Raw genomic sequence first — 72,089 nt, 5'->3', positions numbered from 1 at the left:
AAGCATACACAACACTTGTCCAGGAAGGCAACTCTCTAAATTTTTTTCTGAGAAACTTCTCCACACACTTATAGAACTCTTATTCAAATAATCATGGTTAAAAGTGTGGCCAGAATGTTTCCCCAGAAGTTATGTCTGCTTTGCAAATACAAAGCAATCACCTATTGTCTGTGGCTGTGAAGGAGAGAAAGGAGAATGCAGTCTAATAAACATTGGTCAGCAAATTACATTTGTTTATTCACTATCAGACACAGTAATCTGGTATGCTTTTATTCTTTATTCCCTCACTAGTTTGTTAGACTGTCCATTGGTGTCACATCCTCACTGAAGGAGAATAATATCTGTCTCACGTTCACTTCGGCAAGATGCCCCTGTTCTGGTTCTTTGTTTAAAGTTGCTTCAGTGCTTAGAGACTTCTTTTGCATTTATTAGCAGGGCTTTATATTTTTTAGAATTTATTTTGCCATATGATTAGTGGGGTCACTGTTAGTTTGCAACAATTATTTCAGTGCAGTAGAAGTTTCCACTTGTAATGCTGCAAGCACAAACTTGTAAAAATGAAAATTTGGGTGCCTAACCATTATTAACAAAAGTGTTTCCTTAGCTAGAGTCAAAAGATAAAAATCATATTTTTAAATTAAATCTGTTGGTAAATGTGACAGACATTTTATTGAAGGAAGCTTTTCATTTTTTCCTCCGTTGAATCAAACTGTACTGTGCAATGTTGTAATTAGAGCAGAGTATCAGTCAGCTATGCTTTAGATTTGAAAGAGTAACAGGAGTAGCTTATAAAATATTAATCTTAAGAACTCCACTCAAGCATTTCAGATTTTTAAATAATTGGTGTCAAAGTCAGATAATTTTGAAAGATTGTTGTGTAAATGGTAAACAACCTGAAATAAGACAATGAGATGAATGTTGCAGTCTCCAATACTGGGAAATGCAGCTGACTGTATTTTCTTATTTTTTTTTTTTTTTTTTGCATGGGGAAAATTGTTTTTAGTAGCTTTAAAATACAGCTCTGAAAAATGTAGGTATATTTAACAGGAATAGTGGGGCCTGTTTTTTTTAATTGACTATACATAGGAAAATCTTATTTTAAAAATATCTGGGGCTTCCCTGGTGGCGCAGTGGTTGAGAGTCCGCCTGCCGATGCAGGGGACACGGGTTCGTGCCCTGGTCCGGGAGGATCCCACAGGCCGTGGAGCGGCTGGGCCCGTGAGCCATGGCCGCTGAGCCTGCGCGTCCGGAGCCTGTGCTCCACAACGGGAGAGGCCACGACAGTGAGAGGCCCGCGTACCACAAAAAAACAAAACAAAACAAGACAAAATATCTGAAGGACTCCCCACTGAAGGGTTGCAATACATTAATATATCGTATGTAATTAATCAGTACTAATTACATTATGAAAGTTTGAGGAATGGCTACTTTGTTTTCTTTACAAAGCAGAGTATATTCAAGATTAGTCCTTCTTATTCTCATTCACTTGAATTCTGAAGGATTCTCTTGAGTAGAGAAACAAGGAATGGAGATAGAGCATTCGAGGGATTGCGCTTGGGAGTGTTTCTGTAGCATGAGCATCATCACTCATAAGGGTTCCTGCAGAAAAAGTGCAGAGAACTGCTCTTCTAGGACACACGACCATAGTGAAAGTTGCTTTTTAACTTGAAATGTCCTATTGTGCAGAAAACAATGAGAAGTGGCATAAGTTTTATATGGAAAAAAAATGCTTAGCTTTCCCTTTTGATTTACTTTAGTTACCAAAAATAGGCTTGAATCATCCCCATTTGGCTTCAGATGAATAAAGAATGAACCTTGAATACAAGAAAAGCCTTAGGTTTATATGTACTTCTTAGGTGAAAATCAGCAAAATTCCAGAGAGATGAAGATGATTTTTTTTTTTTTTTTTTGCTGTACGCGGTCCTCTCACTGTTGTGGCCTCTCGCGCCGCCGGAGCACAGGCTCCGGACGTGCAGGCTCAGCGGCCATGGCTCACGGGCCCAGCCGCTCTGCGGCATGTGGGATCTTCCCAGACCGGGGCACGAACCCGTGTACCCTGGATCAGCAGGCGGACTCTCAACCACTGCACCACCAGGGAAGCCCGAAGGTGATTTTTAAGTGTGCCAAAGCATGATGCTAAAAAATAATAGGAAATACTACTCTGAATTCCCTCCTTTCAAATATATTTTAGAATCTGAAAATTTGGGGAGAATTATATTTCAGAAATTGAAAAAAAAATTACCTGGGGCAAAGGACAAATAAATAGCGTTTTTTACTGAGTGCTTGTGAGGGTATGTGTCCAGGCACCCACAAGTACAGCATCTGAATTAGATTTCTGGAAAATGTAACGTGTGGGGAGGGCCTTATAAGCGTACAGTGACATTACCTGTTGATTTCTTTTGTGAGAAATGAAATGTCATTCATTTCAGGCCGATTTAGGGAATTGAGAGCATGATTTTGAGCTGTTTTACACATGGAGTCTTTATTAGCTTCTCCTTTTCCCATTGTTTCTCAACTACTCAGATTCAGTGAGTGCTGGACTGCATAGGGAATTGCCCCAGCAGATATATATCAAATCTGGAAAACACAAACCAACCCCAACAACAGATAGTAGGGTTTTTAGAAAAGCAGCACACATTATTTAATTACAGAAGATGATTTATTCATAAGCATTAGGAATATGAAATAAATTCAATTTGTGAAGATTGGTTTCTTACTCTATGCAATAAGATATAAGGTTAAGTGGCTTATCCTCAGTGACTTGACCTTTCTCTTTATTTTCATTACCTTAATGATTTGATTTCATTAAAGAAACATTAAACAAGGCAATTTGACGGTGAATAACTCAGGCCTGGCACTTCAGAATTCATCTCTTGGGCTCTTAGTCGCAAACAGATTAAAGTGTATATACATCAGTAATTTTTACAGAATTTAAAATTTTCATTCAGAAATTTTTGTTCTTAAAGCTTTGCTTCACATCAAAGCCACTGTGCTTTAAAAATTTTGGAATTTTATCAATAATATTTTTGTAGTGGCAAAAGGTAAAAGTGTTCAGGAAAATCTGATTTATTATTTATATATTGCATCAATCACTAAAAGCAAGAAGATACATAACAGGTGATCTTTGTCCTTTAATGCTATAGGACAAATGATATATTAGGAGAGCAGGTGGTACTACAGTCTGTTTTTATTTTAAAGTGATTTCCTACCCAATAACTTATTTGAGTATAGCTCCTAAACAAATTTATTTAACCCTGGGTAAACCCTGTTCTAAAGTTTATAATACCTACTTTGATTCATTTTTTTCTCCAAACATTTCCATTAAAAAATTTAAATAGTAAAAGAATCAATCTGGTTGGAATATAGGAATAAAATATATAGCCCTTAACATTTTGAGTTACTTGTGTTCTGTTATTTCCCAGGTATGCACTGATATAGAAATAGATTCAGGGACCAGGACATCTGCAGTTTGGCAGATGATAACAGTAAGATGAAAATGCTGATTTAGGGTTTATAAAATAATGATGTTAATTTTTTTAAAAAACTGAAATTTTATTAAACCTATATCTTTAATTTGAATTAGTGTCCTTAGTACCATCAAGTTTATGTATTGCATTTTCAAGTTGTGTTAATTTTAAGTCACTGCTATTTAAATTAACTTTTAAAATTAAAAAATGATTTCACTCTACAATTTTTTGTTTGTATTTTGGCACTTGGCCATACCTTCACTAAGAGTTTGCAAATGAGCTCTTTTTTTTTTAAAAAAAATACCATTTTCTCTATGTGGAATAGAAAAATCATTATAAAGGATTCATTTATCTATTCTATTTTTCATCATTATAGCTAAGTTGTGAGTTGGGATTCTGTTATATTTAAGTTGAGGTAGACCTCTTTTAACACAGATTTAGGTATAAATAATTGTCTTTTTCTAAAATTTCTAATTCATTAGACTATGACTTATAATTATGATAGGGTTCATATATTTAGGTATTAATAATTTATGTCAGCTCTACAGAAAAGTAGTTAGAAATAAGTGATGTGGCATTGTCATGGGCTGAATTGTTTTCCCCAAAATTAATATGTTGAAATATTAATTCCCAGTACCTCAGAATGTTACTTTATTTGAAGATAAGGTCTTTATAAAGGTAATTAAGTTAAAATGAGGTCATTAGGGTGGGCCCTAATGTTATTTGACTGATATCCTTATAAGAGAGAGGCAATTAGGACACACACATGCACAGAGGGAAGACCATGTGAAGACACAGAGAAAAGACAGCCATCTACAAGCCAAGGAGAGAGGTCTCAGAAGAAACCAACTCTTGATCTCAGAATTCTAGCCTCCAGAATTGTGAGAAAATAAATTTCTGTTGTTTAAGCCACAGGTACTTTTTTATGGCAGACCTAACAAACTAATAGAGACTTGTTTAAGACCAGAAAACAAATAAGAGTCACAATTAGAATTGGAACTTCCAAGGTTAAATAACATAATTTCCTTGTTTGTTGCTTTTACCTACATAACCATCCAATGAGAGTAAAAGAAGAATTTGAAACTCAGATTTATGTAAGAAGCATTGAGAAGGAATGCAAACTTACTGAAAATTTATTGAGTAACCCAGTCAAAATACAGAAATAAATTGAAAGCTGAGGCTGATGTAATAATATAAAATAATCACTAACATATATAGTCTTTATGTGTCAGGCACTGTTCTGAATATTTCACATTTATCAAGTCTTTTAATCATCACAAGTCTATGAGATCTAGGTATTATAATAATCTTCATTTTACAGATAAGGAAACTGAAGCCAAAAAGGTTAAATTACTTGCCAAGGTCATACAAATAGTAAGGGGCAGACAGGATTTTGACCCAAATAATCTAGTTCTAGGGACTATGCTCTTAACTGGTATGAAATATTGGAATAATCTGGAATAAACTTTCAGTGCCTTAAGTTTCTGTTGGCCTCTCTTGTAGTATTCTCTGGGAGCTACAGTAAGTGCTGTGACAGACATAAGGGAATGGCAAAGGAGGTCACCTAAACTGTGCGTATGTGCCCTTCAATCACAGAAGACTCAGCAGACCTGTGTCTCCAAGGGGGGGGTGGGTTGGGGGAAGGTGCAAGTAACAGTATCCTGTGGCACTGGGAACTTGGGGAAGATTTTATTTAGGGGTAACAGTCACATGTACTTCTCAGTGTGGACGGTGGGTTCCAGGAGGTCACATTAGAGGCAGGAAGATGAATTAGAAAGTTATTAAAGTGACCTGAACTAGTGATTGAGTCACGAAAATTAGAAGCAACGGTAGTAGTGAGAGTTGCTGAAGATTGCTTTCAAGCTGGCCAGAGAATACCACCGAATTAATCCTTCCTAGTCCCACCATAGGATGTACAAAACCAAGAGTGAACCCTAATGCATACTGTGGACTTTGGGTGATGATGATAGGACAGTGTTTGTTCACTGATTGTAACAAGTGTACCACTTCGGTGCCAGATGTTGATAGTGGGGAAGACTGTGCATATGTTGGGGCAGGAGGTGTATGGGAACTCTCTGTATCATCTGCTCAATTGCGCTGTGAACCTGTAACTGCTCTAAAGATGCAAAGAATGTATATTCACTGACACTGTTTCTTCATTGATAGATTCATTCAGTAGTTCCACAGACGTTTACGGACTGCCTACTATTTGCCAGGGACTGTTTTAATGCTTGGGGATACAGCAGTGAGTAAAACTTGTCCAATCCCTGACTGCATGGAGATATGTGGAGCACAGACGATAGCAGATACATATATAACATAAGGTAGTGAGAAGTGTTAGGAAGAAAAATTAAGTATCTTAAATATGATATGGGTGGTGAGGGGTCTTTTTGGAAAGGTTTTCGAGGAAGGCCTCTCTGAGGAGGTGAACTTTGACAGACCCTGGAGAGAAGTACAAGGGGTTGAGCCCTGCAGAGATCTAGGGTTAGAGAAATTCACCCAGAAGGAGCAGCCAGAGAAAAGACCCTGAGGCTAGGACAGGTTTGGGACCTGTGAGGAACAGTAAGAAGCTTGTGAGGCTGGGGCTCAGTGAGTCATGGGAGAGCATGAGAGAGGAAATCAGAGAGTTAGTCCGATCCCAGATCACACAGAGCCTAGTCAGCAGGGATGAAGACATCAGTTTTATTTTGATTGTGATAGAAAGCTATTAGAGGCTTATAAGCTAGGGAAAGAAATGAGTGACCTAATTTAGACAATGGGGTAAGAGTAAAAGCAGGATGGCTTTTAGATCCTGATGGCTTGGAATAAACCGAAATTGATGGGAAGTGAGTTGAGCCCAAGATATACTTATAAGGCATAGCCAAAGGGATTGGCTGAATTGGACACGGGTTGAGATTTAGAATCAAGGATGATACTGAGGGTTGGTTCAGATAGTTAGGTGAGTGGTGAGAAGGGGAGCATTGGAGGAGAATCAAGTATGGGTGCAAAAATTAAGAGTTTGGTTTTAGTTTAGATTAAGATGCTTATTAGACATTCAAATGGAGATTTTGAGGAGGCAGTTGAATATGTGTAATTCAGTGAGGTCAGGCCTAGAGACAGAGAGTTGATAGTCATATTTGCATACAGCAGCTAAGCAGTGTGTGTGTGTGTGTGTGTGTGTGTGTGTGTGTGTGTGTGTGTTTGTGTGTGTGTGGAGAGCTGAGGTCTGAACCCTGGATTTCTCCAACATTTAGAGGGGGAGGGTCCAACAAAAGAGTGAGGTAGGAGGTAATCCACGGTTATATATCCATATATATATATCCACGTATATGTAAGTGACACACACTACAAGTTGCCTCCGGAAAACAAGTTAAGTTGCAAATGTAATAGCAAAACCATTAAAATTACTAAAACAAGAGAACAGGATGTTCTAGATTTTTGTGTATTTATGAATTAATTCATATCTGAGAAGATGCCCTCAAAATCTCCTTTTCTCCCCTGTTCTATTACTACGAGGGGCTTATTGTTCTTTCCTTTTCTCTACCCGAAAGCTTTTGTTAATGGTTGTCCATCAGAATGACCTAGGGAGCTTTAGGAAAATACCAATAACTGGGCTCTACCCCAGACCAGTTAAATCAGAAATTCTGAGGCATCAACCTTTTCTACATTTTTAACACTTCTCAGGAGGTTCTAATCTGCAACCAGGGTTGAGAATTGCTTGTCTCCATGTATATATCATTTTACATAGCTGTAATTATTATAATAAGTGCAATGATTTTTTATTCCTTTCACTTAATATTATCTCATAAGTATTTCTTTTTTGCATAATAGTTATACTTTAAAATTTGCATAATATATTGACATACTATTATGTATTTATCCATTGTCCTATAGTTAAGATTTAGGTTTCACTTAATATTTTGAGATCATATAAAACTCTACAATAACAGTTATTCACCTGTCATATTGTATTCTTAAACAAAATTTGTTAAAATACTCATTATATTCATATTGCTTTACAAACCTTTAAAATGATTTACAATCCCCTGGTGTATTGGGGGAATAAGATTTATCACAATCTCACCCATGTTGAGTATAAGTATTTTTTTCTTTAAATTGCTAGAGTAATGGACTGTATTAATGAAGATGTTTTTCCTTGCACGCTAGAAGTTAGTTAGAAACTAACTCAAGGTTCCTTAAAACAAAAAACAAATTATTTTCTTATAAGACTAAAAAGTTCAGAGGTTATTTGAATTTGGGCAGTGATGGATCCAGGGTCTCAAATAATGATACAGGATTCAATTTCTGTTTCTCTAGTAGTCAGCACTGCATGCATCTTGATGGGCTTTATTCTTGGGCAGGGTAGTATATCCTACTACTTTAGATTCTTTCATAACTCCAGCCTGTGATTGGGATTCATTCTGACTGGCTCAGTCTGAATTACTCATTGTGGCTATTGCTACTTGGATCTAGAATTTTCACATGCTTCCTCTGGATTCAGGTGTAAGGTTACCAAACCAGAAGGACATATATTCAGAATTGGAAGGGAGTGGTGCTCTATAGAGATGCCAGGCAAGGAAAAAACATATCTGCAGCATAGATTTAATGTGATGTTTAACTTTTCTTTTAACGTGTTCATGTTAGTGTTCTAACATTGTTTTAGTAAAATGTCTAGGATGTTGACGTAGCAATACATACCACATTATTTCAAAAAATGCATTTATGTAAAGAGAGTCTATAGAATATTTATGAAAAGAAAAATAAGTGGTTTTAAGAATAAGAATTGTGGTTTTTAAGAATTTCTCTCTCTATATTCCTTTTCTTGACATCTGTAGGTCAGGGTTTGGCTCAAATGTTTATTTATGAAATTAGAAATGAAGAATGTCCTATTGCACATACAGTATTCTGTGTGAACATATTGTGCTCCCACAAATCAGGCCTCTGTTGAATTTTAGGAGGGGGTCTATGCAGCAGCTCCCAGAAATGTTTATTTTTAATCTGTTTGTGGTTTATTACAAAGCTAAACCATAACTTTAACTAGTTCACCACCATAATGTTAAAGTTTGCAGGCCAAACCACAGTCATACATCATTGAAATTGTTTTAATAATGTTGAAAAAATTATTAAACATCTATTCAAGGTGATGGAACATAACACTCAGGCCTAAAATATTCCTATCTGAAGAGAGGATGAGAAAGCAATCTAACAATTTCTCCCCAGAACCAGCTTATCATTTATATGGTACAAGGTATGGGAGCAGATGCTCATATAGGACCTTATGCTCATTTCTGAAAGCAGCACCGATATATGAGAATCTAAAATGTGATAAAGTCAAGATTATATCAAATTTTATCTACAATAATGCTGAAACATTTGATTACATGGCAAAAATATTGTATACCAAGTTATATATTTGCTTCTTTCTTTTTGTTTTCATCTATTAAAATTAATGTGATCTCTAATAGCTGCATGTCACATTCCTATGATATATATTGTGCATTTTAATGTGCTATATTAACAAGAATACTGCCTAGGAAAAGGATTTTTTTTAATTAATTAATTTATTTGTTGGCTGAGTTGGGTCTTTGTTGCTGCACATGGGCTTTCTCTAGTTGCAGCAGGGGCTACTCTTTGTTGCTGTGCGCGGGCTTCTCATTGCAGTGGCTTCTCTTGTTGCGGAGAACGGGCTCTAGGTGTGCGGGCTTCAGCAGTTGTGGCTTGCGGGTTCTAGAGCACAGGCTCAGTAGTTGTGGTGCACGGGCTTAATTGCTCCGCAACATGTGGGATCTTCCCAGACCAGGGGTTGAACCCGTGTCCCCTGCATTGGCAGGCAGATTCTTAACCACTGTGCCAACAGGGAAGCCCAGAATTTTTTTTTTTTTATGTTTTTCTTTAGTGTTGACAAATTGAGGTCATGTGGCAAAAGAAGCAGTGGAAATATAGCAAGGTAGAAAACAGTTACAATTGTAACAATGTATAATATTTTGAGATGAATGTGTATTATTTTTATATAGGCTGAAAATAACTGATAAGATGTAACTGCTACAGATAAATATACAAAAAATAAAATATACAGATTGATATTTATTAAAAAATTGAGGTTCATAGTAATTTGGCTTTTAACTTTAACTCATTCAGTTTACTTGTAATTCATTATATATAAAAGTAATCCAAAGACTAAAAGGTATAAAAATAATATTGGTATTAATCTACCTAAGAATGAAGATATTCTTCACACTTAGAATTTTTTTTTATGTTTTTGCAACTGTTGATTAGATACAAACTTCTCATTATATGTTAATGTCTAGATCTTCAGGTCTGTCAAATCACTCAGCCCTATCACACACTCAGTCCTTGTAAATGTCCCGATAATGGACCTTGTATTTATAGATAATCTCTACATTTCTATGATTCTAATCTGGGTTCATTCTTGCAAGTTGACTTTTCCTTAATTTATTCTTAAAATAAAAGCTAACACTTATTGAGTATTTCTACATGCAACTGTTATTCTAAAAACGTTTCCTGGATGTTGGTACTAGTTTTTTTTAATGATATATAATTCCCAATTTTATTAATTAATTAATTTATTTTTGCTGTGTTGGGTCTTCGTTTCTGTGCGAGGGCTTTCTCTAGTTGTGGCAAGCGGGGGCCACTCTTCATCACAGTGTGCGGGCCTCTCACTATCGTGGCCTCTCTTGTTGCAGAGCACAGGCTCCAGACGCGCAGGCTCAGTAGTTGTGGCTCACAGGCCTAGTTGCCCCGCGGCATGTGGGATCCTCCCAGACCAGGGCTCGAACCCATGTCCCCTGCATTAGCAGGCAGATTCTCAACCACTGCGCCACCAGGGAAGCCCCTTGGTACTATTTTTACAAATGAGGAAACTAAGTCAAGGAAGTTGTGTTATGCCTATGAATACATAGCTTGTAGATGAAAGCATCCTGGCTTGGGTGTGCAACACTGTATGACCTCTCATGAAGCCTTACTGCCTGGAGGGTAGAATGTCTCTCCTCTGAAAGAGCAAAAGTGTCCACAGGGTAGTTAAAGAGCTCTAAAAGATAGCTGAGGCTTTTCTGTAGGACACCCATCAATGAACTTTGGAGAAGATGCCAGGAACCAGTTAAGGTTTAGCTAAATTTTCCCATAAAACATGACTTGCCTTAGGAATTCATCAAGGACTGTATCTTTCAAGAAGCTAATATTTAAACTAATTGGCTCAATGGAACTTAGTAGAATCTTACAAAAGACTTCAAAAATTTCTCCTAGCATGGTTCTCACTGTGTTGAAGAATCACACAGATGTTATCATATTAAAGACTGAGTCTCTCTCTCTCTCTCTTCCTTTTTTTGGGGGGGAGGGGAATTTAAATGACTATGACAGTCAAAGGTCCGTTGGAATTCTTTTTTATTATAACAAAGTTGATTTTCAAAATTAAAACTAAAAAGTCCATGGACTAGAATGTTAGTGCTCCAAAACAGTAATATTTTGGAAAGAATGGAATTGGATAACAATCACAGCATTAACCACCTACCATGACAGCTCTAAAATATTCAGTCCTAAAACACATTTTTGCTCTTACTAATTATTGAGATTCACAAAAAAGCTTTTGTTTTTGTTGGTTATCTATTAATACTCATCATACTAGAAACCTAGAAAATTTTAAGAAATATTCAATTTATTAAAAAATAGCAAGTCATTTCATACTAACATCTATGTTTTAATGAAAAAAATAACTATTTTCTAAAACAAAATAATTAGTGAGAAGAATGACACCATTTCATATTTTTGCACATCTCCTTAATATCTGGATTAATGAAAGATATTTGGATTCTCGTATTTGTTGCTAGATTCAATATGTTTTGATTATGTTGTTTTGATTGAAATTTAAGAAGAAAATTTGGCCTTACCTAGATATGTAGATATGTATTTGGAAATAGCTTTTTCTTTTTCTTTTCTTTTTATATACTTGTAGATATTCTTATTTGATATTACACTCAAACTTTTCAAGTGGTAGTTTCTTAAAATTTGGTTGCAATGTGGATCCAAAACTGTATCAATGAACTTCTTGTTTCTATTATATTACAATCGATTGGCAATCTTGCATTTTGAATGAATTCTATAACATGCATTGGTTATTTGGAAAATACTGATTCATTAATATTGCAAAATGTTAATTTTGCAAACGTTAATACATTTCATTATACAATATCAAAAAATTACATTAGTATTTTTAAAAATATTTATTTATTTGGTTGCATTGGGTCTTTTTTTTTTAACTTTTTTTTTTTTTTTTTTGCGGTTCGCGGGCCTCTCACTGTTGTGGCCTCTCCCGTTGCGGAGCACAGGCTCCAGACGTGCAGGCTCAGCGGCCATGGCTCATGGGGCCAGCTGCTCCGCAGCATGTGAGATCTTCCCAGACCGGGGCACGAACCCGTGTCCCCCGCATCGGCAGGTGGAGTCTCAACCACTGCACCACCAGGGAAGCCCTGCACTGGGTCTTAGTTGTGGCAGGCGGGCTCCTTAGTTGCGGCTCGCCAGCTCCTTAGTTGCAGCACATGGGCTCCTTAGTTGTGGCATGTGAACTCTTAGTTGCGGCATGCATGTGCGATCTAGTTTCCTGACCAGGGGTCGAACCCGGGCCCCGTGCATTGGGAGTGCGTAGCATTTCCAATCTCATCCAAAATGTCTTTAACTATCAGGAAACTGATAAGCTCAGAGTGGAGGATACAAGTTTTCCTAAATTCTAGCTTTTGCTTGAAACTTTGAATTTATCATCATTGGTGACACATACTGCTAGTTGTTTTCATGAAGTGACAATAAAGTGACCAACTTGCTCCGCTTTGCCAGGACTTTTGCCATTTTAGCAATGAAAATACCTGTGTCCCCAGAACCCTTTAATCCCAGGCAAACAAGGATGGTTGGTCACCCTAAGTTACAGGCTTATGTTTTTTAGAAAATATTTCTAAATGCCTAAGTCTGAATAACCATAGTATGTCAATCATTCTTTCAAGTAAAATGGTGCTATATTAACAAGGCTAGCTTAATTCATCACCCAAACAATCACACAAGAGCTTTTCCTGGAGAAAACCATTTGTATTTCTGTATGCAGAAGTGCTTTATGCTTATTTCAATTTTTGTCACACAGAATACTTTTTAAGTTATTCCTAAGTGTGATATTCTATTTTTAATTTTTTTTAAGTGTAAGTGCCTAGTGGTGTGTAATACAATGACTACTAGTAAGTACAGTTTGGTATCATTGCTTTGATTTATGCTAAGGCACTAGCACAAATTTTTTCCTGACATTTCTTTTGCATTGTAGGTTTAAATGTTGGCATAGTGAAAAGGCAAATAATTTTTTAGTATTATTGTAAAAATAGTTTTGGCTTCATGGAGGCCCTGAAAAGGTCTCAGAGATCTCCGGGGGTTTGCAGCTCTCACTTTGAGAACCACTCATCTCACAGAATATTGTTTATAGTGTACACATCACATATTTTATATTGTTAAAGTAAACATTACAGCAGTGGCTACTACTCTGCCTTTCACTCATTGTCATAGAGGTTAATATCTACAGTCAAAACCATATGTACCTCTGGAAAAAGTACTTCAAATAACAGTGTCTGCTTATGTATCAGAAGTGTTTTCTCGATATGTAGAAGGGAAAATTTTAAAAATTACTCATTAACTGTATGATCTTGAGTATCACTCTCTGGCTAGTTTCCTAGATAGTAAATGATACAGGTGGCTTAAATTATTATTATTATTATTTATTTATTTATTTATTTGCAGTACGCAGGCCTCTCACTGTTGTGGCCTCTCCCATTGCGGAGCACAGGCTCTGGACACGCAGGCTCAGCGGCCATGGCTCACGGGCCCAACCGCTCCGTGGGATGTGGGATCTTCCCGGACCGGGGCACGAACCTGTGTCCCCTGCATCAGCAGGCAGACTCCCAACCACTGCGCCACCAGGGAAGCCCGGCTTAAATTATTGATTGACGATCAGGGAAATACTCCCTCCCTAGAGGTTGTAGATATATGTAACATGGGGTTTTGTTTTATTGAATTTGTTGTTGCAGTTAGGAAGGGGGTTCACTGGCATTCAGTACCCCAGGGTCAGGGTTGCTAAATTACTTCGCAGCCAATAAGTCCTACCCCAAATGCCAATAACAATAGCACCACTTTCAAGAAATACTGTAGCTTTCTATAGTCAGAGAGCAAATGCTTTGTTCCTCCAATAGGAGTATATTTCAAGGAACAGGAAGTTCTGTGTCAAAGGAGAAGGAAAAATGTTGCTGGAGGGATGTGTGCTAAAGTGAGAGAACGGAGTTAATCTGTTCATGTTGGTAAAATAGTTAAGGATGGAGGGAGAAGAGACTGATGGGTATATGAGAGCTCCAGGTCTTCCTTATCACCTACCTTCTCTATTTCTTACCTCCAACTCTGGTTAGTTCTGGTTAGTATCATTACAACAAAGTAAATTAAAAGTGTGTTATTGGGCTTCCCTGGTGGCGCAGTGGTTGGGAGTCCGCCTGCCAATGCAGGGAACACGGGTTCGTGCCCTGGTCCGGGAGGATCCCACGTGCTGCGGAGCGGCTGGGCCCGTGAGCCATGGCCGCTGGGCCTGCGTGTCCGGAGCCTGTGCTCCGCAGCGGGAGAGGACACAACAGTGAGAGGCCCGCGTACCGCAATAACAAACAAACAAAAAAAGTGTTTTACTTATAACATATACTGCATATTCCAAAAGATATTTTACTGTATTTCTTTGTCATGCAATAGGATGCATTGTGAACAAAAGTTCTGAAACAAAAATAAAATTCTTGCTTTTTCATACTACCTACATAAAAAAGTGGAATAAAACTGATAGCTTCAGTGTTTTCAGATTCATCGAATTTTTAGCTACCTAATCCCTGTTGTTTTAAAATAGGAAACTTACACTCCAAAGAAGGAATGGATTTAGTCAGAATCACATACTTAGTGGCCAAGTGAAACTGCTTCCCAGTATTAGAGATAACTTAACAGATTATGGCTGGACCAGATATTTGGAATTTTTTTATTTTAAAATTTGACTCAATACTTTTTAAATATAAAGAGCAAGTTGTTTTTTTTTTTAAGTTTCGGTGTCTTACAAAAGCTTAGCTTCTTAAGCTACAGTGAATATCAGAAGGAATTGTTAATAAAACAAGAGGTGTTGATAATATTTTATGCAGTTTTACAGAGAACATTCTCAATTTTTCATGTGCTTTTTTTTTTATGAATTAGCTGGGAATTTTGACTTCTGTGTCTTTACTGCTCCAATATTTTGTCTAAGACTCCTAAGACATTGTCTACCCGTAGGCAGAGAAAGGCCAATATTAATTATCCATTTGTTTTGTATTTCTTTTGTTGCCTTGGTAAAATAAGTGATTGAGGAAGAAAGAGTTTTAAACAAAAATCTTTTACTTAATAAATTATCTGTTGTAGTTATATAGTATTTGGTACTTCACCTCAAGCCCCTCCTACTTCCCTTTTTAGTAGCTGTAAGAAATTGAAAGATTCAGTTTGTCTTTGAAATCAGAACAAGTAGATTATAATTCTAGCTCTGCTTCCATCAGCTGGGTGACGTGGGCAAGTTTCTTTAGGTCTCTGGGACTCAGTTTCTCCATTTGAAAAATAAGGAATGACATGTACAGTTATTGTGAAGATTAAATTATATGCCGCTTGTAAATTATAATGCTTAATACCTGACAGAAAGTTGGTACTTAATAAAAAGGGTTCTCCTTTCTTTAGTTCTTTCTTAAAAAATAAAACTAGTAAACAAGTGTTTTATACCTAGTTTAGATTAATTATGGATATATACTTAGTTTAGATTAATTTCACTTTGCTTTACCCTAGTTTTGATTCAGGATTCAGTTCCTTTTGAAGTCTTGTTTTAATTTTTTTTTTTTTTTTTTTTTTTTGCGGTTCATGGGCCTCTCACTGTTGTGGCCTCTCCCGTTGCGGAGCACAGGCTCCGGACGCACAGGTTCAGCGGCCATGGCTCATGGGCCCAGCCACTCCGCGGCATGTGGGATCCTCCTGGACCGGGGCACGAACCCGTGTCCCCTGCATCGGCAGGCGGACGCTCAACCACTGCACCACCAGGGAAGCCCTTGTTTTAAATTTTGATATTGCTTTCGTGGATTTGAAATTTGGGTCCAGGTTACAATTCATGTTGTTTCTCTTCTGTTGTGGAAAAGCTGTGGATAAAGATTATTTTATAAAGAAGAGATGGGCCCGAGGGATTAAGGAGGCTCCATAACTATCCAGGACTTAACACAGCATCTGATGTATAGAAGGCTCTTAATAAATACTAGTTGAATAATGAAGGTATTCCATCTCTTCTGTTCAGTGCATGGGCATATCTGGGTGTGCTGGTGGGCAAGTGAAAGCCTCTTTTTAGGGTTTGGTTCAGCATTGGATATTTTTTAATTGATGTATTTTTATCTGATTGTAAAAATTAAAAACACTGTATAACCATTGGAAAACACAAGTGAAAGCAAACAAGAAATGTTTTAAAAACACAGTCATAGTTCTCAGTGTTATAACTATAACTACTTTAACACAGATGTATTCTTTAAACAAAAATAGGACCTGAAATTTAATGTCACATTTCTACCTGACTACTTTTAGGACAAATATTTGTGAGCTGGCTACATTAAATCCATACTTTGAAAATCAGTCTCTGGCATTAATGAGGCAAAATGAAGTTTAATAGAAAATTCAGAATGAAATTTTGGGCAATTTTAAGGCATGTATAATTCCTAAGAATTCAAAGTTTTTAAAGGCTTTATGTTAAATAGTAACATTTAACAGCATTTTATTTATAATTCCTTCAAATCTATACTAGTACTATTTACTGAACTATTTTATTAATGAATTATTAAGTTCCCTAATGCTTCAATCCTATTCATATTGAGAACTGGATTCAATTTTCAATCATTTCTACGCTTATGTTGAAGTCTCGATTTTCTCCTCCACAGGAAGGAAACAGAATGTAATAGAAAGGAGCTGCATGCCTTCATTTGTTTGACTCCTAGCTTTTAACACAAAATTGCTGTCTACACAAGTGGTGTCAACCCCTCCTTTCACTGGCGTGTAAAAGTGAAGAGAGGCAGGGCCACAATCAGCCAATGTGGTTATTAACTCCAGGCATCTCACGTCAAAGGTGACTGAGATTCACCAACTGTCCCAGGGACGTGTGAAAACTTTGCTCTGAGGAACTCTGTGGCCAATAATAGGTTGGACTTGAGAACTTTGCTTTGAAAGTTTATGAAGATTTCCCAGGGCCGTAAGAATATGAGCTGTGAATCTAGTCCCCTCAGCTAGCATTTGTAAGCATAATTTTAAATGCTACTGGCAAATTTTAAATATCACGTATAGTTTCTCTAATAATAGTAGATTATAGGAAAGGAAATCTTGCCTTTGACTTTTAAAAAATTAAATAGTTACCTCCAAAACTCTAGGTTTGTTTCTACCTTGGTAACAGGTTTGCTGGGCTGGATCAGCTAAAAGCTTGTACATCTTCACATACTGAACTCCAGAATAGCTTAAATGCTTTTTGGTATTAAGTGCCTATTGATACACAAGATTCAGAGAAGACATAAAAGTCAAATTATCCCTTATTGCACCAGTTTTGTAATTTAAAGTTTGCTTGGAAGGTCTCTAAAATTTTTCATGCAATTGGTAGTTCAGCCTATTTTAAGAAACGCCAGGTACGTAACTCTGTGTACTAGGCTTAACATTAAAATTTCATTGTTTTCCAATGCCAATACTTATCATTATCTTTATAATTAAATCCAGTTTTCATTTATCATCCAGATCAAGCAATCAAACCAGGCAACTTTATCCTTCTCTTCACTTCCCTTTAAAAGAGTATTTGGTAGCCAAGACATGGAAACAACCTAAATGTCCATTGACAGATGAATGGATAAAGAAGAGGTGGTACATATATACAATGGAATACTACTCAGCCATAGAAAAGAATGAAATAATGTCATCTGCAGCAACATGGATGGACTTAGAGATTATCATACTAAGTAAAGCAAGTCAGACAAACACAAATACCGTATGATATCACTTATATGTAGAATCTAAAATATGACACATATAGAGAATATTGACCCTTGTAATGGTATGTTTTTTGAATTTAATTTTATTTATTTGCTTATTTATACAGCAGGTTGTAATAGTATTTTTAAATGATCATTCTTTAGTTTTCTTTTACAATTAAAGATTCAAACCCAGAATGAGAATTCTGCCCTTGTTTTTCAGCTCATCTACTCTGCACTTATACTGCTGGTAATAACAACCTTCCCAAAGGAACCCCAGGCCATTATTGCTCTCCCCTGTTCCTGTCAGTATCTGATTCAGGAAGCTTCCTTGAAAAATGTGGAAGAATGGGGTTTTCTACTTTATTATCACCACTGCCGAATATGTTACACGTGGATTGACGAAAATCTGAATGCAGTTAAAATAGCAGTCCATCTATAAAGAATACAGTTTAGGCCTTCAGGATGTAGAATTTGCAGTTGTGCAGACCTCCGTTACAAACATCAATGATAATTATGCTGTCGCTATAAAAAATATAGGAAGTGGGCTGAAACAGCCTTCCTCCTATAATATTCTACAAGTTGTTTGATAAAAGGAGCCCTTTCTATAACTTGCTTACTTGTCTCTTTCTTATAGAGGGGAAGGGAAGAAGGGGGTGGAGAGAGTGAGATAATGAGAGGATGGTCCATGGGTGTGTGGGGGACATAGTTCTTTATTGTATAAATGTATTACAGTATATAAGAAATAGTAATGTTAGCCAGCCTCCACAAGGATCTACCATAAATGTAATCAGAGGCAGGGACAGAGAGAGGGAACTGAGACAAGTTACACGGTCTCAGTGATGGGACAATGCCAGCCCATTCTTTTCTTTCTTAGGGAGCTCAAGTCAAACATTAAGTGGAAGGCCCCCAAGCTTAGTCACCACGTGATGACTTGACTGTCAGTGTGATCTCTCTCCTCACTTCCTTCCACCCCATGGGGAGTCCTCACATCCCTTGGAACTCTATGCCTGCTGGGTTATGGAAAGATAGACACATTTCAGGGCTCCAGCGCAGGGTCTCCTGTCCTCCTGAGTCATTCCTGCTTCCCCTCAGGCCGGCTGATTTGCCTCCCTAGGAATGTGGCAGGCGGTGAGCCAGTGGCAAAGCTTCCCTTCTCCGCATCACCAGGCAGAGAGGAGAGAGCCAACTCCACAGCTTCCGGTCCCACTTTCCTCTGGGATAATTCCTCCTCACTCTGTTTCAAATGTAATTAGAGTTTATCCGCTCTGTTCCCAATGTTAACACTTTTCTGAGCAGGTAAATCAGGTAATTCTTCTCACCAGCTGCTGCTTCCTGCTGAGTCAAGTCCTCCTGGAAGGCTGCATTTCCTGTTGAAGGCCTGATGAGAGGTGCTGTTTACAATGAGTCCAGTTCATAAATAGCTCCTCCAGCTGAGACCATTTGTCTGAGGGATATTTCCATCAGTTACCATTGGAACCTGAAGTATTTTCACTGCAGTATGCTGTAATCTCCTGCAGCATTAGGGGAAAAAAAGCAAAAAAAAGAAAATATATATATATACATTTTTTTAGAAATCTCTGTAGTTTCACCAATAGGAGGTAGCCTCCCTCTAAATGAGCGAGACTCAGCAGGCCTGGCACAGCTAACCTTGATTCTTCCTAGCTGGTTTCCCATTGCTGCTTCTTGCCCAGCCTCCTTTCTGTTTTTGACCTGGCCTCCTCTTTTATGTTCACTTATTTCATTACTTGAAAGGAAACAGCAGAACCTGGAAACTGTAGTCCAGTCATGCTCCTGGACTCCTGTCTCGCCCTGTGGTCTCTTTTGATCTAAATTTCTTTCTCGCTGTTACAAATGTGGCAGCTGAGAAGCCTGGGGAATCTGAAATAAACCAAGGGATTGTATGAGGATGTGTTTGTAAGGGTATGAAACCAGGTGTGTCCCCCACATCACTGTCTGATCTCAGGTTGGCGGCAATTGTAGACGGCGCAGCCTCCCTCCCCAGAGGTTTTTATGGCCACACAGAAGTGTGAGTTCCTACATTTAATTACAACATACGGTGAGTTGCAACATGCTCTGGTGCTGATTTTAACACTTGTGAGGCAATTGGAGGATTGTCCATTCTTATTTAATTGCCTCACGGCTGGAGAAGAAGTATTGCCACAAGCTGGTTTCATAATGAAAGGCTACTGCCGGGATACTCTGGTTTAGGCTGGCCTGCTTTTCTTGGGCAAAGACAACATGCACTCCAGCCTGCCTTTGTAATACTATGTTTGATATACTGGTCTTCTGTATTTTTTGCTTTCTCAGCTAGCTCTTTAAAAAAAAAGTCAAATTTTAGAAGAAATGGAGTTTAAATTGGAAAATGGCCATACACTATTCAGGTAGAGAGGGCATGTGTAGCATCCTATTACATACACCTATACAATTTTATACATTTCATATACATATTTTTATTTGAATTCTTATGAGTGGCTACCTTTTTCTTAAATCTCAATTCATTCATAAAGATGTTAGCACTTTTTTATGCCAAACATTAAGGGTTTTAAATTTCATATTTCGTAATTGGTTTTTTCATATTGTGTATTTCATATTGTGTGCTTAAAAACATATTTTGAGTTTGTGTTTATACACTATTTTCAAGCTGAGCCATTTTGAAGACCTCCAAGATACAACTTATATTTTCATTTGGAATTATAATGATTTTCAACTCACTTAAAATACTAGATTTTTTTTTTTTTTTTTTCCCCCGGTACACGGGCCTCGCCCTGTTGTGGCCTCTCCCGTTGCGGAGCACAGGCTCTGGACGCGCAGGCTCAGCAGCCATGGCTCACGGGCCCAGCCGCTCCGCGGCATGTGGGATCTTCCCGGACCGGGGCACGAACCCATGTCCCTTGCATCAGCAGGCAGACTCTCAACCACTGCGCCACCAGGGAAGCCCGATACTAGATTTTTAATTGAATTGATTTGTTTTGCAGACTAATTTCATGTGGTAATTAAAATGTTTCCTTTATACACACTTCAGCACATTTTGTTGCTATGTATTCATTTCTCACATCTACCTAATCCTGGAAAAAAGAAAAAAAAAATCAAGCACATAGTATTTCCATTCTGGATGAGACCTAATGTCTTTTCAGTGCTGATTCTGTTTCCTACTAAACCAGGAGATGTGTTTTAGAAGGACATGATTGACCTCCATGATGTCAACTTCAAAACGCAATCTAGAGCTTCCCTGGTGGCGCAGTGGTTGAGAGTCCGCCAGCCAATGCAGGGGACACGGGTTCGTGCCCTGGTCCGGGAAGATCCCACATGCCGCGGAGTGGCTGGGCCTGTGAGCCATGGCCGCTGAGCCTGTGCTCCGCAGCCGGAGAGGCCACGACAGTGAGAGGCCCGCGTACCGCAAAAAAAAACTCCCCAAAAAACACGCAATCTACCATTCCCCACTAAAAGGAATGAGGACTCCTTGAAAACGGCCGATTCCTGGGCAGCGGCAGTGAGAGTACACCATGAGCCTGAGATTTTTTTTTAATGCCAGAAATAGGGAAGTGCTCAAAAAATGATGAGAACATGTCAGAAGTTCATGGAAGCCAGCTTGAATGAGTTCCCACAGGCCAAATATAGGACAATTTGGGCATGAGAGAGAGAGAAAAATAAAAAAGAGAGAGTTACATTAATGGAAAATAGTTGAATAAAGCAAGAATTCATGGGTCCAAACTGTTAATAAATAAATAAGGAATAAAATAAAGCTGTTCCTTACTGCCAGGTAGATAGAGTAGGCTAATAGATAAATAAAATGTAAATTAATCACCATTTTGCAACCATCCCAGTGAAATTGATTCAAGCTAGAATGATCAATAGGCTAAACCTAGGGGAGGAAATTTGATTAGGAACAATATATTTACATAGTTTCAAACTGTCTCTTCACAAATTACTTAATAATTATAAAAGGGAAAATAGTGTACAGTGAAATGGCATAACATCTTAAACAAGTAGATCTACGTTAACCTAACCAATAAGAGGGAAAGTTACATCCAGTTCCTCCAAATTTGAAACCATGAGAAAGACACATCCATCATGTAGCAACCCAACTAAAAATGGGTACTCTGAATTTAATCACCAGGAAACAACAGAGAAACCAGAATCTTAATCAGTATGAAATACCTGGCCTGTATTCATCAGAAATGCCAATGGTATGAAAGACAGAGGAGGGCTGAGGAACAGTTCCAAATTAAATAAGACTAAAAAGACATGATAAAATGCAGTATGACATCCTAGACAATATCATGAATTAGGGAAAAAAACTAAAAAGGATATTATTTGTACAATTGATAAAGTTGAAATATAGACTTTAAAGTGTTATATCAATGTTAAGTGTCCTGAATTTGTTAATTGTCCTGTTACTATGTAAAAGAAAAATCCTGTTCCTAGGAAACAAACTCAAGTGTGGAGGGATAAAGGGGCATGATGTGTGCAATGTACTCTCACATGGATAAGAAAAACTATGTATATTTTTAAAAGTGTAACATATAATAGATCTATGATAGATAAATAGATGTAGATAGATGGATACGTAGATGAGAGAGAAATGTTAAAATCTGCTAAATCTTGGTAGACAGTAATCAGGTGTTTGTACTGTTTTTACAACTTTTCTGTAAGTTTGAAATGGCTTCAAATACAAATTTAAAAGAAAAAAATACAGAAGAGAAACAATAAGCCAACTCATTTTTATAGAAAGCTTGCTGTAGCCCAATTCATCTGTAAAAGCAGAGAGGAGCTAAGAGACATGGAACTTCCCATTAGAATTTGTAAATATACTTGAGAAGACTACATTAGCATATAAAACAATTAAATCAATGGATCTTACATAATAAAATAGTTACAACTATTTATTGAATAAACCTTTATAAGTTAAGAATGCACATCTATTTACACCATGGACATTCCCTGATCATATGAAACTACAGGGTTCTAACTTTTTTCCTGAAATCGCATAGATTCAATTTATTATCTGGACCTGTTTATCATACAGTTGACTTTTTTAATATAAATTTATTTATTCATTTATTTTTGTCTGCGTTGGGTCTTTGTTGCTGCACGCGGGCTTTCTCTAGTCGCAGAGAGCGGGGGCTGCTCTTTGTTGCGGTACACGGGCTTCTCATTGCGGTGGCTTCTCTTGCTGCGGAGCACGGGCTCTAGGTGCGTGGGCCTCAGTAGTTGTGGCATGCGGGCTCAGTAGTCATGGCTTTCAGTCTCTAGAGTGCAGGGTGGGTCAGTAGTTGTGGCGCACAGGCTTAGTTGCTCCATGGCATGTGGGATCTTCCCAGACCAGGGCTCGAACCCTTGTCCCCTGCATTGGCAGGCGGATTCTTAACCGCTGCGCCACCAGGGAAGCCCCATACAGTTGACTTTTGAGTAACAGGGCTGGGGAGAGGGGTGGTTGGGGGTGCTGACCTGGACACAGTTGAAAATCCAAGTGTAGCTACAGTCAGCACTCCGTATACCTGGTTCTGCATCCACAGGTTCAGCCGACCATGGATTATGTAGTACTGTAGTACATATTTATTGAAAAAATTCCACATATAAGTGGACCTAGCAGTTGAAACACATGTTTTTCAAGGGTCAACTGTATTATTATTATTATTTGGCCATTTCTTTATTTATGTAGCAGAAAAACATTACCCTAGGACTCAGGACACTTAGTTTTAGGACTAATTTGTCATTTCATTGCCATTGACTTTATCAAGTCAGTTAATTTTGTATGGCCTCAGTTTCCTCACCTATGAAAAGGGGAAGGTGAGCTCAAGTCTTTTCAACTTTAAAGGCCTATGATTCTACATGGGATGGAAACTATGAGAACTGCACAGAGCAGAAAGCTGATGAAAGTAACTGGACATATTAAGTATGTTTTGATGATTTGCAGTTAGGATGCATAAGCAAATGGCCAAACTTCTGTAGAAGCTACACACTTTGATGATAAAAACACTTTTATTTCCCCCAGTACTCCCATACCTTTGTTTTGATATTCGTGGCAAAGCTGCTGTGAGATAGAGAGTGTACATCATCAATCCAATTTTTCAGGAAACAAAACAGATCCTGAGAGGTGACCTTTATATCTGTAAATAATATTAATATTTCTTTCTTGGTCTGTCAACTTCAGAAATTTGTATTCATAATCACATAAAATGAGGAGATTAAATGCCCCCTATGCTTTCTTCCATCTCTACTCTATTTACATGTCCCAACTTTTTACACTGTCAATGTTTCTATCACTTGGGTTGTTCTAAATGGTTGATTACTCTACACTTTGCCAATAGGCTGAGTGAAAAATAATTTTTTAATAAAAAGCTTTTTTACTATTATATAATGCGAGTATTATTACTTAAGGTACAAAGTAGTATGATTAGACCCATAAAGGAGGAAATATAGCCTTGTGTTAATTAACCTATGCTAGTTGAAGAAGAATATTCCAAGTGTCAAGGTCAAATTGATTCTTCTCTTTCAATGTATTAAATATCACACAGCATTATAGTTTTTTTTAATATTTAGGCCATGATTTCTTTATATATCATGTTTGTTGTTTGGAAATTCTAATTAAATACTTTTCTTGTGGACAGAATTGTAGTATGCTTTCATCTTGTCAAAGATCATTCAGTTTATTAATAATATTTCCTACAGGAATCTTCCAACGTGAGGACTTACTCCTCAGAGCTTTCTGATTTCCTGTTGCTCTTTGGACTGTTGATTTTCTAAGCCTGCTGAACCACTTTTATCTAATTATTTTTCATAGATTTCTTTTTTCATGGCTGTCATGTTCACCTTTTTCTTGGCTTCCATGACCTTATTTTTGCTGGATTATTTTTTCTTTTTGCTCTAATACATCCCCCAATATTTTTTTTTCCAGAAAGTATGCATGGGAGATAAAATTTTCTCAGCTCTTGAACGTCTAAAAATGTCTTTTGGACTTGAAAAATAATTTAGATAGGTATATAATTCTAGTTTCAAAGGAATTCCCTCTCAGAACTTTTAAAGCATTTTCTGTTATCTTCTAGTGACCAGTTTTGTTGGGGAGGAGATTAACACCAGTCTGATTCTCATTTCTTTATAGATAACTTGTTTCTTCTCAGAAATGTTTAGGCTCTTATCTTTGACATAGTGAAGTTTCAGAAAAGTTGCCGAGGTGTGGATTTTTTTTTTCCATGTATCATTTTGTGATCCCTTTAAAGTTAAATCATTCATTTAGTTATTAAAAATAGAGAGGCTACTCCTTATGTACCAGGCGCCTAGAACAGGAGCCTTAGCCCTTCACAGACAAGTTATTCAATTTCTTTAGAGAATACTTCTTTGGTTTTAGTTTAATTAGGGGACACATCACCCCTACATGTAGATGTGGGAGTAGAGAGCAGGGGGAAGATGGACTCTTGTAGTTTTTCTGTACACATTAAACTAATACCCTTGATTTTTCATTCATGTTCCCCTGGAATTCTTGCCAGTTCCAAGCTTTGAGCTTCCAGCTTTCTTCTGTGTAATTTCTTAGTTGTAAATTCTTTGGCTTCTGTTTATAACAGTGAAATCTAACTTTTATTGAGCTGTGTTCCAGGAAGTATCCTAGTGCTTCATGTAACTTGGTCAACCTACACAACAACCCAGTGCCATAGGTCCTATGATTTTTCACATTTTAAATAAGCAAACAGTTGCTCAAAGTCATACAGCTTATGACTCACGGAGCTGACATTTGAATCCAGACAGTCTATGATCCCATCCTCTGCATATCGTGGACAAATATATAGAAATCTTTCATTCCCTGATATGGGGATTTATTATGAATTTATTTCCTTTATATATATTTTTAAACAGGTATTTCAGTGGAATGTGAGGTGGGAAGGCAGAGAAGGAAATTCATGTGTCTGTCTCCAACATTTAACTGAAATCTGTCCATACCTCCTGAATGCCAAATGCACAAATGCTGCTGATCAAATCTGGGTCTGGGTAGTTGCTTCTGCTGTGAGTTTCTGAGAGCCAAAATGGCAGACAGTGAGTAGCCAGAGCCCTTACTTTTAGAGGTAAGACTAACTGTGGTCACTCTTTCCCATTGCTTTAATTACCTTCCGGTGACACAGCTGGAATGACATCTTGCTGATAGAACCTAAAGATACAGGTGAATTTCTCCACTTCCTGCCATGCTCATTTCTCTGATTGGGCTGGTCAAGGGCTGGTAGGTGGAAGGAGGCAGACCACCAAGGGAAGGTGGCACTGGGACTGGAGGAAGGAGGAAGTGAAGAATGGAATTTGTGTGGGAAGCTAGGCTTGGCTTCTGCTCCCTGCTAATTACTAAATGTGTCTAATGTGTCACGTGTTGGTCTAGGTATTCCATGTATATCATTCTGTTTAATTTTTATAATGACCTTGTAGCAAAGGTATTATTATGCCCATTTTATAGATTAGGGCACTAGGTTTAGAGAGGTTAAGAATTTTGTTCCAGGTTACACAGGCAATATGTTCAGCTGGCTTTCAAGCCCATGTCAGTTCTACTCTGCCGTGCTGTCTCTTAACTCCCTAGGGGAGTATTTGGAATGGAGCTGGTATTTTTGCATGCTCACCCTTCCTCCTTCTCTCTTGATACAACACTCTTAGGCTCACACATACACATACACTCATGCACACATGAATTAACTAATTCAGTATTTATTGAGCAGTTATGTACCAGGTGTTTGGTAGAGTCAAGTGATTGATGTACGCCCTTCCATATGTCAAATCATGCTTGTCAAGCACACTGTGATGTAACTCTCTAAGGGGTGGAAGGAGCGGGTGTGGAATCTGTGTTCAGATAGGTGGCTGCCTGTAGATCAGGACTGGAAGGGCTGCAGAAGAGGCCTTTGCAGAAGAAAAGCTCTTTCTCATCTACCACTGTGCCTGCAATTCTGACTCTAGACATTGGTTCCCTGGAGGTGAGATATTTTGCCAAGTTATGAAGCAAACCACCTTGTTAGGGGTCCTTAATCACCTTCGTGTGAATTAAATTTATGGGATTTCTCCAAAATGATAGTGTGATGGTTCACACAAGTTACTTATATCCCTGTATCCCTTTGCAGTGGAATTTTTGCCATGACTCCCATCAAAAAATTGAGTTTATTTCTCTATCCTTTGAACCTGGGCTTGGACAGCTAACTTTCTTTGGCTGATGGGACATTAGAAAATGTGGTGCAAGGGCTTGAAAAGTGCTTCCAGTAGGGTTTTCCTTCTCCTGCTGCTAGGGACCTTTCTGTCACCATGTGGACAGACATCCTTGAGGATGAGAGACCACATGAAGAAAGGCCTTAAGCATCCCAGGTGTCCTGGCTGTAACCCCAGACATGAGAGGGAGGCCGTTTTAGAGCATTCAGCCCCAAATGAGCTGGCCTAATCCAGAAGAGCTAGCCAGATCACGCACAGGATTGTGATACATTATAGATGGTTGTTTTAAGTCAGATTTTGTGTTGTTTTGTTATGGGACAAAAACCTAACTGATGATAGATAGCTAGATGGATAGGTAGTAGAGGTAGGTTGGGGAAGGGGGAGTGAAACAGAAAGGGAAAGGGAGCGAGAGAAAAAGGCCTATATTTGTGCAACTGGAGGGCTGTGAAATCTTGGGTAGAGACAGGGGAGCCCCTGGGGAGAGTGAACTACAGAAAAGGAGGAAGAGAATACTTCCTCATAGTTGATCGTTTTATAATTCCCAAGAAGAAACATTTAAAGCATGAACACTTCACCTAAATGTCAGGGTTTTGCTGTAATTTGAACAATCCAAAAGTAATCTGACACTCTTGTTTACTTTTTATTTAATAGTCCAGCAGAGATAAATCATTTCTCAACAGAGTCATTGAGTTGCATGTTGACCCAGAACTCAGTCTAAATACAGCCCTTATCTAAAACTGTGAAACATCAGAAGGGGAAGCCGACTCAACTTGTTCTCTGGCAAACTCCTGCCACCTTGTTTTAACATCCCACTGTGTTAAAGAACGGCAGACCCTGATGTTTTGATTCAGTATCACACTCTCAGTTGGATAATCCTCTTTCTCCCTCCTCTGCCCTCACATATAATGCTTTCTTTCTCTTCCACAATGTAAATAACCTACTCTGCAGTCTGGTTACTTGAATGGATGTTTGTTTCAGAGACTTTAAGCTTTCTGAGGGCAGGGACCTTATTTTATTCATTCATTCTTCTATTAATTTATTTATGTAGGGAATGTTTATTGTGGAATGATGATTCATTCCTGCTTTCAAGGATCTGATTATCTAGTAGAAGAGGAAAAATCATATATCAGTTTGTAAAGAACGTGTAACCTTAACATTGAGTCCTGGCAAAACGTTGTGAGCACAGAGAAGAAAGCATCGCCTTGGCCCCTCCTGCACCTGTATCCTAATTTGTCTTCCTGCTTCTATACCTGACCCCCTAAAACCCAATGTGCACTCAACAGCCAGAGAGGTTTATTAAACTATATTAGATTCTATCAGTCCTCTGCTTTAAATTTTCAATTTAAACTTCTTACAGGCCTTACAAAGCCAGTGGGGTCTGGTGGCTGCCTTGCCCTCTGGCAGCACCTCAGTCACGCTGGCTTCTTTCAGTTCTTGGGAACCAGGCTTGCTCTCTAGCTTAGCGCCTTTGAATGAATGGTTCCTGGCTCTGCACAACTGGCTCCTTCTTGTCATTCAGAGTTCAGCTTAAGTGACTGGATTCCTGACATCCAGTGTCACTGAATGTCATATGGCCTGCCTAACCCTAACCATAATGAGTTAGCAACTCCCCTCCTGCCTTCTTCTTTCCTTCCTCCCACTGCCCTTCCCTTGCTCCCTTACTTCTTTCCTTCCTTCCCTCCCTCATCCATGCTTTCTTTTTTTTCTTTCATAACTTTGTCTCTCTTTCTGCAGTAAAATGAAAGTTTCATCAGAACAGTGACCTTCTTCCCTCTCCCATCTCCCCGTTTCTGCCTCATAATAAGTGTTCAGTAAATACTCTTTGAGTGTATGAACAGATGAATAGAATTCTGAATGCTACAAGCACTCCCTGGGTGGAACAGAGGGGGAGAAAAGAGAAAAGAGCACCTTATTCAAAGACACATAACAAGGGACTTCCCTGGTGGTGCAGTGTTTAAGAATCCTCCTGCCAATGCAGGGGACACAGGTTCGAGCCCTGATCCGGGAAGATCCCACATGTCATGAAGCAACTGAGCCTGTGCGCCACAGCTACTGAGCCTGTGCTCTACAGCCCATGAGCCACAACTACTGAAGCCCGCGCGCCTAGAGGCTGTGCTCTGCAACAAGAGAAGCCACTGCAATGGGAAGCCTGCGCACTGCAACGAAGAGTAGCCCCTGCTCGCCGCAACTAGAGAAAGCCCATGTGCAGCAACGAAGACCCAACACAGCCAAAAATAAATACATTTATTAAAAAAAAAAAAGACACATAACAAGGACCAAGCGCGCCAAAAGTATTCAGGCACGGTCAGAACACAGGGTATGAGCTGAGCTTGGAGAGAGCAGGAAAATAAAAGGAGGTGAGAACTGAAAGGTTATATATAATAACACACAGGAATGCCGACTTCTGCCACTTTCTGACAGCAGGAAGAGAGGGAAGTGGCCTTGACGAAAGATACTGACAAATTTGGTCTGCTGTAATGACTTATTTCAGAGTTTTAACTTGAATTGGAAATGTACTACTGAACTTGGCCAGTTGTGAGAAACATCTGTATAATCATTTTGTGTCACTTATTCATTTGACTCTTCAAATCACTGTAAGCAGCAGCTTCATTTATGATTTTTTTTGTTTTTGCTTGAGCTTTGTTTATTATTTGTGAGGTTTCAAAACACTTTGGGGAGACAGTGAAAAGGCTTTCATTCATTTTGATAACTTCCTCATTTGTAAAATGGGAACAATAATAATGCTTATCTCAAAGAGTATTTGTAAGACTTAAGTGACTTAAAATATATAAAGTGCTTAGGGCAGTTCTTAATGTAATAATTGTTAGCCTTTATCATCATGATAATCATTTGCTGCTCTCATGAAGAGAAACATAATGTAACTTTATTGAAGCAATTTTACACTAGGTTCAAAACACTGCTGTAGATGTGTTTACATTTTGCTGGAGAGACACTGCCGTTTTGCATTGTGAAGGCGTTGCTTGATAATGATGATTGATATCATTTCTTGCGTGTTTTTTAAACAGAGTATAAATGAGGACCACTCAATTAACTGTGTCAAGCCCACTGTTTAAGAACAGTGCGAGGGCCAGAATATACCAGGCAGATACTGCATAAAAGTGAAAAGAGAAATCTCAACAGAAACAGTGCTCTCTAGGATGAATAGAGCATGTTTTCCTGGCAGCCGGGTCCTGACGTTTTAATCCATTTGGCGAGCCCACCGTAGTGGCCCAGACTCTGTCTGTGGCTCTAGCCCTGCTCCCCAAGATTCTAGGCTCCTTGTGGCCTGTGGTTCTGCAACTCAGCTGGTCGGGAGGGCAGGAAGGAAGGGTGGACCCGCTTGACATTTCCTGTCTTGCTGTGAGTCACTGATACCAAGTACTTTTCTTGCACTTCTCTGCCTACTATCCGGAGAGCAGGAATGCAGCCACAAAAGTCAAACCGGAACCATCCTCTGCATCATGATAACGGCTCTCACACGGTAAACTAGTGTGGTCTGCACCGACATCAGGGGGCACACCCTCCCTGTGCAGGCAAGGAACTGAAGGATGGGCTCGCCATTACATTATCCTTTGTGAGAAGAGGATGGTGACACTTAGGAGAAAGAAAATCCTCCTGTATCACTTTGGTGCAGTGGAAAGGAGTCTCATTTTGGAGAAGGAAGACAAAATTTCCAGTTCTGACTCGGCTGGGAAAGATTGTAAGCCCGTCTCACACCTGCTTCCCTTCTACTCCCTGCCTGCCTGCCTGCATTGCCAACAAACTGAAGTTGAATATGGGGTTTTAAGATTCCTGTAAGTAAATGCCTTAAAAATAAAAATTTTAAAGTAATTCTTGCTTGTGGAGTATAACGTGAACGGGATTAATCTTTGTAGGAAAAGTCTGTCGGGGGGCATGATGACAGTTGTACTACTTAACTGCTAAGCTTGCTGGGAGGATCAGTAATAATAATAATAATAGCTACTGAGCACTTGTCTTACATTGGATATTATACTTTATATACATTATTGCTATTCCTCACAACACCCCACAACAAGCACCCCATTCTACCAGCTGCCTTGAAATGGGATGATGTATACGATAATGCTTTGAAAATAGTAGTCATTAAATAAAAGTATTTTTATATAAAGGTATAATTAACATTAGTAAAAATTCCAGGGGCAATATTTTACTTAGGTTACAAAGAGCATGAGCTATGGAGTTACACACAACTAGGTTCAAACACCATTTTACCCCATAGCTATTGCTAAGTCTCTCTGGGCCTCAATTTCCTCCTCTGCAAAATGGGTACAATAACAGCTACCTCTTATGATTATAGCAATCACAAGGACTATTTGTAAGAATTCCACATCTTTGTATTTGACGCAATAGGTTCACCCCAAATATGGACTCCCCTTTCTTTTCCATTTTTCCTCAAGGTAATAGAAATAAGACAAAGATCTTTAGAATCATTAATTAGGTATTTGAAAATTTTTCAGAGTGCCTACAGCAATACTGAGGAAGAGGAAGGACAAGTATAAGAAAGAGGAATAACAGAATAGTATAAATGAAGGAGTTTGCTGACCATGAGGAAAATAGTCTGATTGTTCTCATAAAGTGTATTTGGAAGTAACTTTGTATCAGAGACTTGAAAAAAAGTTGTGATGGAAGAGGAATTATTAAAAATGCATTTTATTTTCTTTAACACTGTCTGATCATAACAATATAACTTGATTCTAGGGTTCTGGTAGGGAAGTTGTTATGAATTCAGTTGTAGGAATGAATTTAAATTGCTAGTCATTGAGTAGCTGCCTCAGAAACCAGAAACCTGGCCTGTCATACTGAGTATTCACTGGAGGAGAGAGATTAAGCTGTATAGTGGTCACTGCTGTGCAGTAGAGAATTAGATATTTTCAATATTTTACTTTGTTCACACAATTAAACTTTTTATCCATGAGAGCTGGATCAGTTCTCAAGATGGTAACTATTTTATTAAACAAACAGCTCCTTTTCTCAATCTCTTGCTAACTTTACACTTCAGAGTAGAAAATAACAAGTCAGTATCTTTTCTATATCAGTGCAGGTTAGATTCAGTACACTTCATGATATTCTCTACTTTTCATGGACACTTTTATGAATGTGGAGTTTGTTAGTACACTTGAAAGACTGCTTGTGTTGAAAGAAAAACAGTCTTGAGAACTATCTCAGCAAACACACCGGCACCACCCTGTTATATGCCTGAAGCATCATAGTTTTCTGTTCAGGCAAGCTTTGTAGAGATTTGAGCACCATATCATTGTGTTAGCCCTAAATACTTAAGTACATAAGTAGCATTCTTTTCCACAATTTTGGAAACATAAAACACTGGGTTCTAATTATATCTGCACATCTAAAAATAAAGTATACTTTGCAAAGGAAAGACACAAAGACCAGAAGAAACATTCTTAAATAGTAACAAACTTTTTACTACAAGGTCTTCATTTTATTTCACAGTTATCTCCTAACAAAATTCTTACTCTCTTTGTACCTACAATCTCTGCTATGGAAATGGCTTCAGTTATGGGTGGTAAATACAGAACTATCTGACAAATTGAGTGTATGACCCTGATAATTATCTTGTATATTATGGTGTCAGGTACTGAGTTGCATTTTCCTACAGTAGTTGATAGTTACTGAGTACATATTTGATAAAGAGTTTAAAAGGTATTATCCAGAAAAATGAGTCCACGTCTTTAAAAAGGATAGAGGGGGATAAAAGGAAATGAGTGAAACGTAGTGTAGCTTTTAGAAGCAGTTTATAAGATCTTTGTGTGAGCCACATTTAACTAATGGCAGCAGTGTTGGTTGTAGCTTTCATTATTCATGGATATGCTGAGGACATAACATAAAAGTATTTTTTTAAGTATTTTAATGCTACTAATATTGCTAAGCTTAACATGAGTTTCTCAATCATGAAGGGGGATTTTCTACTTGTTTAGTTCCTTATTCTTACACTAAATATAAGCTGTGATTTTTTTTTCATATTTTGGTTATTTGATATCCCTATCCACACAATACAGGATCCACATCTAAGGAACAGAAGTTTGCTAGTGAGTCACATGGAAAAGAAACTTGAGTGTTTTTCAAGGCGAAGGAATTTTACAGTAATAATGTAAAATAGGCAAACTCAACCTTGCCTCATCTCTGAGGTTTTTTTTCCTCCCTTCCCCTTAATCTTCCATATGTTACATAAACTAAATTTAGAGAGGTTTTTCATTTTCAAAATAATTATGTTTAACACAGGAAGCAAAATAGGTCAATTTTGAAAAGTCACTTTTTCTTCTTCTACTGGTTTTCATTATAAAATTAGAAATACACCCTTACAGTTCCCAAATCCACACAGTTGAAACTTTTACTGAAGGAGTTAAGGTGGAAGTAAGGCTTAGGCCGTAAAAGACCCCGTATTTCTTAGAGAATTGGAGTTCTTACTTAGATCCTGAATTTGGAATTTCCCTTCTACTGTTAACCTTCTACTTCTTTTACTATTTAACCCAAAAGTCCATCTCCCCTGTCAGAGTGAGGCCTCATTCCTCCCACGAATGTTCCAGCTTGGTGCTTGGGTTTCTGACTGCATAGGTACAGTCTTTGTCCAAATCAGCCTCTCCAGCCTTCTGTGACAGAGCCACATGGCGGTGCAGTGGTTCTCAAACTTTAATGTGCATCAGAACCACCTGGAGAACTTGTTACAACACAGCTTACTGGGCATCACCCCTGGAGTTTCCGATTCATTGGTCTGGGGCGGTGACTAAGAGGTAGCATTTCTAACAAGTTCTCACATGATGCTGATGCTGCCAGTTGGAAACCACCAGTGTGATGCAAAGTGCCCCAGACCGAAAGCTGAGAAATCTTGCCTTCATCTAGTTTCATAATTTCCCTCCACAAATACACTAATGTGTGACCTCTGGGCCTTATATTTTTTTGTTGTTTTTAAAACAAAAAAAGTTTGAGCCGGTAAACTCTTGCTCAGAATTTCCCAGTAACAGTATTTTGTTATCTTGATTATTTAGTCTTCTAATGTTTGTCACCCTCTTTTTATATAGCAAATTCCCACTCTTTAGCAAGACTTTCTGCTTGCTGAAGCATCGTTTAATTTATTGCTTATGAAATAGTTTAAACTGACCCATGGGCTCTAAGTGAGCTGTTTTCCATCTCCAGTTGCCTCCTTCACCCAGAAAAACTATGCAAAAGCTCTATAGCATCTTCTTCTGGAACCAGATGGCTCTCACACAACCATGAATAAAGTTAACACGTAAAAACCTATCATTTTTGTGGTAGTACCAAACTGATTTTTACCTCCAGTTAGTCAATCACTTTTAGCAGAGGGAAAGCAGATGACAACATTGGGATCCTTGTGAAAAACAGACAACGTCCAGAAGATACTTAAGGCTGTCCTAGCTCCAAGCTGGGGAAAGATCATTTCCCTGGGGCTTAATTCCATTTTATACTTCTCCTTCTAACTTCATTTCTCAGTTTACTACTCATTACTGATAATTCTGTGTTTGACTCTGGTTGGTCAAGATTTTGAAACGGCAAACCATGTATTATTTTCATTTAAATTTGCTTCAGGGTTAAAGGAGTCTGAAGATCACTGTTTTTTGACAGGAGAATCATCTAGATGTACATTCCAACAGATATGGAATTCCTTTCCTTTATTATCCACATCCGCTTTATGTAATCCAACCTTCTCCTAGCACTGAGAGACAACCATCTACCCATAATTTGCAAATTTCTATTCTGCTGAATACCGTCCTGCCTGGTTTTCGTAAGAATATTCCTACTGTTATTCTCTTGAGCATGAAAAGCAAGTATAAGCCAAGAGACATACTATGCATATATTAATTAAAAAAAAAAAACCAAGTCTGATAACACAAGACAGCTCCTTGCTAAGGGGCACTGCCACCATCAACACCCTCATTCCCAAAGCTTCACCTGTTATCTCATAGTCCTCCATCTGGTTCTTATCTACCTACCTTCCAATAGGATTTCCAGCTCCTGGGGGCAGGAATCCTGTAATACATCTTTTGCATCCTTCCTAGTGTCTAATGGAGTACTGAGCATCACATGGATATCCAATAAGCAGTTGCTGAGTCATGCTGAATTGAATTAAAAATTCCCATATTCCTGGTGCTAATGAAGGAAGCAACTGAACCTACCCCTGCTCTCCACAGTCTGAGAATTATCATCAAAAGTAAGGATTATCAGATAAATGAAGATTACCAGGAAGGAAAAGCCAAAGACCAATGAAAAATAGTGCAAAGAAGGGTTACAAGAAAGATAACTCCCCTTTAAGCTAGTCGTCTCTCTGCTGCAAAAAGGAAATGTTTGGTGAAAGTTATAGCCCACATGGTCTATTGTGATTGTCACATGTACCAGCAGCATAGAGCAAAACAACTTTTTTTTAGGCCTGAATTTCTAATAAAAAAGTTTAGTGTTTATTTCTTTGATTCTATGATTAGTAAGCTTGTGTATAAATAATGAAAAGTGCTTCTCCAAGTCCATGACTAATTCCTAAGTATTAATTCAGTGCTCAGACACTAGTTTTTACTGCACATTTTCCTCCCTGATGTAAACCTTGTGAGTGTCATGTGCAGGAAGTAGGACAGAGAACAGAGGTCTTCTGTTAACTTTAGTGCTATTACATGGACTTCCTTGAGGACTGTGTGTTGGGTTCCATGTTCTATAACCGTGAATAGTCATCTTTACCATGCCTTGGCTAGCTGCTGGTTTTTAAAATCTACTTTTGAATTTCTTGCTTTTTAGAGTTGTATTATAAAATCTGTCACTTTATACATTTTTTTTCCCCAGTGTCTAGTGGAGTCATGAGCATCTTGTGGGTTTCCAATTAACAATTTAATCATGTTGAACTGAATTTAAAAAATTTAAAAGGAATTTAAAAATACTATTCTTTGTTTCCAGGATGAAAGTTTTGCATGGCATCTATGGTATAATCGAACAATTATTACAAACTAAATTATTACAAGCTAAATATCATAAAATATTGAAAAAATATTGTAACCAAAAATTGTCATTGCATACAAACACAAGACACACCTTTGCCATTTCCTATAACATATTTGTCTTATAGTTTTTATATAAAGATTTTATGTAAAAGCATTAACCACATTTTTTGAGAAGTATTTGGAATTCTTTGTTGTGTACAAATACTAAGGTAGGACCACATGGGACCCACTGTTTTGGCTTTTGAAAAAGTAAACTCAATTTTTCCAGTAAGTCTATGGACATTACATGGTATGTACATATGTTGGCTCGATAGATAACTTTACTTGTAGGGTTGGTCCAGTAACAAATCATAGTCTTAAAAAAAAAAATTAATGTCTTGGCACCACCCCACCTCAACTTTAAGGAATTCTCTGTAATAATGAATTTTCACCCTTTATAATAAAGATTTTCTTCTCATGCAGATGGTGGTATTTTGAATGAACACAAGTGTATATAAAAGATCAATAGGAAATAAAGTTATACCCATATGAAAGGTGCTTTTCTCTAAATAACAAAAATTGGACTATAAAATAAAGATGATGGTTTTAGTTTTCTAAGTTCTCCGTCTTGTAATTTCATTGGCCCTTGTTTGGCAAAATGAAGATTGAAAATTAGCCTTCGTTGTTTTATTATACATACATATATCTTGCAATCCACTTGATAGGCCACCATTGTCACTGGCAAAGCTAGAACATTTCATCAGACTGTTGTTGTGACTAGAAGTTTGGGATTGTTTAGCAAAACCAGAAGTTTGGGATTGTTTAGCAAAACTGAGCTGGGATCAGGCCTGTTTTGCTGTGCTTACAGACCTGATTAACTGCCACTTTTCATATACAGTAGAACCTGAAGCAGTGGTTTCCAAAGCATGGCCTGAGAATCATCTAAGAAGCTTGTAATTATGCATATACCCAGGCCCCACATGGACCAACAGAATCAGAACCTCTGGGTGCAGGGCCTGGAGATTTACATTTACACAAGTGTCCCACGTGATCATTACGCTCACCAAATTTGAAAGCCAGTAACTGCAGGCTCACACTTAATAATTAAAAAATATACAACTCATCTTTTGGTTAAAAAAAAAAAAAAGATTAGTTTGGTAAAATTTATCTTTCGGTTTTATATCTGCTTTGCCTCTCCATTCAGTGTGCTTCCGTTATTTTCTGCTCTCCTTTTCTCTCTCCTCTTACTAAAGTAAGTCTTAGAATTTTAGAACTATGTGCGATTAGAATCCTTTGGTTACAAGCAGCAGAATCTAATTCTGAATGAGTTAAGCTAAAATAAAATTTATTGCAATTTATGGAGTAGCTCATAAGTCAAAAAGAAATCTGAAGGCCCGGTGTTAAGAAAAAGTATATATGAGTTAGAGTAGAGTAAGAAGGACCTACCGTCTTCACTTCCTGTGTCATTTTATTCACATTACATTTTAAAAGTATAGGCTTTGTCTACCATGGTCCTGTTCCCATATCTTGGCCAGGAGAGGGAGTGTAGCTTAGGAGTGCTTTCCAGAACTGTATCTAGTGACTGAGGGGTAGATCTCTAAAGCAAAATAGTAGTACCTTTACAAGAAGACTGAAGAAAGATTTCCATGTGGTCAAAAATGATAGATTCACCATGATGCAGAAAACTTTAGAATACTGAATGTGAAGTCGTCATTTTAACCATAAGTCACCTAATTTCTGAGAGTTAGTTAACAAATACTTATTATACAACTAGTACTCTGAGACAGGTGCTATATTAGGTGTTAGGGAAATAATAACAAAGTTACTAGAGGTCTAGGGCAACAAATTAAGGCAAATAGTAGGTGGGCTAGTTTAGACTGAATATGTTTATAATAGGAAGTCTCTAATCAGGACTAAGGGAAGAGCCTGTTTATGTAAATAAAAGTCTGAATCAGAGGCCTTTTCAGTGGACTGTTGTTTCCATTAACTAAGGAAGGCAGGTAAACACTGTTTGCCTGCTGGGTGTTCTTACCGGGACTTAAGGAATAGATACCCCGGCTTGCAATTTGTATAGTAGTGAATTAAATAATTATTGAATGAATAAAATGACCTGATTACAAGTTTTTCTCTCAGTTAAGTAGGATAGTAGTCTTTCTGAAATTATTTTGTGTTATATTACGTTACATTATTTATTTGAACAGACCCCATCGTTTCAACCAACTTTTATTGAGCACCTAATGTGTGCTAGCTACTGGGGATACAGATTGTTCCTGCACTCAGGGAGTTCACATTCACTTTCAGGGAGTGCCTTTATTCAGCAATAAAGCAAACTTTAGCCTGGTTGTATATTAACTTATCACAAGTTCAATGATTTGCCCTCTTAACTTGTTTTTGCAACAGGTGGTCCTACCAGCAATGCTCCAGTTCCCAGTCACTCCACTAATCAATACAGATTCATCCTTCATGTTTGACATGAAAAGACCCTCTGGGTCGAGTTTTCTTGCTTCACCTAAAATTTAAGTCTCCTGTGGCATTTTATGCCAATACTTCCATCCCATAATTGCTTACCTGCCTTGCTCCCCACTAGACCTTAACTTCTTCATCTTCCAGGAGCCTAGAGCCTCCGTAGACAATGTCTTAAGTTTCAACCACCATTTATACTCTGAGAAAGCTCAAAGCTATGTCTCCATTTCAGAAATATCTGTTAATTTCTGGATTTATACAGCCTACTGCACACACAGAATTTCCAAATCTGATCTCGCTGATCATTTCCTCATTTGTTTCCTCCTCTTGGAATCCTCAATTTGGGTGAAGGGAACTGCCTTCTATCTAGTTTTTCAAGACAGAAACCTGGAATCTCCTCTGCCTCTTCCATCTCCTCCTCCTTCCACATGAATTCAGAATTCCTCACCTTAATATATTTCTACACCACCCACTCTACTGCATCCCCCCTGTCACCACCTTTGTTCAAGCAAGCATGATTTTTGGTTTGTTTTTAACATTTTTATTGGAGTATAATTGCTTTACAATGGTGTGTTTCTGCTTTAGTGAATCAGTTATACATATACATATATCCCCATATCTCTTCCCTCTTGCGTCTCCCTCCCTCCCACCCTCCCTATCCCACCCTTCTAGCTGGTCACAAAGCAAAGAGCTGATCTCCCTGTGCTATGCGGCTGCTTCCCACTAGCTATCTATTTTACATTTGGTAGTGTATATATGTCCATGCCACTCTCTCACTTTGTCCCAGCTTACCCTTCCCCCGCCCCGTGTCCTCAAGTCCATTCTCTAGTAGGTCTGCATCTTTATTCCTGTCTTGCCCCTAGGTTCTTCATGACCTTTTTTTCTTTTTTTTAGATTCCATATATATGTGTTCGCATATAGTATTTGTTTTTCTCTTTCTGACTTACTTCACTCTGTATGACAGACTCTAGGTCCATCCACCTCACTACAAATAACTCAATTTCGCTTCTTTTTATGGCTGAGTAATATTCCATTGTATATATTTGCCACATCTTCTTTATCCATTCATCCGATGATGGACACTTAGGTTGTTTCCATCTCCGGGCTATTGTAAATAGAGCTGCAATGAACATTTTGGTACATGACTCTTCTTGAATTATGGTTTTCTCAGGGTATATGCCCAGTAGTGGGATTGCTGGGTCGTATGGTAATTCTATTTGTAGTTTTTTAAGGAGCCTCCATACTGTTCTCCATAGTGGCTGTATCAATTTACATTCCCACCAACAGTGCAAGAGGGTTCCCTTTTCTCCACACCCTCTCCAGCATTTATTGTTTGTAGATTTTTTGATGATGGCCATTCTGACTGGTGTGACATGATATCGCATTGTAGTATTGTTTTGCATTTCTCTAATGATTAATGATGTTGAGCATTCGTTCATGTGTTTCTTGGCAATCTGTATCTCTTCTTTGGAGAAATGTCTATTTAGGTCTTCTGCCCATTTTTGGATTGGGTTGTTTGTTTTTTTGATACTGAGCTGCATGAGCTGCTTGTAAATTTTGGAGATTAATCCTTTATCAGTTGTGTCATTTGCAAATATTTTCTCCCATTCTGAGGGTTATCTTTTCATCTTGTTTATGGTTTCCTTTGCTGTGCAAAAAAAAAAGCTTTTAAGTTTCATTAGGACCCATTTGTTTATTTTTATTTCCATTTCTCTAGGAGGTGGGTCAAAAAGGATCTTGCTGTGAAATATGTTACAGAGTGTTCTGCCTATGTTTTCCTCTAACATTTTGATAGTGTCTGGCCTTACATTTAGGTCTTTAATCCATTTTGAGGTTTTTTTTCTATATGCTGTTACGGAGTGTTCTAATTTCATTCTTTTACATGTAGCTTTCCAGTTTTCCCAGCACCGCTTATTGAAGAGGCTGTCTTTTCCCCATTGTATATTCTTGCCTCCTTTATCAAAGGTAGGGTGACCATATGTGCATGGGTTTATCTCTGGGCTTTCTGTCCTGTTCCATTGATCTATCTTTGTGTTTTTGTGCCAGTACCATACTGCCTTGATTACTGTAGCTTTGTAGTATAGTCTGAAGTCAGGGAGCCTGATTCCTCCAGCTCCATTTTTCTTTCTCAAGATTGCTTTGGCTATTCGGGGTCTTTTGTGTTTCCATATAAATTGTGAAATTTTTTGTTCTAGTTCTGTGAAAAATGCTGGTGGTAGTTTGATAGGGATTGCATTGAATCTGTAGATTGCTTTGGGTAGTAGAGTCCTTTTCACAATGTTGATTCTTCCAATCCCAAGATCATGGTATATCTCTCCATCTATTTGTGTCATCTTTAATTTCTTTCATCAGTGTCTTATAATTTTCTGCATACAAGTCTTTTGTCTCCTTAGGTAGGTTTATTCCTCGGTATTTTATTCTTTTTGTTGCAATGGTAAATGGGAGTGTTTTCTTAATTTCACTTTCAGATTTTTCATCATCAGTGTATAAGAATGCAAGAGACTTCTGTGCATTAATTTTGTATCCTGCTACTTTACTAAATTCATTGATTAGCTCTAGTAGTTTTCTGGTAGCATCTTTAGGATTCTCTATGTATACTTTCATGTCATCTGCAAATGGTGACTCCTTTACTTCTTCTTTTCTGATTTGGATTCCTTTCATTTCTTTTTCTTTGATTGCTGTGGCTAAAACTTCCAAAATTATGTTGAACAATAGTGGTGAGAGTGGGCAACCTTGTCTTAGTCCTGATCTTAGTGGAAATGGTTTCAGTTTTTCACCATTGAGGATGATGTTGGCTGTGGGTTTGTCATATATGGCCTTTATTATGTTGAGGTAAGTTCCCTCTTGCCTACTTTCTGGAGGGTTTTTATCATAAATGGGTGTTGAATTTTGTTGAAAGCTTTCTCTGCATCTATTGAGATGATCATATGGTTTTTCTCCTTCAATTTGTTAATATGGTTATCACATTGATTGATTTGCATATATTGAAAAATCCTTGCATTCCTGGGATAAACCCCAATTGATCATGGTGTATGATCCTTTTTGTGTGCTGTTGAATTCTCTTTACTAGTATTTTGTTGAGGATTTTTGCATCTATGTTCATCAGTGATACTGGCCTGTAATTTTCCTTTTTTGTGACATCTTTTTCTGGTTTTGGTATCAGGGTGATGGTGGCCTTGTAGAATGAGTTTGGGAGTGTTCCTCCCTCTGCTATATTTTCGAAGAGTTTGAGAAGGATAGGTGTTAGCTCTTCTCTAAGTGTTTGATAAAATTCGCCTGTGAAGCCATCTGGTCCTGGGCTTTTGTTTGTTGGAAGTATTTTAATCACAATTTCAATTTCAGTGCTTGTGATTGGTCTGTTCATATTTTCTATTTCTTCCTGGTTCAGACTCGGAAGATTGTGTATTTCTAAGAATTTGTCCATTTCTTCCAGGTTGTCCATTTTATTGGCATAGAGTTGCTTGTAGCAATCTCTCATGATCCTTTGTATTTCTACAGTGTCAGTTGTTACTTACCCTTTTTCATTTCTAATTCTATTGATTTGAGTCTTCTCTCTTTTTTTTCTTGATGAGTCTGGCTAATGGTTTATCAATATTGTTTATCTTCTCAAAGAACCAGCTTTCAGTTTTATTGATCTTTGCTATTGTTTCCTTCATTTCTTTTTCATTTATTTCTGATCTGATCTTTATGATTTATTTCCTTCTGCTAACTTTGTGGGTTTTTTTCCTTCTTTGTCTAATTGCTTTAGGTGTAAGGTTAGGTTGTTTATTTGAGATGTGTCCTGTTTCTTAAGGTAGGATTGTATTGCTATAAACTTCCCTCTTAGAATTGCTTTTGCTGCATCCCTAGGTTTTGGGTCATTGTGTTTTCATTGTCATTTATTTCTAGGTATTTTTTGATTTCCTCTTGGATTTCTTCAGTGATCTCTTGGTTATTTAGTAGTGCATTGTTTAGCCTCCGTGTGTTTGTATTTTTTACAGATTTCTTTCCTGTAATTCATATCTAGTCTCATAGCGTTGTGGTCAGAAAAGATACTTGATACAATTCCAATTTTCTTAAATTTACCAAGGCTTGATTTGTGACCCAAGATATGATCTGTCCTGGAGAATTTTCCATGAGCACTTGAGAAAAAAGTGTATTCTGTTGTTTTTGGATGGAATGTCCTGTAAATATCAATTAAGTCCATCTTGTTTAATGTATCATTTAATGCTTGTGTTTCCTTATTTATTTTCATTTTGGATGATCTGTCCATTGGTGAAAGTGGGGTGTTAAAGTCGCCTACTATGATTGTGTTACTGTTGATTTCCCCTTTAATGGCTGTTAGCATTTGCGTTATGTATTGAAGTGCTCCTATGTTGGGTACATAAATATTTACAATTGTTATATCTTCTTCTTGGATTGATCCCTTGATCATTATGTAGTGTCCTTCTTTGTCTCTTGTAATAGTCTGTTTTAAAGTCTATTTTGTCTGATTGAGAATTGCTTCTCCAGCTTTTTTTTTTTTTTTTTTTTTTTTGCGTTACGTGGGCCTCTCACTGTGTGGCCTCTTCCGTTGCAGAGCACAGGCTCCAGACACGCAGGCTTAGTGGCCATGGCTCACAGGCACATCCTCCAGATGCGCAGGCTCAGCGGCTATGGCTCCCAGGCCCAGCTGCTCCACGGCATGTGGGATCTTCCCAGACCGGGGCACGAACCCGTGTCCCCTGCATCGGCAGTCAGACTCTCAACCACTGCGCCACCAGGGAAGCCCTCCAGCTTTCTTTTGATTTCCAGTTGCATCGAATATCTTTTTCCATCCCCTCACTTTCAGTCTTTTTGTGTTCCTAGGTCTGATGTGGGTCTCTTGTAGATAGCATATGTGTTGTTTTTGTATCCATTCATCCAGTGTGTTTCTTTTGGTTGGAACATTTAATCCATTTACATTTAAAGTAATTATTGACATGTATATTCCTACTACCATTTTCTTAATTGTTTTGGGCTTGTTATTGTAGGTCTTTTCCTTCTCTTGTGTTTCCTGCCTAGAGAAGTTCCTTTTGCATTTGTTGTAAACCTGGTTTGGTGGGGCTGAATTCTCTTCGCTTTGCTTGCCTCTAAATGTTTTAATTTCTCTCTTGAATCTGAATGTGTTTCTTGCTGACTACAGTAATCTTGGTTGTAGGTTTTTCCCTTTCTTCACTTTAAATATACCCTGCCACTCCCTTCCGGCTTGCAGAGTTTCTGCTGAAAGATCAGATGTTAGCCTTATGGGGATTCCCTTGTATGTTTTTTGTTGCTTTTCCCTTGCTGCTTTTAATATTTTTTCTTTGTATTTAAGTTTTGATAGTTTGATCAGTATGTGTCTTGGCGTGTTTCTCCTTGGATTTATCCTGTATGGGACTCTCTGTGCTTCCTGGACTTGATTAACTATTTCCTTACCTATATTAGGGAAATTTTCATCTATAATCCCTTCAAATATTTTCTCAGTCCCTTTCTCTTCTTTTTCTGGGACCCCTATAATTCGAATTTTGGTGCATTTCATATTGTCCCAGAGGTCTCTGAGACTGTCCTCAATTCTTTTCATTCTTTTTTCTTTATTCTGCTCTGAAGTAATTATTTCCACTATTTTATCTTCCAGGTCACTTATCCGTTCTTCTGTCTCAGTTATTCTGCTATTGATCCCTTCTAGAGAATTTTTAATTTCATTTATTGTGTTGTTCATGATTGTTTGTTTGCTCTTTAGTTCTTCTAGGTCCTTGTTAAACGTTTCTTTTATTTTCTCCATTCTGTTTCCAAGATTTTGGATCATCTTTACTAGCATTATTCTGAATTCTTTTTCAGGTAGACTGCCTATTTCCTCTTCATTTGTTAGGTTTGGTGGGTTTTTATCTTCTTCCTTCATCTGCTGTATGTTTCTGTGTCTTCTCATTTTGCTTAAATTTCTGTGTTTGGGTTCTCCTTTTCGCAGGCTGCAGGTTCGTAGTTCCTGTTGTTTTTGGTGTCTGCCCCGAGAGGCTAAGGTTGGTTCAGTGGGTTTTGTGGGCTTCCTGGTGGAGGGGACTAGTGCCTGTGTTCTGGTGGATGAGGCTGGATCTTGTGTTTCTGGTGCGCAGGTCCACGTCTGGTGGTGTGTTTTGGGGTGTCTGTGACCTTGTTATGATTTTAGGCAGCCTCTCTGCTAATGGGTGGGGTTGTGTTCCTGTCTTGCTAGTTGTTTGGCATAGGATGTACAGCTTGTAGCTTGCTGGTCCTTGAGTGGAACTGGGTCTTGGCGTTGAGATGGACATCTCTGGGAGATCTTCGCCGTTTGATATTAAGTGGAGCTTGGAGGTCTCTGGTGTACCAATGTCCTGAACTTGGCTCTCCCATCTCCGAGGCACAGCCCTGACACCTGTCTGGAGCACCAAGAGCCTGTCATCCACACAGCTCAGAATAAAATGGAGGAAAAAAGAAAGAAAGAAAGAAAGGAAGGGAGGAAGGGAGGGAGGGAGGGAGGGAGGGAGGAAGGTTGGAAGGAAGGGATAAAGTAAAATTAAATTTAAAATTTAGTAAAATAAAAAAATATAATTATTAAAAAAATTTTTAAGTAATTAAAAAAAAAGAAAGAACAACCAAACCAAAAAACAAATCCACCAATGATAACAAGTGCTGAAACCATACTAATAAAACAAACAAAAAACAGATAGATAGAACCCTAGGACAAATGGTAAAAGCAAAGTTGTATAGACGAAATCACACACAGAAGCATACACATACACACTCAGAAAAAGAGAAAAAAGGGAAAAAACTATATATATATCATTGCTCCCAAAGTCCACCTCCTCAATTTGGGATGATTCATTGTCTATTCAGTTATTCCACAGATGCAGGTACATTAAGTTGATTGTAGAGATTTAATCCACTGCTTCTGAGGCTGCTGGGAGAGATTTCCCTTTCTCTTCTTTGTTCTCACAGCTCCCAGGGTTCAGCTTTGGATTTGGCCCCACCTCTACGTGTAGGTCTCCTGAAAGCGTCTGTTCTTTGCTCAGACTGGACGGGGTTAAAGGAGCAGCTGATTCAGGGGCTCTGGCTCACTCAGGCCGGGGGGAGGGAGCGGTATGGATGTGGGGCGAGCCTGCGGCGGCAGAGGCTGGCATGACGTTGCAGCAGCCTGAGGCACTCTGTGCGTTCTCCCGGGGAAGTTGTCCCTGGATCCCCGGATCCTGGCAGTGGCGGGCTGCCCAGGCTCTCCAGAAGGGGGGTGTGAATAGTGACCTGTGCTCGCACACAGGCTTCTTGGTGGCGGCAGCAGCAGCCTTAGCGTCTCGTGCCCGTCTCTGGGGTCCGCGCTAATAGCCACGGCTCTCACCCGTCTCTGGAGCTCCTTTAAGCAGCGCTCTTAATCCCCTCTCCTCACGCACCAGGAAACAAAGAGGGAAGAAGAAGTCTCTTGCCTTTTCAGCAGTTCCAGACTTTTTCCTGGACTCCCTCCCGGCTAGCTGTGGCGCACTAGCCCCCTCCAGGCTCTGTTCACACCATCAACCCCAGTCCTCTCCCTGCGCTCCAACCGAAGCCCAAGCCTCAGCTCCCAGCCCCGCCCGCCCCGGAGGGTAAGCAGACAAGCCTCTCGGGCTGGTGAGTGCTGGTCGGCACCGATCCTCTGTGCGGGAATCTCTCCGTTTTGCCCTCCACACCCCTGTTGCTGCGCTCTCCTCTGCGGCTCTGAAGCTTTCCCCCTCTGCCACCCGCAGTCTCCGCCCGCGAAGGGGCTTCCTAGTGTGTGGAAACCTTTCCTCCTTCACAGTTCCCTCCCACTGGTGCAGGTCCCGTCCCTATTCTTTTGTCTCTGGTTTTTTTTTGTTTTCTTTTGCCCTACCCAGGTACGTGGGGAGTTTTTTGCCTTTTGGGAGGTCTGAGGTCTTCTGCCAACGTTCAGTGGTTGTTTTGTAGGAGTTGTTCCACATGTAGATGTATTTCTGGTGTATCTGTGGGGAGGAAGGTGATCTCCGCATTTTACTCTTCCGCTATCTTGAAGCTTCTCCAAGCCAGCATAATTTTTGTGAGGAGAACTGCAGTAGCTTCTAAATTAGCCTAGCCCCTTCCGGTCCATTTTCCAAAGAGTTAGCAGAAGACAACTTTATAAACCAAAACTTATTTCCCTTACCTCTTTTAAAAAACGTTTCAAAAGCTCTTGTAATGTTAAGGAGAAAGTTCAAGTTCACAGGCACTATATGAAAACCTCTTCATTGTCCATCCTTGCCCATCAGTCTAATTTCTAGGTCTGCCAAAGCCAGCAAGTAGTGTTTGAGATCCCACCCCGCCACCCTATCCCAAGACCTTACCATTTTAGTGAGAGTGACTTCCAGCTGCCTGATGTCTTTCTCCTCTAGCTGTCCTCAACCAACAAATATCAAAAACTGATGCACGAATGAGTAATCCAACTTCCTTCCTCTTGTTAGATAACTCTAAGGCCTGTGTCCTATATCAGCTCCCAGAATTCCCCAATGTAACTGATTTCCATTCATCTGTATTTACCACAGTGGTAACAGACTTGATAAAGTAACCTTTGTGGCTGTCTCTCCTTTCCCAGCTTACTTTCCCACGGTCCACCCAGTGTCTCCTGGGATCACCCCATTGATACAATGAATCCTTGTCTCTAAATCAGATTTTTAGGAGCCAAATAGACACCCAACATGTATTCGTTGCTTCAGAAAAAAAAAAAATTGTATTTTTAAAAATGTCATGTTCTCCCTGGAATGATTCTGGCTCCTACCTCCATTACTTTGCTAAACTTTACTAATTTCTTAAAATTTTTGCTCAAGCACTGCCTCTTTAAAGGAAGCTTAACACTGAATTGTGGACTGGAAGCTCTACCTCACCGTACACAAGCATACCTATATCATGGCAGACAGCTTAATCTCTGATTTGTTTGTCTGGCTTCCCTAGTAGACTGTGATCTCCTTGAGAGTAGGGATCAAGATATATTTGAATGTTTAGTCCAGCCCTAAAAATATAAGGGAAGACAACATTGATTAAGCTCACTAAATGTTTGCTTGAATGAATGGTTTTTAATGAATACGTTATGAATGAATGAGTAAATAAAAAATGAAACCAACAAGGGCAGATTTAATTCAAGTAAAGAAATCTATTGCTGAATGAAAATTTATACAATTAATCCCAAGTTTCAGAAGAAATAGTTTAGTTTATTTGCACCATTGTTCTTCCAGTAAGTGTGGATAACAATAAAATATTACATTCTAAGCAATTGTTATGTCCCAGACACTGTGTAAACACATTAAAAATAGTACATATCTAATCTTCCCATTGTATGACATTATGATATCATATTACATTACACCTATTAGAATTTATTATTATGACTGTTATAGTTAGTTTAACAAAGAATTATGCTCATGCTGGATATTTTAAAGCAGTTTCTTTTCACAAGAGTCTCAGAAAGTCCCATTATCCTTATCAAGGTGGTACAGAATAATAAATTCAAATGATGGGTTGAGTTTGGGAACTTTCTTCCTTTTGCCTTGCTCAATACAGAGGATTAATAATTGTCAGGGGCAGTCTTCTGGCCTCACACTGTTTTGTAACTTTTTTTTTTTAATTTATTTTTGGCTGTGTTGGGTCCTCATTCCTGCGCGCACGCTTCCTCTAGTTGTGGCAAGTGGGGGCTACTCTTCCTTGCGGTGTGTGGGCTTCTCATTGCAGTGGCTTCTTTTTGCAGAGAACGGGCTCTAGGCACGCGGGCTTCAGTAGTTGTGGTGCGCAGGCTCAGTAATTGTGGCTCGCGAGCTCTAGAGCATAGGCTCAGTAGTTGTGGTGCACGGGCTTAGCTGCTCTGCGGCATGTGGGATCTTCCTGGACCAGGGCTCGAACCCACGTCCCCTGCATTGGCATGTGGATTCTTAACCCCTGAGCCACCAGGGAAGCCCTGCTTTGTAACTTAATGCAGCCAAAATACTCTTATTATGACCCTAGGCTAGAATTTCCTAAAACCAGTTTCAGAATTATATTTTACAAACACATTCAAAATTTAGGTTCACAATAAAGTAGTAAAACATTTATTCAACAAACGTAGTAAGCCCTTTTTGTATATATTGCATGGTATTAACTTCTGGGGATACAGATTTAACTAAATCAGGATTCTGATCACTGGCATGTGGTAGCTTATCTTGAATAATACAGCTGACCCTTGAACAACATGGGTTTGAACTGAGTGGGTGCAACTTTATACTCAGTTTTTTCAATAAATACACAGGCCCTCAGTATCTACGGGGTTCCATATCTGTGGATTCAACCAACCGCAGATCACGTAATATTTATGATCTGGATCTGCAGTTGGATGAATCCACAGATTTGGAGTCTGTGGATACCGAGGGCAAATATGGGACTCAAGCATCCATGGATTCTGGTATCTGTGGTGGGTCCAATCCCTCTCAGATTCTGATGACTGTAATTGCCCTTTCCAACTTCAGGATCAATGACCAAAAGGTACCACCTAAGTCTTTTTTCCTCTACTGTGACCAGAATTAAAAATAAAGATTGACTTGGTCTTTGATAATTTTGTATTTGTTTAGTCTTTCTGCTAAGAAACTCCAGATGCCTTATAGACATTAGCATGTTTATGTTGAAATGACTACTCCCTTTGTGTCAAAACTGAACTGAACAATACTTTCATTTTATCTATGAATGAATGAATTTATTAATTTTGCTTTTCTCTTCTGGTTTTCTCTCTGTAAGAGTACTTGTTGTTTTTGAGGAAAGGGACTGTGTTTTACCTATTTTTGTATCACCAGGACCAGCCATGGCTTTAGGCGCCTCATAAGCACTCTGTAAGTGTTTCTACAACGGATTAAAAAACAATTCTGTAAAACATTTCATGCTTTTAAGCGTAAAAACTAGAAATGTTTTTGCAGAGTAGTTCTTTATAAATTTTTATCAATAAAGGCATTTAGGTTTAAGTCTTATGAACTAATTGGTACCTTAGTTAATCCCCACCCCAGTATCTTTTCTTCCAGACATAACGTGAAATCAGTGATAAATTCTAATTCATAAAACTAATCTCTAGTGTTACATCCTGTCTGTCTCATTCACTAGCTTTCCAACAATAATCTGAAGTAGTCAGCATGTAGTAATCAGGAAACCTTTACTGGCGTGCTTCCAGGCCCTAGTCATCGTTTATGAGCCTTAACACTATTAAGTCACATTGACTTAGGCTCAACCACATGAATGAAAATTCCACGATACTCTAAGCCAGTATGTACATACAGGTCCACAATTTACAAAGAGGCTGTACTTAGAAGTTCGTTGTCACATCAGTGTCTGCAGCTTGGAGAGCATTTTCATAAATTCCCAAACTAGCCCATCAAATCCTTTTGTAAACTTTATTTAAAGACAGCTGAATCATAAATGCTAATAGTTGTACTCAAAGTTATGGATTCTGGGTCGTGGACCTCTGGTGCAGGAAACTGGGGAGTAGGGATGGAGTTTGTCAGAGAGAGATGTATACCCCGAAGGCCTGAATAGACCAGTGTAGCAAATCCCCCAGTCTTTGCAAAGCCTATGCAGCACCACTTTCAGGTCACACATACCTTCCGGAACCCAACAGCAGGACAAAGGCAGAGGGCTGGCTTCCCAATGTCTAGACTTAGAGCTTTCTTTGGACATCCCTGCCACCTTTTGTCTAAAGGGCCAGAGAGTAAATATTTTAGGCTTTTCAGGCCATACAGTCCCTGTCACAAGTATGCACCTCTGCTGCTGTGGTGTGAAAGCAGCCAAAGATGATACATAACATATGAGTATAGCTGTGTTATAGTAAAACTTTACTAACAGATACTGAAATTTGAATTTTATATAATTTTCACTTGTCACAAATATTATACTTCTTTTGAGGGTTTTTTTCCCCCCAACCATTTAAAAATATAGAAACATTCTTACCTGGGCTGGACAAAATAGACAGAAGGCTGGATTTGGCCCACAGGCCATAATTTGCCAACCCTGCTTTAAAACAATCTGTGTTTGAGACTTCCCTGGTGGTCCAGTGGTTAAGAATCTGCTTTCCAATTCAGGGGGTGTGGGTTCGATCTGGGGAACTAAGATCCCACATGCTGCGGGGCAGCTAAGCCCACATGCCACAACGAGAGCCCTCATGCTCTGGAGCCCATGCGCCACAGCTAGAGAGAAGCCTGCACGCCGCACGAAGAGCCCGCATGCCACAACTAAGACCCGACGCAGCCATAAATAAATAAATAAGTAAATAAATAAATAAATATTAAGGAAAAACATCCGTGTTTAACTTCACATTTGCTAAAATTCTCTTTCTGCCTCCTGTTCCATCTCCCTCATGCACGCTGAACACCTGTTTTGTTCTAAATCCCCTGCAGGATGATACTAGGCCAAAGTATCCCATGCTCTGATGTGTCTAAATTTTCCTTCCTGCCTTCCCATTTCCCAGGTACAGCTTTCCACATAGTTCTTAAGGAAAATTAAGTGGATTCACCAAGAAGTGCTGTTGCCAGAGTATTCTCTAGAAAATACAAATCTGGACCTGTCATCCCAGTTCCAACATTTCCCTATCTTTCCTTTGACTAACAGAAATTAATCTTTTAAAGTCAGCTGTTAAGTCCTTGGCCACCTGGCTGTCATCTCCCATCATATCTTGCTTCTTATCAGTTCTGTGATTCTCACGTGCACTACACACCCTGTAGCCAGGCCAATTGTTTCCCCATTGCCAAGCAGGGCAGTTTTTGGCCCTTTTGCCCTCGTGCAGACCACTCTCTCTGTAATTCTTTGACCCCTCTTCCCTGATATGGAACTTCAGTTGACCCTCCAAGGCCCGGCTCTAAAGTCACACTCACAGTGAAACCTTTGCTAATACCTTGAGAAATCGCTTTATAAAAAAAACTATAATGTATATATATATATATATATATATTTTTTTTTTTTAATTAATTAATTAATTTTTGGTTTGTGTTGGGTCTTCGTTGCTGCGCGCAGGCTTTCTCTAGTTGGGGCAAGTAGGGGCTACTCTTCGTTGCGGTGCGTGGGCTTCTCATTGCAGTGGCTTCTTTTGTTGTGGAGCACGGGCTCTAGGTACGCAGGCTTCAGTAGTTGTGGTGCACGGGTTTAGTTGCTCCGCGGCATGTGGGATCTTCCCAGAGTGGGGCTCAAACCTGTGTCCCCTGCATTGGCAGGTGGATTCTGAACCACTGTACCACCAGGGAAGTCCCTATAATGTATTATTTATTATGACATATAACACATTGTGGTGTAACTATCTGTTTATATACCTTTTCTTCCTACCAGACTGGTTTCAGGTGGCTAGGGATTGTGTTTCCTTCATCTTCACCGATACCTACCTCTACGACCTGCAGGTCCTAGCCCAGATTTGGCAAATAGTGTATTCCTATGATAGGTATTAAATTTAACCCTCCAAGAGTGTTAAATGTTTTCACTTTTAGGTGTGTCTATTCCTTAACTCTAGTGAATTTCGAACTGGCAGAGTTTCAGGCAATAGTAAAATAAAGTGAACACATCTGAGCATAAAAAATAAATACGCTGTTTGTCCTCAGGGTCAGCTTCCCCAAGGGGTGTCCATGGTTTACAGTCCTTGTTTCTTTCTGGTCCTGCAGGCTCACTATCACATCCAATGTCCCCATGACCTTCATGGGTAAGGCTTCAGGTCTGAGGAGGGAAATGGAGTGAGAGGAACTGCCATTCAAACTACCAGTCAGCTGTCACTTGTTTGAAAGCTAGTGACTGAGGCAATACCTGGTTCTGCCATTTTCCTTACCTACCACATCTGGGGAGCAGAGTGGGGTTTAAATGGGAGTGACACAGACTCTGAAGTGTGCCACTTAGAAGTAAATAATTTTACTAAATGCAGAAAGAGTTAGGGAAATGAACAACTTTTAGTCTAAAATAAATGGCAGCGATTCAATGAAGGTCCTGTCAGGAAGGTAAAATGTAAACAATTTTCTGATTTCTCCTTGGAAACTTTTCTACCTTTTAGACCCATTCAATTTGATTTCTAAGGGAAAAAAAAAGTAAAACTAAAAACAATAGAAAGAAATTATATATATGTATGTATATATGTGTATATATATATATTTTTTCTTCTTTTTTTTTTTTTTTTGCGGTACGCGGGCCTCTTTCTGTCGTGGCCTCTCCCGTTGCGGAGCACAGGCTCCGGACGCGCAGGCTCAGTAGCCATGGCTCATGGGCCCAGCAGCTCTGCGGCATATGGGATCTTCCCGGGCCGGGGCACGAACCCGTGTCCCCTGCATCGGCAGGCGGACTCTCAACCACTGCACCACCAGGGAAGCCCTCATTAGATATTTTTAAATGGTTATTCACTAATTTGTATCCTTTTCCTGGTTAGCAAAGTAGTTTCACCTTGATTACTATTTTGATTTTGACGTCCCTGAAATTCAGAAATAGAGATTTGATTATCTACGGATTATAGCAACGTTCCAAACCTGGTTTTCTTCCAACTTTGTAAACAGGACATTGTGGACTCATTTCATCTTCCCATTGCAGGGATTACAGACTAATTTATTTATTTATTTAAAAAAATTTTCATTTATGTACAATTTTTAAAGATTGCTTTCCATTTATAGTTATTGCAAAATATTGGTTATACACCCTGTGTTGTACAATACATCACTGAGCCTATCTTACACCCAATAGTTTGTACACCCACCTCCTCCAACTTCATACTGGCCCCCTCCCTGGGAACACAAACTAATTTTCTTTTTTAAACATCTTTATTGGAGTATAATTGCTTTACAGTCTTGTGTTATACAGTTTTGGCAGTATAACAAAGTGAATCAGCTATATGCATATGTACATCCCTATATCCCCTCCCTCTTGCATCTCCCTCCCACCCTCCTTATACCACCCCACTAGGTGGTCGCAAAGCACCGAGCTGATCTCCCTGTGCCATGCAGCTGCTTCCCACCAGGTATCTATTTTACATTTGGTAGTGTATCTATGTCAATGCTACTCTCTTACTTCATCCCAGCTTACCCTTCCTCCTCCCCATGACCTCAAGTCCATTCTCTACGTCTGTGTCTTTATTCCTGTCCTGCCCCTACATTCTTCAGAACCATTTTTTATTTTTGGATTCCATATATATGTGTTAGCATATGGTATTTGTTTTTCTCTTTCTGACTTACTTCACTCTGTATGACAGAACCTAGGTCCATCCACTTCCCTACAAATAACTCAATTTTGTTTCTTTTTATGGCTGAGTAATATTCCATTGTATATATGTGCCACACATTCTTTATCTGTTCATCTGTCACTGATGGACACTTACGTTGATTCTATGTCCTGACTACTGTAAACAGTGCTGCAATGAACATTGTGATACATGTCTCTTTTTGAATTATGGTTTTCTCAGGGTGTATGTAGTGGGATTGCTGGGTCATATGGTAGTTCTATTTTTAGTTTTTTAAGGAACCTCCGTACTGTTCTCCATAGTGGCTGTACAAATTTACATTCCCACCAACAGGGCAAGAATGTTCCCTTTTCTCCACACCCTCTCCAGCATTTATTGTTTGTAGATTTTTGGATGATGGCCATTCTGAATGGTGTGAAGTGATACCTCGTTGTAGTATTGATTTGCATTTCTCAAATGATTAGTGATGTTGAGCATCCTTTCCTGTGTTTGCTGGCAATCTGTATATCTTCTTTGGAGAAATGTCTATTTAGGTCTTCAGCCCATTTTTGGATTGGGCTGTTTGTTTTTTTAATATTGAGCTGCATGAGCTGCTTGTAAATTTTGGAGATTAATCCTTTGTCAGTTGTGTCATTTGCAAATATTTTCTCCCATTCTGAGGGTTGTCTTTTTGTCTTGTTTATGGTTTCCTTTGCTGTGAAAAAGCTTTGAAGTTACATTAGGTCTGATTTGTTTATTTTTGTTTTTATTTCCATTTTTCTAGAAGGTGGGTCAAAAAGGATCTTGTTGTGATTTATGTCATAGAGTGCTGTGCCTATGTCTTCCTCTAAGAGTTTTATAGTGTCTGGCCTTACATTTAGATCTTTAATCCATTTTGAGTTTATTTTTGTGTATGGTGTTAGGAAGTGTTCTAATTTCATTCTTTTACATGTAGCTGTCCAGTTTTCCCAGCACCACATACTGGAGAGGCTGTCTTTTCTCCACTGTATACTCTTGTCTCCTTTATCAAAGATAAGGTGACCACATGTGCGTGGCTTTATCTCTGGGCTTTCTGTCCTGTTCCATTGATCTATATTTCTGTTTTTGTGCCAGTACCATGCTGTCTTGATTACTGTAGCTTTGTAGTAGAGTCTGAAGTCATGGAGCCTGATTCCTTCAGCTCCATTTTTCTTCCTCAAGATTGTTTTGGCTATTTGGGGTCTTTTGTGTTTCCATACAAATTGTGGAATTTTTTGTTCTAATTCTGTGAAAAATGCCAGTGGTAATTTGATAGGGATTGCACTGAATCTGTAGATTGCTTTGGGGATTATAGTCATTTTCACAATGTTGCTTCTTCCAATCCAGGAACATGGTATATCTCTCCATCTGTTTGTGTCATCTTTGATTTCTTTCATCAGTGTCTTATACTTTTCTGCATACAGGTCTTTTGTCTCCTTAGGTAGGTTTATTCCTAGGTATTTTATTCTTTTTGTTGCAATGGTAAATGGGATTGTTTCCTTAATTTCTCTTTCAGGTTTTTCATCATTAGTGTATAGGAATGCAAGAGATTTCTGTGCATTATTTTTTTTATCCTGCTGCCCTACCAAATTCATTGATTAGCTCTAGTAGTTTTCTGGTAGCATCTTTAGGATTCTCCACGTATAGTATCATGTCATCTGCAAACAGTGACAGTTATACTACTTCTTTTCTGATTTGGATTCTTTTATTTCATTTTCTTCTCTGATTGCTGTGGCTAAAACTTCCGAAACTATGTTGAATAATAGTGGTGAGAGTGGGCAACCTTGTCTTATTCCTGATCTTAGAGGAAATGCTTTCAGTTTTTCACCATTGAGAATGATGTTTGCTGTGGGTTTGTCATATATGGCCTTTATTATGTTGAGGTAGGTTCCCTCTGTGCCTACTTTTTGGAGAGTTTTTATCATATACGGGTGTTGAATTTGGTCAAAAGCTTTTTCTGCATCTGTTGAGATTATAATATGGTTTTTATCCTTCAATTTGTTAATACACCACATTGATTGATTTGCGTATATTGACAAATCCTTGCATTCCTGGGATAAACCCCACTTGATCATGGTGTATGATCCTTTTAATGTGCTGTTGGATTCTCTTTGCTAGTATTTTGTTGAGGATTTTTGTATCTATGTTCATCAGAGTTATTGGCCTGTAGTTTTCTTTTTTTGTGACATCTTTGTCTGGTTTTGGTATCAGGGTGATGGTGGCCTCGTAGAATAGTTTGGGATTGTTCCTCCCTCTGCTATATTTTGGAAGGGTTTGAGAAGGATAGGTGTTAGCTCTTCTCTAAATGTTTCATAGAATTCGCCTGTGAAGCCATCTGGTCCTGGGCTTTTGTTTGTTGGAAGATTTTTAATCACAGTTTCAATTTCAGTGCTTGTGATTGGTCTGTTTATATTTTGTATTTCTCCCTGGTTCAGTCTCAGAAGGTTGTGCTTTTCTAAAAATTTGTCCATTTCTTCCAGGTTGTCCATTTTATTGGCATATAGTTGCTTATAGTAACCTCTCATGATCCTTTGTATTTCTGCAGTGTCAGTTGTTACTTCTCCTTTTTCATTTCTAATTCTATTGATTTCGGTCTTCTCCCTTTTTTTCTTGATGAGTCTGGCTAATGGTTTATCAATTTTATCTTCTCAAAGTACCAGCTTTTAGTTTTATTGATCTTTGCTATCATTTCCTTCATTTCTTTTTCATGATCTTTATGATTTCTTTCCTTCTGCTAACTTTGGGTATTTTTTTGTTCTTCTTTCTTTAATTGCTTTAGGTGTAAGGTTAGGTTATTTATTTGAGATGTTTCTTGTTTCTTGAGGTAGGACTGTATTGCTATAAACTTCGCTCTTAGAGTTGTTTTTGCTGCATTCATAGGTTTTCAGTCGTCGTGTTTTCATTGTCATTTGTTTTTAGGTATTTTTTTGATTTTCTGTTTGATTTCTTCAGTGATCTCTTGGTTATTTAGTAGTGTATTGTTTAGCCTCCATGTGTTTTTATTTTTTACAGTTTTCTTCCTGTAATTCATGTCTATTTCCATAGCATTGTGGTCAGAAAAGATACGTGATACGATTCAATTTTCTTAAATTTACCAAGGCTTGATTTGTGACCCAAGATATGGTCTGTCCTGGAGGATGTTCCATGAGCACTTGAGAAGAAAGTGTATTGTTATTTTTGGATGGAATGTCCTATAAATATCAACTAAGTCCATCTTGTTTAATGTGTCATTTAAAGCTTGTGTTTCCTTATTTATATTCATTTTGGATGATCTGTCCATTGGTGAAAGTGGGGTGTTAAAGTCGCCTACTATGATTGTGTTAGTGTCGATTTCCCCTTTTATGGCTGTTAGCATTTGCCTTATGTATTGAGGTCCTCCTATGTTGGGTGCATAAATATTTACAATTGTTAAATCTTCTTCTTGGATTGATCCCTTGATCATTATGTAGTGTCCTTCTTTGTCTCTTGTAATAATCTTTGTTTTAAAGTCTATTTTTACTGATATGAGAATTGCCACTCCAGCTTTCTTTTGATTTCCATTTGCATGGAATAACTTTTTCCATCCCCTCACCTTCAGTCTGTATGTGTCCCTAGGTCTGAAGTGGGTCTCTTGTAGACAGCATATGTACGGGTCTTGTTTCTGTATCTGTTTCACCAATCTGTGTCTTCTGGTTGGAGCATTTAATCCATTTACATTTAAGGTCATTATCGATATGTATGTTCCTGTTACCATTTTCTTAATTGTTTTGTGTTTGTTATTGGAGGTCTTTTCCTTCTCTTGTGTTCCCTGCCAAGAGATGTTCCTTTAGCATTTGTTGTAAAGCTGGTTTGGTAGTGGTGAATTCTCTTAACTTTTGTTTATCTGTAAAGGTTTTAATTTCTCCATCAAATCTGAATGAGATCCTTGCTGGGTAGAGTAATCTTGGTTGTAGTTTATTCCCTTTCATCACTTTAAATATGTCCTGCCACTCCCTTCTGGCTTTGAGTTTCTGCTGAAAAATCAGCTGTTAACTTTATGGGGATTCCTTTTTATGTTATTTGTTGCTTTTTCCTTGCTGCTTTCAATACTTTTTCTTTGTGTTTAATTTTTGATAGTTTGATTAATATGTGTCGGCATGTTTCTCTGTGTTTATCCTGTATGGGACTCTCTGTGCTTTCTGGACTTGATTGACTATTTCCTTTCCCATGTTAGGTAAGTTTTTGACTATAATTTCTTCAAATATTTTCTCATACCCTTTCTTTTTCTCTTCTTCTTCTGCGACCCCTATAATTCGAATGTCGATGGGTCTAATGTTGTCCCAGAGCTGAGACTGTCCTCAGTTTTTTTCATTCTTTTCTCTTTATTCTACTCCCTGTCAGTTATTTCCACCATTTTATCTTCCAGCTCACTTATCCATTCTTCTGCCTCAATTATTGTTATTGATTCCTTCTAGAGTATTTTTAGTTCCAGTAATTGTGTTGTTCATCACTGTTTGTTTGCTCTTTAGTTCTTCTAGATCCTTGTTAAATGTTTCTTGTATTTTCTCCATTCTGATTTAGAGATTTTGGATCACCTTTACTATCATTACTCCAAATTCTTTTTCAGGTAGGTTGCCTATTTCGTTTTCATTTATTTGGTCTTGTAGGTTTTAACCTTGCTCCTTTGTCTGTTACAAATTTTTTTGTCATTTCTTTTTTTTTTTTTACTGGGTGGTGCTGTATTCCTGTCTTACTGGTTGTTTGGTGTGGGTCTTCCAGCACTGGAGTTTGCAGGCAGTTGGATAGAGCTGGGTCTTGGTGCTGAGTTGAGAACCTCTGGGAGGCCTCACTCCAACTGATATTTCCTGGGGTCTGAGGTTCTCTGTTAGTCCAGTGTTTGGGCTCGGAGCTCTACCACAGGAGCTCGGACCCGACCTCCAGCCTGGGAACCAAGATCCCACAAGCTTTGTGGTGCAGTTAAAAAAAAAAAAGAAGAAAGAAAGAAAGAGAAAAAGGAGTGGTACAATATCATGGAATAAAAAACAAAATAAAACTAGAAAGATTAAAAATGTATTAGGGAAAATAAAAGTATAATGGAAACAACTGCAACGATGTAAAATAAAACTGCAACAGAAAAAAGAAAAAAAAAAAGTGGGGTGGGGGGCGAACAAGCCAAAAGGAGAGAACACTAACAAAGTATAAAAAATAAAATTAGGAAAATAAAAGATTTATTAGGAAAAATAAAAATATAAAATAATCAACAACAATGAATCAACAAGGTAAAACAGAACCCTAATCTAAAAGAGGAAAAAAGAAAAGAAAAAAAAAAGCCTTCGCTGTGGGGGCAGAGTTTAGGCAGGGGCAGGGTTTAGGGTGGGGTGGGAGTGGTGACATTCAAGCATGGGGCTGGGCCTCTGCTTGGGACCTGCGCTGAAGGGGAGTGGCAGCACGTCAGAAGGAGGTCCTCTGGAGTGTGGAGCTCCGGAGTTTGGAGGTAGCGCCCTGAGTGAGGGTGTGTGGGTGGGGTTTAGGCCCAGCTTGTTGTAGGGGGTCTCCGAGTGTAGAGGTAGGGTGCTGGGTGGGGATGTAGGGGTTTGGCTTGGGCTCTGCATGGCAGGAGGGAGGCTCCAAGGGCAGTGGATTAGGCCCAGAAGCCCAACAGGCTTCTGGACCTACGTGGACAGGGAAAGCACTGGCCCCGTTCCCTTCCATGCCTCCACGTCCCTCCCCCACCATCTTCCCCAGGGTCTCCCCTGTCGCCGCTGGACCCCAACCGTGTGTGGTTAGGGGTCCCCTCCCCCAGCCGCCCCTCAGGGGTGCCGGTCCCACAGGTCTGGCCTTTACTTTTGCTCGCCCTTCCCTCCCTCCCACTCCCTCCAGACCCACATGGCTGGAAGAGGCCTTGGTGGGCAGAGAATCAGGCCCGGGATCTCAGCAGGTTCCTGGGGGCCCATGTGGGCAGGGAAAACCTGGCCATGCTCCCTTTTGATCCTCTGCCCTCCCGATGGTTCCCCAGTTTCCCCCTTCGGGCGTGGGATCCCTTCCCCTCCCCCAGCCTCCCCTCAGGGGCACCAGTCCTGTCCCCCCTCCACTTCTCCTCCCCCATCACTCTCCCCACACCCCATGTCCTACCCGGTCGCTGGGGGCTTCCTCCTGTCCCCTTAGGTGTCTGTGGTCCCCCACTGGTGCCTGGTAGGTGCCCTAGTCGTGAGGAGACACAGATTCCACGTCCTCCTAGTACGCCGTCTTACACAAACTAATTTTTAAATGAGTCTAAAACAGGTGTTCATAACCTGGAAACTGTGGGCCCTTGAAGAAGCCAAAAAGACAACCAGACGTGGTTCTTGCCTTCATGAAACATTCCTATTTACTTATGCATTATTTATACTCTAGGCTGTTTGGCTATCATTTCTGAATTATTCAGCCCTCAACACTTTGCATCATGTTTGGTGCTCAATAAATGTTGGCCGAATATTAATAGAGGAAGGAGACCAAGAGTTTTAAGATGCTGGGGAGAAAAATAAATAATAAATGTAGTTGGTCACGAGTGAACCGAAAATAAATGACTCACTGACTGCCAATATGGGAAGTTCTTATTGGAGGAAAGTGGTACAATTATTCAGCAGTACAGGGAAAAAGTTACTAAATTTAGAAAGAGCCCAGTTGAATTTGTATTTCTTGGGGTCCTTTCAGATATCAACATGGATGTATTTATTAGTCAGGTTAGTTTGATGTTCCAACCAAGGGAGCTTAGATATGATGAAGGAGGGGAGAGCAGGACAGTAGCCTAGGGAGACAAACTGCAGGCAAGAGCAAAATCTGGGGACAAAACATTGCTGAAAATAATTCCCCACTGGCTACACTGGCCTAACTGAGGGTAAAAACACTCTAACTCCAGGATCTTTGGGTCTTTGGAACATGGAAATGAAACCTTTAAAAAAAAAAAAATCTCTTTTTAATGGAAATGAATGTTAAAAAGCTATTTTTTTTTAACACTTCTTGTGATATGAGGTGCATTTAAAAAACTTGGGGGAAAAAAAGTCCTAAAACAAGTTTGGATCAGTTTAACTTTAGAATGTCAGTTTAACTTTGTATCGCCTTGGGTCTCCTCTGAGTTGACTTCTCAAAAGCAAAATCTACTTTGTGTAGTTAGGTTAGAAACTGTGTTAACACATGCTATTTTCAAAGAATCCAGAGCCTCAATGAAATTAGAACTGTAATGGGATCTAGGGCATTATCTGTACATTTGAACAGCTTTTCTTCAGCAGGCCTGGTACATAGTTGCAATAAATTCCTGCAGAAGGTATTGCAGGATCTTTCTGGTTAAGTGCACTAAACTTTGCTTAAGTATTCCGTGCTGATACTTTTTCTCTTTTTTTTTTTTTTTTTTTTTTTAGCAAATAGAAGCAGAGAGACCAGATTCCAGCAGTGGCCGCCATGGCCCACTTTTGAATTCCTGGCAACTAAAGATTGTTTGATAAGTATCTTCAGCCCAAGTTACAAATTCAAAGGTTTTCTTCAACAAGGGTAGAAAACAGGCACAAGGGTTTATCTTCTGTCAGATGGCACAGCTGCTATCTTCAGGGCTGGCTGACTCAGTGAGATTAGGAGAAAGGCAGGTATTTAGATAAAGAAGAGTTTATCAGAACAGGAGTCTTACCACTGGACATTCAATCTAGCTTTTAACAATCCAAAAAGAACTAGTTTAATCGGCCTTTCCCAGCATTACTATGTGGTCTGTTAAGAGAGCTGCATATGGTAATGATGTATCACAACATTCTGTAGATCAAGATCACAAGGAAACTTTGAAATTAATTCATCAAGACAGTGAAATTTCATTTGATCAATATCTCCTTTTTTCCCTCTTTAAATAAATTCTTATTCCTGGTCTTTATTTTATGGTGGTTACTTCTCTTGTAATGTAACTCTACATAGGGTTTTGAAAAGTGACACTCATTTTCAGTCACGATTTGTTTAAAAAGTGAATGTATGAGGCATATTATAAAAAACTATAGACCCTTATACCTACAAATATAGATAATTTAATACATTTCCTGACTCTTTCCTTTCCTTAATTTACCTATATAATCTTTACATGATAATTGATATAACTGTGTCAGCTTTGTTTTTATATAACATTACTTTGCATCTCTAAATAGTGTTCACATTTTAATTTCTTAAGTTACATTGTAATCTATGGAAATAATATAGTTTGTTAAAATGTTTCTGATTGCAGGCTTAGTTTTTACAATTGATAAGTGAGTAGATCTAACAATAAGGATAATTCTGTATATGTTATATTATTAAGGAGTCTGTATAACTTGACACTATCATAGGAAACACTGTTTTTTCTTTGTAAAGAAGTAACTCAGAAGCACAAGATGTGGTACAATTATATTGTTGTTTTGATTAATCATTTTCTTCTGTGACAATTAACTCAGATTGTAAGTTTTAAGATGATACAAAAGGAAACACAGGACGATGTAACTTATTACAGATCTTGAATTTTCTAACAGTTATAAGTGGGCCACTGGAGACAAATTATAATGGGCCTTCATCTCATCTTTTTCAAGAAATTGTGTTTGGCAGGCTGTTCTGACCCTATACCCATTGCCAATGTTTTTTTTTTTTTTTCTTAATGACCAACTATTTTCTCTGCAACAGAATTTGTTCACTCTAAGTCGAAGGTGGCTGGCATCTTCTAACTAATACTATAAGGGTTGCACATATTTAATAGATTGAAAGGATAGTCTTTTATAGAAACTAATTATTTACATGTGTTGTATGAGAGGGAGGATGGAGACATTCCATGGCACTAATAGTGTGAGCTTTCTGAAGTCTTCATTTTTAAATCTCCTCTGACTAACCAGTAGTAATGATTCCTCCAGTGATTTGGGTGTGCTACTTCCTCATTCCTGTACATATAGAACAGCAAATAGTTAAATAGCAAGTTCCACAGGCAAAGTGCTGTTGTAGGCACTTTACTTACATTAATTATTTAATCCTTCCAACAACACTGCGGCAAGTATACTATTAATAGCTCCATTTTATAGTGAGGAAAATAAGGTATAGAGAGGTTAAGTAACTTGCTCAAGGTCACTGCTAATCATGGGGGGCTAAGACTCAGACAGTCTTGCATCAGAGCCCGTGTTCTTCACCATATGCACAGCGTCTCACAGGCCAGGGCAGGAAACTGACACACACAAGACATCATGCTATCTTTTAATATTGAGTAAGAGAGGATTAATAAAAGATTAACATTCATCATCTTGAAATGGAAAAGTAAACAAAAAATTGGGGAGAGAAATTCATCCTAGGTGGCCACTTATTCAAGTCAGTATCTGTGCTCTTTCCTCTTACGATTACAGCTTACACTGGCACTGCATGGAATCTCATATATCATCTTAAAAAATTCCTCGGAAAATGTGTCTTCTACGTAGGAATATTATGTTTCCCTTACACTTGGCAGCTCGCATATTCGTTTATGGTACTAAGTAGTTTTGCAATTCCTTAAATCATTTTCAACCTTTTGAGAAGGGGGATCATTAGTCGTAAGGTCACTTCAAAAGCAGCTATCTGGGGCTTCCCTGGTGATGCAGTGGTTGAGGGTCCGCCTGCCGATGCAGGGGAGACAGGTTCGTGCCCCGGTCCGGGAAGATCCCACATGCCGCGGAGCGGCTGGGCCCGTGAGCCATGGCCGCTGAGCCTGCGCGTCTGGAGCCTGTGCTCCTCAGCGGGAGAGGCCACAGCAGTGAGAGGCCCGCGTACCGCAAAAAAAAAAAAATCAGCTATCTGTCAAATCTTTGGATATGATAGAACACGGGTCATTTATCTACAGCAGGGGCAAGGGCAGATGAGGAGAGGGTAGGGATCTGGAGCTACAGGCCCCCGTGGGGCTGATATAGGCAGGAAAGAAGTTCTTTCTGGCCAGTGGATTCCAGGAACGCAGGAGCATGCAATGTTGTGAAGAGAAAAGAGCATGGGATTTGGAGCCAGGAGGCTTAAATCTGATCATTGACGCAACAAATGCTAACTACACGAGCTCATGTGAGTTATTTAACTTTTCACTGTTCTGGATTTTTTTATGGCTGTTAGGATTAGATAAGAAAATACATTGTGTGCTCTGTGAACTATAAATTATTAAGTACATTTGAGCTAATTAAAACAAAAAGATGGACAGTGGACACTACATTAGACAATCAAGCTGAGCCTGAATCACTGATGTGGCATAATAGTGGTGTCCTAGCCGGTGGTCAGGTGCCATGATGGGTAATCCAGATCTGAGCAAGGTCGGAAGCTTAGATCTCAAGGACATCTGTGAGCAGCTATCAGAACTCCAGCCTCTGGTCTGGGGTTCAGGCAGAAAGCCCCAGGTTTAAGTACATTAAGATGCTAGGCAAAACTTTGGGTATTTAAACAGGTCGTAACAAAGCCACTGCCCAGATACTGGGTCATAATATCATCTGTGAGAACAGCAAGGATTCCTTGAGTCTGCATCCCAATATTTGGCTAAAGTGCCACCAATCCTTTTATCAGGCTCTGACCATGGGATGTGATGGCTGCCAAGTCTGGGAACCTGATACTAGTCTCCCAAACTAATGGACCACACATGATTCTTGGATTACAGAAATAGAGACAGCTTCAAGGCGGTGGAAAATGAGGACTCAAAGGTGACTTTGTGGTTTTTAGCCAGGGTGGCTGGGGCCACAGATATCTCATTTACAAAGGTTGCTAAGTTGGGGGCCAAAGGTGAGAAAGAAGGGAGATGGGAGAAGAGTAATATTCTGGAAAGGCAGGATCATGGTTGCATAGTCATGAGTCGCTGTTGATACCATACACCTAGAACTCAAAAGGAAAATTAGGACCAGAGGTGTGAGTTTGAGATTGTTCACAGAATAGTTGCCTCTAAGCCCTTGGAAAGTGTTTAGTTTCCTGGGGCTGCCATAATGAATTACCACAAACTAAGTGGCTTAAACAGCAGAAATTTATCATCTCACAGTTGTGGAGTCTAGAAGTCTGAAATCAAGGTATCAGCAGGGTTGGTTCCTTCTGAGGGCCTGAGGGGAGAATCTGTTACATCCCTCTCACCTGGCTTGTGGTAGCTCAGGTGTTCTTTGGCTTGTAGATTGTATTTTCTTTGTGTATTCACATAGTCTCCCCTCTATTCATGTCTGTGTCTGTGTCCAAATGTTGCCCTTTTATTAGGACGCAGTCAGATTAGATTAGAACCTGCACAAATGACCTCATCTTAACTTGATCCTTTGAAAAGACCCTATTTTCAGATAAGTTCACATTCGCAGGCACTGGGGGTTAAGACTTCAGTATCTTTTTGGAGGACACAATTTAACCCATAACAGAGGAAAGGTGGTTCCTGGGGAATGTAGAATAAGCAAAGAGGGGGGCTGAAGTAAGGTCTTTGAACTTGTGAGCATGCACAAAGGCATAGAAGACTGAAGAAGGAGATGTAACTATCTCATGGAAATAGGAGGAGAACCAAGAAAAATGTAGTAGCCAAGAGAAGGAAAGTTTCACGTAAAAAGGGTCATGATTTTAAATGACAGAGAAAAAATTAGGCAGTTGAATGAGGACTAAGAAAAGATAGCTGGATTTGGTGATCAGGAGGTCACTGGTGTCCATTATAAGAAGTGTGTGGGGGGGGGCTTTCCTGGTGGTGCAGTGGTTAAGAATCCACCTGCCAATGCAGGGGACACAGGTTCGAGCCCTGGTCCAGGAGGATCTCACATGCCGTGGAGCAACTAAGCCTGTGCACCACAACTACTGAGCCTGTGCTCTAGAGCCTGCGAACCACAACTACCAAAGCCCAGGTGCCTAGAGCCTGTGCTCCGCAATAAAGAGAAGCCACCGTAATGAGAAGCCTGTGCACCGCAAGGAAGAGTGGCCCAATTGCTGCAACTAGAGAAAGCCTGCACACAGCAATAAAGACCCAACGCAGCCAAAAATAAAATAATTTTTAAAAAAAATTTTTTTTAAAAAAGGATGAATTCAAATTTGAGAAAACAACAACAAAAAGAAGTGTGTGTGAGACATAGTGTTTCTGGGATACCCCCATGGGCTCTTAGTTTGGGCTGCTGTTACGAAGTACCATAGACTGAGTGGCTTATAAACAAAACTATTCATTTCTCAAGTTTGAGGCTGGAAGTTCCAGATCAGGGTGCCAGCATGGTTGGTTCTGGTGAGAGCCCTCTTCCGGGTTATAGACTGCCAAATTCTCCTTATATCCTCACCTGGAGGAAAGCAGAGAGGGGATGCGAGCTCTCTCATGACTCTTGTAAGGGCACAAATTCCACTTGTGAGGGCTCCACTCTCATCACCTTATCTAATCCTAATTACTTCCCAAAGGCCCCACCTCCTAATACCATGACATTGAGGGGTAAAGTTTTAACATACGAATTTTGGGAGGACACATTCAGTCCATAACAGACTCAAATCTAAGCTCAGTCATTACCATGGGGGATGTTGTCACATTATTTAAACCCTCTATGTCTCAGTATTCTTATCTGTAAAATAGGGATGGTAATAATAGTTCCTACCTCATAGAGTTGTTATGAAGATAAAATGAGTTGTGCTTAAAATAGTGCCATGTTTTTTATGTGCGTCAAAGGACACTATCAACAGAGTGAAAAGGCAACCCATGGAATGGGAGAAGATATTTGCAAATCATTTCTCTGATAAGGGATTGAGTAGGTTTTAATGATTACAGGTATTCGATTTTTAAAGCCACTTCGCTTTTACAAAAGACCTACATTAGTACCCATTTTTGCTAACTGAAAAAAATCCGAAGAGGATTTTCCTTTTTACGAAAAAAGACGAAAAGTGAAAATAGCATTCAGTGTTTGTTTTGCAGTAGCCCTTACAGACGCAACACATACCTTGAACTGTGCAGTGGTGAGAGTGGCGCCACCAAGCTCCTTTCCTGGGAACTACACTCAGCATTTCAGCCTCAAGCCACAAAGCTTTGAACTGTGTGAGTATCTGTGCTTTATCTCAATTTAGTCTGTGCATCTGTTAGCAAGAAGTGTCCTAAGGCAATTGCTTTGCCACTTTACCCCATTTTAGCTTAACATTTGGATATGGGGGGAATCTGTAATTGCAACTAAATTAGTACCATTAAAGGCTGTTAAACTTGAAGATCAAATATATTTCAAGTATTATGAAAATTAATGTTTAGATATAGAAGTGTTCCTGGCCAAAAACAGAAATGTAAAAACAGTTATCATATGTTAAGTACCCCAAAATCTAAACCTTTGATGGGGTTATTCTGAAATTAAATCTGAAGAATTAAACTAACCAAATGGGAAAAAGAAATGAAAGCTCTAGGGCTTTAATTATTTGTGTACTCTCATAATTTTGCTAAAATATCTTTTAATTGGAAAGGTAATTAAGATATTCTCAGCTTCTTAGTCAACTCAAAATAAGTACAGTCCTGCCTTTTTAGTAATTTCACAGTCTATGTTTATTGAACTGTGCTATTAAGATTAAGTTCTCAAATTAGTTTTCAGAACATTTCGTAGTTGCTGCAATATGATAAAACAATGTTAAGCTTTCCAGTTTTAGATATAAAGGGCCATTATGTATTCAAATGTTGATAGAGGTAAAACAAATTTTATTGGTCCATTCACAATTTAAAAAAACACTTTACATTGATGTGTTTAAAAAAATTAGTTTCCCCCAAATTTATCATTTCATGCTTATTTCATTTAGTAGGATAATAGGTTCTTTACTCTCACTCTACTTTCCCAGGATTTAGATACTGGATGATCCCACCAGATTTTAATTTCTAGCTAGGTATGAATGGAAGTTCAGATTATCCGCTGAGATTAGTAATTAGATTTATATTTTCTTTATATAATATTCTAGTAACTTGAATGCTGGCTTCCAAAGATATCATATCTTAATATCTGGAACTTTTTCTTTACCTTATTTGGGAAAAGGGTCTTTGCACATGTGCTTATGTTAAGAATTTCAAGATGGGGAGATTATCCTGGATTATCTGTGTGGTCCCTAAGTGCCATCACATGTATCCTTACAGAAGACATGCAGAGGGAGCTTGAAAATTACACGGAGGAGGACATATGAAGACAGAGGCACAGATTGGAGTGAAGAAGCCACAAGCCAAAGAATGCCTGTAGCCACCAGAAGCTGGAAAAGGCAGAGATTTCCCTCTGGAGCCTCCAGAGGAAGTGCAGCCCTGTGACACCTTGATTTTGACCCAGTGATGTCAGTTTTTGAACTTCTAGCCTCCAGAACTGTAAGAGAATGAATTTCTGTTGTTTTAAGCCACCCAGTTTTGGTAATTGGTTATAGCAGCCACAGGAATCTAAAACATACAGACTTTTACAGTGGCAGATTTTCACCCCATCTCTTTAATGTTGCAGGTAGTTCTGATGTTTTCACAAAAAAACCCTGGAGAGGAATAGTCCTATGAGTTGAACTACAAGAATTCTATATATAGGGAGATATAAAGAACTAGAAAAGGAATGTTGCTGACATGATGATTCAATAGAAATGGTATCCAATTGCATAAGTTATTGCATTAGCCTTTAAGGTTTCTGTAAGGCCAAGAAGAAACTTCATAAATATTAGAGAAATAAACACTGATTTGAGTATTTTAATCTTCTTCCCTTTAATTACTTAAAAAAATTATTTTTCAAACTATAAGGATAGCATAATCACATTGAGTAACCTTTGCAAAATAGGCAGGAACAAATTCACATAAAATCCTCAATACAACTACTGTCATTGCTTTGTTACAATCGCTTACATTCACTTTCTCCTTTTAAATGCTAGTAGTCATTTAATGCCTACACTATTGTATACTGAATTTTTTCACTTAATAAATAGGCAACTTTTGCTATTGTTACTTAGTCTTTATAACTGTTTTTTTAAAAGATAAAACTGAGCACGGGCTCAGTAGCTGTGGCTCACGGGCTTAGTTGCTCTGTGGCATGTGGGATCTTCCTGGACCAGGGATCGAACCCATGTCCCCCGCATCGGCAGGTGGATTCTTAACCACTGCGCCACCAAGGAAGCCCAGGGCTGGATAATTCTCTGTTGTTGGGGGCTGTCTTATGCAATGGAGAATGTTTAGCAGCGTCCTGGTTTCTATTCCACTTGATGCCGTAGCTTTCCCCTCACACAGTTGTGACAACCAGAAATGTTTCCAGACATTGCCAAATGCGACCTGGCAGGCAAAATATCACCTTGTTGATAATCATTGTGATAGAAGCTAAGTTCAATCATTGGACAATCCAATACTAAAATCCAAGTTTGGTGCTTTTTATCCACTTTTAATGGTCTTGTTCCACCATTTCTATGGAAACTTTTGAACTCATGGTAGTAAGATGGCTGCTGCATCTCCAAGTGTCACATATACATTTCTGGCAGGAGAAGATTAACAAGTAATGAGAGGCAAGAACACTCCTCCCAAAGAGGCCATCTTTTTATTGAGAAGGGATGCCCTCCCTAGTGACTCTACCTACATATTATTGGTCAGAAGTGTATCACACGGCCACCTCTAGTCATGGTAAAAGCTAGGAGATCAAATTATTAGCTTTAACAGCGTCTGTAGTAGAGCAGGAAGAAGGGTATATGTGAATGTTTTTTGAATAGCCCGTCCATAACATTTGCTAAATTTCCCATTCTAGTTCACTTACTTCCCTGTGGCAGATGGGATGGGCAAGAATTTGGAAGCTGCTCAAGATGTTTAGTCATATATATGTGAAGTCTTACTGTGCTGTGATTCATTATCTAGAAAGTGCTTCATGAAATCCTTTCCAGCTGATTGATTTGGTGATTTTTTAAAAATTCTGTTTTCTCTGAATTAGGAAAGTGTATTCAGTCATGGACAAGTAGTGTCATTGAAAGGACCCAGTTAATTTCAGCTAGAAAGGTCACTACTTCAAACGAGCAGTGCTTTTACCAGCTGTAATAAACATGCCTGTCAATTCGTATCACCCACAGGCCAATGTTCAGAAGACCCGTATCGGTTTCCTTTCCCACCCAGCAATAGTCAGCAGTGTCCCCAAGTGCTAGGTACCAGCTGCATCTGAAGATGTAGAGGATGTGGGTACATCAGACACATAATAAGGACGCAATACAAGCAGCAGAACAAATCACTACCTAAAAGCAGAACCGTTTGCTTATATCCCAAGTAACTGAGAAATTTTAATTATGCACTTTTTAATTTTTCCATTCAAAGAAACATGCCCCTGCCCAAGTGCTGGGGTTGAACTGTATCTCCCCAAAAGATACATTGAAGTCCTAGCCCTGAGTATCTGTGACCTTATTTTGAAATAGTGTCTTTGCAGATGTAATCAAGTGAATATGGGGTCACTAGGGTGGGCCCTAATCCATTATGACTGCTGTCCTTCTAAGAGAAGAGACGTAAAGACATCTAAGGAGAAAACCATGTGACTACCCAGGCAGGAATTGGACTCATGAGTGGTAAGCCAAGAAACACCAAGGATTGTTGGAAATACCAGAAGCTAAGAGAAAGGCATGGAAAAGATTCTCCCTTAGAGCCTTCAGAGAGAGCATGGCCCTGAAGACACCTTGATTTCAGACTTCTAGCCTCCAAAACTGTTTGAGAGAATAAACTTCTGTTGGTCAAAGCTGCTCAGTTTGTGGTACTTTATTATGCAGCCCTAGGAATCTAACTAATACACTAAGTATGAAAAAATAGTAAGTACTTGCTAACTGAAAAATAAGTAGTACCTTCTATTAAGCTCTTCTACAGATAATTTTAGACAAGTGCTTCTATTCTTCATGTACGTTCTCTTCCACTTTATTCGAGTGGTCCATTTCCCAATGCTAATTTCCTTTCCTTTGCTTTTATCGAATGACAAGATCCTTTCCAAGTCGAACCTCTTTCTGGAAGAAGGGCAGATGTGAGCCTGGCAGTCAATATCAAGGGAAAGGTGGCAATGGGAAATGGAGAGTCTCTCCTTCTTTGTATGATTGCGGAGGGTTTGGAGGCTTGCCAGAGAGAAAGACTTCATCTACAACCCTAACAGAATGAAACCTCATAATGGATTGCATCATAGTTGAGTATCTGTGTTAGTTGGGGTCCTCTAAGAAGCAGACAAATTAATATTAGATGTGCAGAAAATGTATCGGGAAATGCCTGAGAAGGATAAAGGGAAGGATAAGAGAAGTATCTGGAGAAGGCAAGGAGAGCGTTCCAATCATAATGCTGGTCTGACTCCTGTGAAGGGGACAGAAAAGGAAGGATGGTTGGATAGGAAAAGTCTCAGTTTTCAGCACAGTTCCAAGAAATGTTCAGCCAGATCAATGGGAAATCTTATACCTAAATTGCCCATCAGGACAGTCCTGCATCCCAGGAATGGGCTTGCCCCAATCCTCCCCATGCTCAGTCACTGGCCAGGAGTGCTCATAGGAAATGTAGCCTGAGATCAGATGTGGTGGTGGATCCAGAGAGGCAACATCTGGGCCATCAATCAACCATGCTCCCGGCAGCAGGAGATCTGAGCAGTGTATTTTCATGGCCACGACTCTCAAAACGAGAACAAATTTTGAGTGTTGCCAAAAGATCATGAGAGGGCTAGAATTCTTGAGTAATAAGCAACTTCAGCCTGATACATTTGCTGGCTCCTGAGATGATAGTTCCCGTTGCCAATGGCTGGTCAGAGACAGTTTTCTTGTTTGCCTACCTCGTGTTTCCAGGTTCCTGTCAGAGGCTCCCAGCTGTGCTTCTTGACAGCAGCTCTTGCCCAAGGCATCTCCCACTGAGAAAGACTCTGTGGAAGCATGTCTCTGGGGAGCCCCACCCTGGGCTGCATAGTGCCTAACCTGACTGCAACGGCTCCAGGTGTTTTCTCCCAGCTTCAGGAGTGGTTTGCTCTGGCAGTGGTTCCTGGCGCCCACCACCCCTCCTTTGCTCCCATTGTTCCCCCTGCAGGGCCCTCCTTTCTCCTCTGCCCATTCAAAGGCTGCCCAAACTTCAAAGCTTAGCTTAATTCCACTTCTTTACCAGAATTCAAAAACATATTGTATAACCTATTCATTATTCAATCAAGGATTTCTTATGCATTAACTTTTTTTTCCAACAGAATTTCTTATACTTTAATAACTGATACAACCATAGTGGGGAAAAATTGGCATCACCTAGTAAATCTGAACTTGCACATACAACCCAGTAGTTCTACACCTAAGTATATACCCTACTATATCCTAAATATATAACCATAACTTTTTCACAATTAAGAGATATATATAAGAATGTACATGGCAGCATTGTTTGTGAAAGCAAAACTGAAACTACTAAAACCCACAAACAGGAAGTTGGATAATCCTGGAAAATTCACACCTGGATTACAATACACATAAAAATGAATAAGCCATAGTTATACGTGTCAACATGGATGAATCACATGAACTTACTAAAAAGGGGGCAGGTAACAAAATAATACATAGAGCATGATTCCATTTTGCCAATCCCAGGCAAAATCAAACAATACATTGTTTAAGTTTACATACAATCACATAGAGTAAAACTATAAAGAAAAGCAAGAGAATAATTCACACAAAATTCATTATAATGGCTACTTAGGGAGTGAGGAAAGAGGAGGATGCAGTTTTGGAGGGACATATGGTAGGCCTCAAAGGAACTGGTCATCTATTAAGTTGGGTAGTGGGCAAATGGGGTATTAGTCCTTAATGGACATATGTTACATATATTCCTATGTACATGAAATAAAGTTCATGCACAAATTATTAAATTTAGTGTGCATAATAATTCTTACTTAAAACATATATTAACAGGGTATGTGTTTCAGCAGGTCTGGGGAGTAAGGGGACACCTCAGGTTCAGCTTTTTTAAACAAGCATCTCACGCTCGATAGGGAAGATG

At 39.0% G+C, this 72,089-nt stretch overlaps 1 long non-coding RNA gene across 1 annotated transcript; it reads left to right on the top strand.

Moving 5' to 3' along the window:
- The first annotated feature begins 27,118 nt into the window (after positions 1-27,118).
- Positions 27,119-69,835, top strand: LOC132520850 (uncharacterized). The gene is made up of 2 exons (XR_009540625.1): positions 27,119-30,471; positions 67,251-69,835. It is a non-coding gene; the product is annotated as an uncharacterized LOC132520850 (long non-coding RNA).
- Positions 69,836-72,089: the final 2,254 nt, after the last annotated feature.

Source organism: Lagenorhynchus albirostris, chromosome 5 (assembly GCF_949774975.1).
Source record: "Lagenorhynchus albirostris chromosome 5, mLagAlb1.1, whole genome shotgun sequence".
Classification (NCBI taxonomy): domain Eukaryota; kingdom Metazoa; phylum Chordata; class Mammalia; order Artiodactyla; family Delphinidae; genus Lagenorhynchus; species Lagenorhynchus albirostris.
Note: the sequence above shows the minus strand (reverse complement) of the source record. Positions and strands in the feature narration are given on the sequence as shown.